The 72,089-nt window shown below is 34.5% G+C and overlaps 1 protein-coding gene across 1 annotated transcript; it reads left to right on the top strand.

Annotated features, from left to right (window-relative positions):
• The first annotated feature begins 37,555 nt into the window (after positions 1-37,555).
• Positions 37,556-38,577, top strand: LOC149248786 (uncharacterized). The gene has a single exon (XM_089456110.1). The coding sequence runs from the start codon at positions 37,572-37,574 to the stop codon at positions 38,319-38,321; it is 750 nt and encodes a 249-aa protein (XP_089312236.1). The 5' UTR covers positions 37,556-37,571; the 3' UTR covers positions 38,322-38,577.
• Positions 38,578-72,089: the final 33,512 nt, after the last annotated feature.

Raw genomic sequence — 72,089 nt, 5'->3', positions numbered from 1 at the left:
GCATGATCAGATCTGTAGATCTGACTGTTTGGGTTACTCTTAAAGTCTTGAAATCATTCATACCCGAGGGTACGCAGGTTCAGTGAAAGGCAAGTGCGCTGGGACGCAGTGCAGTAAGAAGAGACCTGCGTGGGGACGCAGGGCAGAGCAAGATTCAGGTGCGTTCGGGACGCAGTATAGTAACAGGCGGACTGCGTGGGGACGCGAAGCATAATAAGGATCAGGTGTGTCTCTGAGCAAAAAGACGCGGCGCGATAGTATTTCAGGTGCGTCTCTGAGCAAAAAGACGCGGCGCGATAGTATTTCAGGTGCGTCTCTAAGCAAAAAGACGCGGCGCGATAGTATTTCTGGGTGCGTCCCTGCAGCAACAGGACGCAGTGCAGTTGAAGGAACAGTGCGCGGGCACGCAGCGCAGCAGAAGGATCTCTACGTGTGGACGCAGGGGAGAAGAAGGTTAGCTGCGTCTGGTCGCAGGCCACAGAAGGGAAAACTGCGTCTCTGTCTTAAGATGTTCTGTTGATTGAATTTCTCTGTTGATAAGGTGTTCTGGGTTAGTTCTGTTATTACTGATCTGATAATTGTAGTGGACTGTAACTGTTATGTACTTGATGATCATTTGATGCTTTATGAAAAGAAGTAGGGGGTTGTAGCTCCCTTCCAGGAGAAGACTGGAAAACGAGAAAGAGAGTTGTAGCTCTCTGCAGGTTGCAGCCTGCGTACTGGTAAAGGACTGCACCAGTACAAAATCATTGTAAAAGGAGTTTCTAATTTGAAAGAAGATAGAGACATATTGTAGCAGGTGGTTTTCACCCACATTGGGTTTCCACCTTACATCTTGTGTTCTTTGGTGTGACTATCTATTTTCTTTGTTCATGCTCATTATTTTATGGTACTGACATGCAAAAATAATTCAAAGATCAAATAAGGAAGATTTATTAAATTGCTAGATAATACTAATTCACCCCCCCTCTCAGTATTATTTCCAACAAACATTACTTTGAACCTAGTTACTAATGGCTACTTCCCATTTGTAGATATTTTATTTTGAAAAGTCTAGTTCGGATTGGATGGTAAACCTTTGGAGTTGAAGCCCGGAGAGAAGGCCATAAGCTATTAAGGATTTATTTTCATAAGTATGAATAAAGTAGGACGAAGGGTGACAAAGCACAAGGTAACTAAAATCAAATTTCAAAGGTTACTAATCTTAGAGTTCTTGACATTTCAGAAGGAAATGCCATCCCCAAGTGGAGCCATTGTTAGGTTCCTATACCAATAGGAGTCATAATTTTGAATGGCTAACTTTAAGCGTTGTAATATGTACATACCTCTACTTTCTGCAAATGTTTTCCATATCAAAAAATCAAAAAATGAAAAGAGGGTATGTCCTAAAATAAAAATCAAAGGACAAAAAGAATAAGAAAAGGTCCAAAAAAAATGAAAAATATGAACCCCAAAAAAAAAGAACATGAAAGTGTGCAAGTCAAAATGCCACTACTATTTACTTTTATGCATAATAATGATTGTGTGCAGCTTGTTATTCATGCCACAATCCATGGTAATCAAACTATTTAATCTTGATTATGTCATGCTTTAAATTTAATGTTGATAGTTAGACAATAAAATCTGACCAAACTGTTTAATCTTGGCATATCATTAGATAGGTAGAGTAAATAAAAGGAGCTCATTAGTTTGATTTGAGCCCATAGATGATATAAGGTTAGAATTAGCTATTTTCTTGCTTTAAAAGAAAATGGATAAAGGTTTGCTCCTTAAATGCACCGAAATAAAATGAAGAAAAAATGGTAGGATGCGTAGATGGGCAAGTAGAAAAAAGGTTGCAGAAGTATGATGATTGACTAGACAAAAGCACATTTATCATATTTCAACATGTATTTCAAATGTGAATGGGTAATTAACCATGCATAAGGTTTACATAGCCAATTAATTAACTTCCCCCATTCATTTCACCCCTTTACTTTACTAGTTTCCCATAAATGAATTCTAAGTACTTAAGTCCTTTAAGTCAAATAGGCTCAAAGCATTTCACTGACTTCTGGAGGGACCGAACCCTCAGCTTAATGAATTAAGAACAAAAAGTACTAAATTGCCCCTCATCAAAAATTCATCTCCCTTTATTCCCCCTCATTTCCCTAATAAAACCCCTATTCCTAAGGCTAAAACACTATTCGCCTAGGGAAAGTAATCACTCCCATTTAAAACCCCTTTTTCCCAAAAAGTCTACTAAACCACTTTAGCCTAAGTTATAATGCATATATGTGAAAATCAAACAAATCACAGAAAATACTTTTGCTTAGCGCAATTCATTTCCGCCATTTTCATATTAACTTCTAACTTTTAGATATTAATTCCCATTAATACCCTTTCCCGTATGTATATATTAAATCCCTTACATTAATATCCCTAGACCTAGTTTTAACTATAAAACTACAAATTTCACCCAAAACCCGACAAAGCTCATTAACTGATTGATTCGTGATTACATTAAGTAAACCTCTGGAAATCACCCCCGCCGCCTAAGTTCATCATTAACCCATGTTTAATCACCATACCGCTACAATTAATTCATCGCCCCCCTTTTACACTTCGCGCTCGTTCGCAGCGCGATCACCATCCGATCTGAAGGCCCACATCCAACGCTCATAAGCCATTTTAGGTGGGATCATCCACCAAACGATACACACCTGGAAAAGTGGTTTTCCACTCGACCCCGATGCTACGTGTCATTCAATGAATGGAATCGGTTGACCCCTCCCGAATACCACCAAGCCCACAAAAGTGGTGTGAAATAAATCTCTTACCACCCTCTCACTAAATGACAAAACCGTCTACTGTTCACTTTGCGCCAAAATTCAAAAAAATCAAACCTTTACCCATTTAAACAGGAAAACCCCAATTTTGCTTGTTTTCCCCTGTTTGTGCAGTAAAACCCTGTGTAACCCTTCTACACCACCAAAAGCCTCTTCTAACCAATTCAAGCATGGTTTACCTCCTGAAAGCACTTTGGACTCACTCTATAGACCTATAAAGCTCGATAAAGCCATTAATGACCCTCCCTGTCAACCCAATGTTTTCCTAACAGTTTGTTTTATTTTACAGGAAATCAAAAGACCGCAGCCTTAGATAAATAGTCTTAATACTAGTCATAAGACATGTTTACTTCGAGATTGTTATCAAATCTATTCAAACAAAGATGCAAAATAAAACATATGGTTAAAAGACGAGCAGAGGAAACATGAAGTTAAATGATTTACTATTGAAATAGATAGTAAAAACTGAAAATATACAATGAAGGTAAAAGAACACAGTAAAGAATAGTCGAAGTGGATCAGGGTTAAAGAGTATCAGATTGAAGACCAAGTCAAATAAAGCAGCTAGCATGAAGACAAATAGCAGGGAAGACAGTTACAAAGCATACATATTCATGTCAAAGTGAATATAGATGAAAAAACAAAGCAGTAAAAGTAAACAGTAAAAGTAAACATGGAGGAAGTAAGGCTTAAACAGAGATGAAAAAACTTTCACTAGCCACAATGAAGTTTATCTAGAGTAAAAGTGAAAAAAAGTTAAAATAAATTTAAGGTTAAAAGATGAAATCAGAGCAAAAATGGTACATTCCTCAGAAATTTCTTGTTTAAGTCATAGTTTTTCATAAACATGTTTGGCCAATCCAAGATGAATTTTGAGAAACTGGAGGAGTTTTGCGTTCCCAAAATGCTAATTTACAAAAAACTATCTCACATTTTACATAGGTATTACCAAAAGTGAGATAAGTGCATGTATTCACAACCTATTTTTTGAACTGTGCAAAGTCCTATTTTTGACATCTTTTTGCAAAGAATATTGTGAAAATTTGGAGCTAAATTTTGGGAAACTAAGAGCGGTGTATCTCAAAAACATACTTATGTACAACAACCTATTTCACTTTTTATATATCTATCTCGGATTGAGATATACAAAGGTATCAATGGACCCTAATTTTGCAGAATTGCTGGCAGAATGCACAAGGAAAGGATGCAATTAGTGACTTGGATGCCTCATCATCAATTAAGAGTTGCTATCAAATTCAAATTTCTCTTCTTTTATCACCATAAATCCATAAATATAGTTCAAAATAGATTTATTAGTTTTGAGTGTCCTTTATTTGAGTTTTATTAATGTAAAACAGTTTGAGATATTTGTAAAACCAATCTTGATATTTTTTCAAAATATTTTAGTTTAGAATTTTTATAAATACTTCTTCATTTGAAGTATTTTGGGTGGATTCAAAGACATTTCTGTAGACATTTTCCTATCAATTTAAAGTGCTATTGTATCAAGACTGGATTGGCTTGCTGGATCAAGGAATAAAGTAAAGACATTTCATAGGATTCTTGTGTAAAGTGGAAATCAAATAATTATTTTCTCTCATGTGTATTATTGTTTTTCTTTATGTTTATTAATAATCATATTTGTTTCTATGAAATCTGAATGGTAAACTAGGAATGATATTTCAGAACTTGCTTTAATGCACTCTGTCTTGACTGTTTACATTCTTAATGTTTTCTACTAAACTATCTTAGTTAGGGAATTCTTAAATGCTCCCTTACTTACATAGTCTTCCCCTCGGTCTATAATAAAGGATTCTTAGTTTCCCTTTTCTCATGATCAGTTCTTGCTCTTCATCTTGATCCCAGTCTAAGGACTCTTCTTTGCCCTTTCACCTTGGTTAGGATTATCTCATCCATTAAACCTGAAGATTTGCCTTTTTCTTTGCTAGCCTATCCTGTGAACACTCCCTTTAGTGATCTGGGCCAGTTAAGCCATCCTTTGATTGACTCCATAGCCCAATGTCTTGAAGGCCTTGTTCCATCCATTTGTTCCTAGAATTCCACCACTCAAACAAATTCAAAACCTTATGAACACTAAGAACTAGCCTAAAATGCCACCGAAAACAAATTTAAATTGTAAAGAGAGAGCCCTCTTTGGGCATAGGTTGGCTAAACGTGAGTGTAAAAGATTAGGTTTATGGTTACCTCAGATTATTCCTTCTTTTGATAACTTCTAGGGAAGACTTCTAAGTGATAATAGTGGCAACGGTGGAACTAGGCTTCACATTAATAATATTCTTCCCCTTGTCGGTTTCTGACTCAGAGTTTGAAGATGCATCTGATTCAAAAGCCTTCATCTTGACCACTAGTGACTGTTTGGCTCGTGACCCACTTGCATTGTGAGTGAGGTTGTTATGGAACTCACATCTCTTCCCTATGTCCTTATTTATCTTCACAGTGCTTTTATTTTCTTGTAGCTTCGATAGGTTGTCCCAAGTCACCCCACCTTAGCTTTGTCCTTTATTATGTAGTTTGGGGGCACCTTTCCCTTGCTTCGGATTCAGACACACAAAGTCTCACTACTTTTGTTTAAATTTATGCTCGATATTGAAAACATATCAAAATGCGGTGCCAAGTGAGGATATGTCCAAGAACTCCATCTTGTCCTGGATATACTTATGTAGATAGTCACGATACTTGAGTACAAAATGCCACTCAAAATCTTTGATATCTAGCTTTGTGTGAAGGGTATGGAAAAAATTTGTGAACTCCGACACATCTTGGTCCCTTCCCTGATGTAGCGTGCTCCACTTTATGTATTTATATTCATAGCTCCCGACAAGGTAATATTGTTCCTCGATGACATCTCACAAAGAATTCCAAGTGGGTGTTGCTGAAAACAGTGAGGATTCCCTCTCATCCTTTTGTTCACAGTAGGTTTCCCACTAGTTCTTGACATGTGGGACGACTTTGAGGAGTGAAAAAGTAATCCTTTCCTGATTGGAAAATTCATGAACTAAAACATATCCTTCCAACAGATTTAACCATCTATCTATGGCATCTACATCTGTATTCCCTTCAAATATGGGAATGTCAAAGTTAACTTGTACGTTAAAAGGAGTGGCACATCCAGAGTGGCTACTAGGTGAAGATGCATCACCTATGGGTAGCCCCCTAAGGATCTAGGAAACATTATCCATTATCAAATTCCTTTGTCTTTCAAGGGCTTCCTTGAGCAATATTTTGAAAGGATCTCCTTCCCCCTCATATTTCTTCTCTTCTGCCATGGGAGGCCTTCGGGGTTTGTGAGGTTGGTCTTGCAGAGGTTCAACCAATTTGATCCCTAACTCCTTATACCATGACCTCATTGGGGAGATGCAAATAGAAACAGAGAAGAGTAGACTACTATGATACCACTTATCAAGACTTATGTAGGAATGCAACAAAATGTAGATATACACATAAACATAGAGGTGCATCAAAAATAGAACTTCATTTCATTAATATCAAAGAACTAAAATATGCTTACATACAGAAAAGGGAAATAAACTAGCTCGGGTGATGGGAGCTTATCTAAGAGAAGTGATGAGGTGGCTAGATGCCTTTGAACTGTGTTACAATGAGGCTCAAAGGCATTTTTATTATTAAACAACAAGGGAAAAACCTAAACAATGAAAACCCTAACACGAGGATATGGAATGAAAAGAGTTTGTGGGCCTCGTTGCAGTTAGTTGGTAGCCAAATTTGCAGGGTCGTAACTTGGTCATATTATCTCAGTTTGGTACATACAATATCTCATTGGAAATATCTCTTCACGTACTATAGGATTTACTACAGGCCAGGGGCATGTTGCAGACCTCAAAAAAACGTCGTTTAGGGGGTAAAACTACTCTAGAAGTTTAGGACCTGAAAAACATCTAAAAAATATTAGATGCTTCTATAAACAAGGAAACTAATGAAACTAACTGGAGGTCTAGGTGGAATAAGTGGGTGGCCACCAATATCCACCTGGAGCAAAAGCATGTCAAACTGTTGCAGGAAAGGAAAAAATACCAGCTCTTCCACTTCACCCTATTGAATTTGAAGGACCTTTTGAATAATGGGGATTAGACATTATTGATGCGATTAGTCCAAACTCTTCAAAATTACATAAGTACATTCTCACCTTCACTGACTATTTTACCAGATGGACTAAAGTAATCACATTAGATAAAGTTAATGATGCGCATGTGTTATTTTTTTTTAGATTCATATAATTACCAGGTTTTGTATCCCAACATCTTTTATCTTTGACAATGCATCTTATTTTATTTCTCTTAAGATAACGGAATTAACTATGGATAAAGGTATTAAAATAATTTTTTTTGCTAACTACTACCCATAAGGTAATGGTTTATCAGAATCCACAAACAAAAATATAATCCAAATTCTTAAGAAAATTGTCCAAAAAAACCAAGAAATTCACATAACAACTTATCAATTGCTCTTTGGCTAAGAGAGTTACTCCAAAAAGAGCATTAGGTAATTCCCACTATTTCCTTGTATATGGAAATGAAGTTATCTTAACTCAATTATATTTCTTCCATCAATACAATTAGCTCAATCAGTAAATCAAAATTCAATTAGAGATATGGATGTGAGACTATACAAATTATTAAAATTGGAGGAAAAAAGACATCAAGTTAAAGCCAAGTTTCATGAACATTAGGAAATTATTAAATGCTGGTTTGACAATTGTTTAGCATCCGATTTTTTTTTTTTCTATAAGTGACCTTGCTTAAGTGGGATATAAACCATGAAGAAAAGGGTAGACACTCTAAGTTTCGACATCTTTGGATTGGTCCTTTTCAAATCTCTTCAAAGCTTATTCCTTGAACATATATTCTCCAAACATTAGAAGGCCAAGCTCAAAATATGCTTGTAAATGGGAAGATTTTGAAAATATACCTTTCATAAAGAAATAACTTTGACCATATGTAAATAATTAATTTTACAAAAGGACGTGGGTGTCCTTAATATTTTCATTTTTTCTTTGATTTTAATTTTGTACAAAAAATTATTTTATTTTATTCTTATTAATATAATTCTAGCGGTTGTTACATTTCTAAAGAAATACAACTTTTTCGGTAAAATATTTATTATTCAAATGAATTCTTAGTCTAGGGAAAAAGTATTCTTAAGATATGAGAGGTCTATTTATGCTTGTTATTACTTTATTCTTCATAAAACTTTCACTAGTAGGAAAGTTCTTGGTGGATTATCATACATTATAAGAGTTCCATCATTTCCACATTTAAGATAAACAAGAGTTTATCAATAATGAATAATTAAAAGAAAAGTTTGGATCATTAATACGTTAAAGTTTTTCCTAAATCAAAACAACTATCATATCACGCCACTCTTTTGATACCAATATTTGCTTAAAAAAGAAAAATATAAGGTTATTAAATGATTTAGGAGAATGGAAAAACATTTTTTAAAATGAAATGTGGGGAATAGTATAAAACTCATCAAAGTACTAAACACGCTTGCTCGAAGCGGGTACATTCTCCTATGATCTCATGGTAATATTCACTAGGGTATTGAACAAGTCTATTGGTGGTGCAACAATGTTGGGATAAAGAGAGCAACCAAATACAGAAACAAAATTACTTTGATAGTATTAAAATCTTAAACTTAATACAAAAAAGTTCAGAACTCGTTGAAATTTAAGTTTTAAAACTTAAAAGAACCTCATTCGTTGAGTCTTATTACATAAAATTTTCATTCTTTTCATAAATAATTTTATTTGATTGTTTACTTTATATTCAATATATCAAGTATTTTTAGACTAATCATAGTTTAGAGTAAATTTCTAAAAACATTATTTTTATTTTTTTTAACTAATATTAAAAAAATAATTATTTCTTCTAATATGTCACCATTTGTTGTTAGGACTACAAAAACCTCCTCATTTTTCTTATTTTGTTTAAAAGAATGAAAAGAAGACCCTATTTTTTATATAATGGAAGTTCTGACTACCCAACCTCCTGACTTTGTATCCATACAGACCTATCGTAGGCAGAAGTTTGAACCATGTTAATTGTGATAGTACATTTTTCTTCCCGAATATCCGCACCCCTGATTGCTTGAGTTCTCAACTTCGTTAAAATCCTGACCTTGTCTTAAGTCAAGGTTTGAACCCATAGACAAGAGGAATTTTGATATAGTCTCTGACCACTCAAATCCAGAGTGTCCCATATATGAATAAAGTTTTTATTTTCTTAATTATTTCTTCAATAGAGCACTTTTTGTGTTTATTTTCTTTTTATATATTTTTATGAAATAAAACATAGGTCGTAAGTCATGATTTCATTGAAGTTTTTTTAATTTTGAATGAATTTTATCTCCGACTCCTACCTCCCCATCTTGCCTCGATTCTCAATCAATGGTTACCGGTCATATCACATTTATGTAAAGTTTATTCTCCTATCATATAATTTAGGCCGTGCGCTTAGCAAGGATTTACTAAAGATTTTTTTCGCTACCTTTAAAATTTTATAAGGTTCATTTACCAAGTGTCTAAATCTTTGGCTAAAAACTGCAATCAAAGACTATAACCTTTGGCTAGAGATAGTGAAATTGTGATTCATAGCTTTTCAATCCTAATATGTCTTTACAGTCTAACTTATGATAGTTGAATTAATTAATTTTATGACAAAATTATTAATTTTTTTGTTAAATTCTACTTGCAGGTCACAAAATGGGTAAAAAGATTAAATCTACCACGTCTAGGCAAGTCGTTCAAGAAATTAAGGAAAATTTCAAAGGAGTGGAGGTCTAGGACCTGATGGCTATAATTTAACCCAACACTCATATGTGATACAACTTCCAAAACATAGGATGTAGGTAAGAACTAAATGAGATGAAATTATCAATCACGTTAAAGAAAAGGAGTGGTTACAGTTAGATGGTTCAAATGGAGAAAGAAATACTCAATTTGAAAATATTAGAAGAAATGAATTGCATAATGTTGTTGGTAGGGCCAACGTTTTCGTATATTATGATATAATTTCCTATACTTTAGCACATGTGCACATTACCACTTGTTTAGTTTTAGACCACAATAAAAATGTAGTGGCTTTCTAGAAACCTAAGCTTCTCTCTACAATTTATAAACTAAGTCCTCAGGGAATATTCCTTACAACTAAATTCTTGGATAATTTCAATAATACAGTTCTTAAGGAGAAAAATACATATTATAACAAATTCATTAAGAATTGACTAAGAGAGTCAGATGGGAAAAAGCTCAAAATGCCTAAAGATTATCCTATTGTAGTCTTGAAGAGAGCATTTAGGCTTATTATCAATATCTTATCCAAGTTCTATGGGGATGAAACCCCCGAGAACTGCAAAATTCAGTGGATTTCTTTGATTTATAATATTCATTATGAATCAAAAAGATTTTACTAGGCTAATATATTATCCAAAAACTTGTCCGATGCTATCAAATTGTCAATCTTATCCCCTCCAAGTTACAAGATAATGTTTATGATGTTAGCTTATCTCATGGATATAATCATTTCCTCAGTTTCTTTCCCACTCATGAAATGGAAATATTCTTCTGGCCATAAACAAGCCATTAAAAATTACTCAGTTCCTTGGAAAAGTAATTTCAAATTTTATCTGTATAATATATATAATTATGTCATGATCCCTTTCCATGAGGTTCTATTTGGAACAACTCCTCCAAGAGTTAGCAAAGATTTTAAGGAAGATTAGATCAAATTGGAAACTTTTTTTATTGAAGAACTCTTCACCTACATCAAGGTATCTGATAGTGAAGTAGACCCTCATATTTTTCCAAGGTACATTCTTAACGGAATTGTTGTAAGGGAAATAGAAAATCAAACTACACTACACGGTCATGCCCAAAAGTTAAGTAGACTCCAAAAGAAAAATTCTCCTAATTTTCCAATCAAAGTTGGGAAGATGATTTTGAAAGACAGAGGACATGCTTGTAAGGAAGCAGAAGAGCTTCAAGATGTTTGGTTACATCAATTTCCTAAATATAGTTATGATCCTAGGGGTTTAATTAATGAACATTGCAAAGTTGTTGGTTATATTAAAACTTTTAAAAATTAGTAGCCTTCCTTTGACTATGTCTTTGTAAATATTGATGATTTTGATCACACAATTAATAGAGGAAAATTAATGGATAATGAGGAGAAGGATAGAATTCATGTATTTAGAGAGAATAATTAGGGAATGACAATTTTCTCAAAAAACCTTCAGAACCGGCTTCTACATCTAAACAAACTCAAGAAACTCAAGTGGAAAGTTTGACTAATGTTTTTGTTAGAATTCATGAACCGACTAGTTTGGATGTTGGTAAATATGACAGTGCAAAACATAATAAGAAACACAACTCGAAGGAGAAAGACAACTAGAAAGTTGCAAATGTAATGATCAGAAACATGACACAATAAGACAAGCATAACAAACAACAAAACAAAGCACTCCTACCAGGAATATTTTTATTCTTTATTCTCTTGAAGAAATCAATCAATAGGATTCTAAGACTCATAAAGATGCATGACAAATTGTGAAAATGGATATTGATGAAGATAAGGATGAACGAATAACTTCACATTCAGTATTGCGAGACAACCCTAAGAAAGGAAACGAGTCAACAGAGAAACTAATAAAAGCTTATGAGCTTTCAATTCTTGAAATATCTTCCAAATATTCCATGACTCATATTTTTACAAACACTCCATTAGGTTCTTCTCCTTTCAAGCATGTTTTTGAAGTTAAACCAATATCTGGAACTCTTCCCTCTCTAAATAAATAGTATTTTGACTCACAAAAAAAATCAGTCGTAAGAAAAAAGAAGAGGAAGTTATATGGTTTTGAAACAATCTCTGAATTTAGCTAGTAGGAATCAGGTTATTTAAAACACAAAGCTGAAGAGTCATCACAGTCTCTTGGAGATTTTGGGAATTACCAACAACATTTGGTTAGTCAAATCTTAGTAGAATATTAGAAGAAACTTGAAAGAGTTAAATAATTAGAAGAAAAAGTGGAGAAAAGAAAAATCTTAAGTGAAGAATAGTGGTAAGCTCATTTTGTAGTGCTTGTAGGAGGTTTTGATATTGAAAGGGATAACTTGCAAAATGAACTACAAATAAAATTAAGAGACATGGAATTCAAGCATGTCTAATATGTAGAATATATAATGAAAGCTCAAGAAGACAAACTATAAATTCTAAAATATGAAGCTAACAGTAATATTGAGGTGATGAACACAATATTAAATCAACAAATTGAATTTCTTCAACTTCGATTAAGACAAATTCATGATGTTGATAAGAGCATGAATATGTTAAAAGAACAATATTTCCAGATTAATCAAATGTTACATAGAAATCAAACAAAATTCTATAAACAACTAGATAAAATCTATAGATTTTAAAAAGAAATTATCAATATGAATGATAGAGTTAAATCTCTTATTGAAGAAGACACAACTATTAACGATAGATTCATATTGATTCTAGATTGGGAGAAACAAATGTAGCCTAATCATATTCCTAAATTTTCCAAGAAAGATAGAAGAGAAATTTTTTCCACTTTAACTCAAAGAGAGTCTAATTCAAAAGATATTAATGAATGGACTAAAAGAGAAATTGAACATTGTGACTCAGTATGGGATGCTAGATCTGATTTCATAGAGGAATTTGATTTTACAATGCTCAAAAACTCTATGAGAAGCTATACCAGGAATTTTTAATCAGCACAAAATTGAAGAAAAAAGAGTAGAAGATTACAAAATAATAAAAGGAATAAAAATCTAGAATCTACAAGAATTTCATAGATTTGCTACTAAATATAAGAAAAAGAAAAGATACATTTAGAATTTAGTAGCGAGGTGTCATGTGAATGTTGATCATTTTCGGCCAGCTCATTTTTATGCAATCATGCAACTATTCAGAAATTGGGTAACCTTCATAGAAGCAAATGCTCTGAATCTACTGCCCATTGAATATAAAGATTTTCCCGATGAGGAGGAGGATTAAAATGGCATACCACTATCAAGGAGAAAGAATTTGTTTGGTAAGGATCAAATCTTGTTTTTGCATTATTATTTCTTGGAGAAAATCTTAGATATTTTTTATTTTTAATAGTTAAAAATAGACCTTATCTTATTTTATTTTAGTATTTATATGACCCATTACGTTGGTGTAAGCGTTAAAACTTGTTCAAACTCAAGACTTGGAATTTAGAATCATATTTTCGCTTCAAACATTTTGAAGACCAAATTTCATAATTTAATGTGTTCCTAAGTTATGTACTTGATATAGTAATCATTTTGATTATTTAATTGATGTATCTGGTAATCTTCCCCTCACTTCTTTACATAGTTACTGATTTTGAATGTTGGGATATTCTCATTAACATTTCTTATGATATGTTAAAGTTTATTTTTTCTATCGAAGAAAATTATGATCTATTATCTATTTATATTTTATATTTGATGGTAAAGTCTGATATTTGAGCAATAGAATTTTCTCTCACTTTCGAGATACATTTCCTTTCGGTTTATTTATTCTAGTTATTACATGCAAATATAAAAGAAAAATATTGAAAATATATACCGGACTTTTGAAAAAGAGCCCTCCCAAAACTATTATGTCTAGCTAGTTAGACCCAAATTCCAGCCAGATTCAAACGCATAATATTTTATTTTAAATATTATGTTTGAATGAATTCCATAAACCCCCACCCTCAGTGTTGTTTGATCCTTCAGGCTAAAACTAACTTGCACAAAATAGTTTGTATGTTTTTTGTAGTTAATTGTAAATATTATTTTACGTCATATATTTTCCCTAATTTAGTTTAATTTTATCATTTTTTGAGTTTAGTTTTATGTTAGAATTGGCAATTGGGCCTTGGTTTGGGAAAGTATACAACCACTTCAATGAAAAAGGGTCCAATTGGGACCCTAATTGGGCCAATACTCAACTCATTACCACTGGGAACTATTCCCCCTGTCTACACAAGGACAAGAAGAAAAATCTAAACATGAAGAGGGAGAGTGTTAGGAAAATATTAATTGGAATTTTGTTTTAAATTATTCCAAATTATTTTTATTATTAGAAAAGTATTATTATGTTTGCTGCTAGCAGGTATTACACATTGGGTTCCAGGGATGACCACACCTAATAATTTGATCAAATAGTTAAATATTTTCAATTCCACAAACTCGAACTATAAAAATTAATTTTGAATTTTTTTAATTTTTATTAATTACTATTTATCTCTAATACTATTGTCCCCCTGAATTTGAACATGTTATTGGGCCTTGCCTCATAACTCGATACTCGATATGATTTTTACGTTGCAATAATACATAGATTTTCATGTAATGCTTCGTAACACGTGATTTGTATACGAATAAGGCTCAGACACGCAATTCTGTCATTCGTGTTCAAGGATTTTATTGGAATATTATTTCTTACAACTGCAACTAATATACAACGTACATATACGATATAAAACAATTTATTTTATTCATGAACAGTCTGCGAATAATGCTACCTGTCAGGTCAACCTAACATCTTTGTTAGGTGGGATAATTTTCCCACAAAATTATTGGGTTTTGCATCATGTATATCAATGGACCATTGTTGAGCCATTATTGTCGAATCATAAAACACAAGTGGTCAAGCCTAATACCTAGATGTGTGGCCAGGGAATTACTACTATGCAAATATACCTAGTTTTGGTTTTATTTATTTTTAAGACCACTCAACCTATAAGGCATTCACACGACAACAGAAAAAGTTGGACAACACTTAATTATAATGAAAAAAATTAGCATACTAATTAAATAAATTTAATTAATTAATTATTAATTAATTAAACTAAGCAACATGCAATAACTTCTATGTAGCCTTGTTATTCTTATGAATTAAAGAAGGAAATAACAATAATATTGTTATTATTATAATCCATGAGGGAGGCTGAATTGGCAATTTCAATCTTAGGAAATATTATATAAAGTATGAGATTCAATGTTATTTATAATATTAATGTTAATACTAATGTTAATAATAATAATAATTTTTTTTTAATGAGATCTAGAAAGCATTATATTATTGGAAATTTACAAAGTGTACAAGCACGCATATGCATCTACGAAACTTGTCTAGCTTAATTAGGTTCAAAAAATAAAACTTGAAAAAGTTAAAACCCGCATAATGTCATACCAAGGGAAAAATGTCTGCCCATGAATGGGAAAGAAAATGGTCCCCCTTAGCGTCAAATAACAAAATTTTAACATCTAAGATAGATAAAATACACAAAAAATATAAGAGAAGTTGGTGGTTACTTTCCTGGTTCCTGGGCGTTCTCTTGTGCATGGTGGAGGCTAGTGAAATGGGTCATCTTCACCTTTTAGTAGCCAAGGAGGTATTTCCCATTCCACATTCATGCCTCTAAATCTAGTTGAAGTGTTGATAGGTTGTTGTGGAGTCACCTCCCTTGGCTTGTGAGTAGTAGCAGCGTGGCTAGTCATGGCATGTTCCTTTCCTGCATTGTTCACCAGTATCAAATTCCTTGAGGTTCTTTCCACTCGACTTAATAGATTTGGCATCCCATGACCAAGAGGTTTGGAAGCATGAAGAATGGATTTTTGGGACTGAGTAAGGGAGAGCCATAATAATCCAAACACTTGGAAGTCACATGAGGGTAGGGAGAAGGGGAAAACTAGATTCCCATTGCTCCAACCAGGACACGCAGTGCACACATGTCTAGGACAAAGTGGGAGTCCAAATCAGTAATGCATTTCTCTATGACCTTCATAGTGTCTTCGTGGTGATGGTGAAACTAACCAAGAAGATTACATATGACCTATTGGCCATCATCTCTGTTGTCAATTTCATCAACCTCCATGTCAACGACCACCTACCTAATGTTAGCCAAGAGGTCCTCATCAAATCTATTAGCACCTAGACCATGCCATGAGGTCTATGACAGAAAACCCGTTGCTCTCCCTCCATGCCCAGCCTTACCGGGCTCACGAACCATGGTAATCAGACAATAATTCCCTCTATGTCACAGCTCAACATCTCAACTCTTCCTCTACAATTGAGAAGGTTGAGCTCTCCCCATGGTTTTAACCATTGAATCATATTCCAATGCTTCATTTAGGTGCACTGGCCTTTAGACATGCCACCATTCCGAGGGAAGGTGATAGGTGGGGATGACAAGTTGGCAAAGCCAGAATCCACTCATCATTAATTCCCTGGAATGATTTGGAGTGGGTCAAATAATTGTATACGCTCTCGATCACTGCATCTGGATCCAAGGATTATTATTAAGTATTATTATTATTTTAATATATCCTAATAACTTTATCAATAATAAATCTGGAAAATATTATTATTATTATTATTATTATTATAATATGATAATAATCATTATTAGAATAATATGATAATAATAATAAATGATGTTATAATATTAATGTTATAATTATAATAATAGTAATAATAATAATGTTAATGTTATAATAATAATAATAATAATAATAATAATATTATTATTATTATTAATTTTATTAGAATAATACTATGAATACTAATATTAATAATAATTTATATCAATACTAATATTAATAATAATTAATATTGTTATTCTAAACAATATTATTATTTTCAAATAATAATATTGCTACTCTATTTTTTAGTTATTTATTATTATCATTAAATATAGGGTTTATAGAGTAAGAACAAGTAGAATTAAAAATATTATTATCTAATTATATTATTATTCTAAATAATAAAACTAATATTAAAAATGGGGAGGCGAAGGATGGAGGAAAAGAAATAGAGAGTGAAGGAAAATAAGAAGTGAGAAGGAAACGAGAGGGAAACCCTCAAAAGAAAAAAGAGGGAGGAAAAGGAAAAGAACCATCTAAAGTGAAAATAACCCTAATAATTTTAGTCGAGGAGATGAATTTTAACTTAGTTAGTAATGACAACCCACTATCTAATTTATCTCTCATAAACATTCATCCCACTCTAGTCACATTTGACCTATTCCTTTTCTCCTACCCTTTTCACCTTTGAGGGTTTCCTTCCCATTTCCTTCCCCCTTCTTATTTTCTTCCCATCGAGGTTTCTTTTCCTAGTTTTCGTGCCTCTCACTTTGGCCTTAATAATAATTTTATTATTTCTTATTAATTAATAATATATATATATATATATATATATATATATATATATAGAGAGAGAGAGAGAGAGAGAGAGAGAGAGAGAGAGAGAGAGAGATTTTCACAAAATTATACAAAGTTCATGCATGGATTAACATGTGCATAAATTGTTTGGGATGAGTACATTTAGGGTGAAAACCAATACTAGATTGGGGCATACTAGGGAGATTCCATCTACCCTTGATACGCACACCAGACATACATCCTGAGTTTTTTATTCCAAAATACAGTAACAAAATTATGCACGACATAGACATGAAACGATCATCGGAAGACATTGAAATGAAGAAAGCCTTTCCTAGAACTTGTTAATGGGTTTGGTCATTCTTGGTAGGACATTGGAAAGGGTTTTCGTATTGTTCTAGAATCAATGGAGGTCATTCCCACTCAATGAATGCACCATATGAGCTAGTGGTTTCCTTTGCTATGGGGTTTCACCTTCGTGAGTAACTACAGGAGCAGTCTTATTGGCTATAATTTGAACTTTATCCACCTAAGATAAAGTTTGAGATTTCTCCCCAAGGCCACCTGGTTCCTTTTCCTTCGATTTCTAAGGCCCTAGGATCTCAAGGCTGGGAGGATTGGAACCACAAAAAAGAAATTCTAAATTTTCTGATTGTGCTAGCAAATTAGGAGAAACTAAAGGTGGTGAATGAGGAGGGAATTTAATTCCCAAAGCCCCTCTTAGGGCTCTCAAATCCAAATGATCATGAACGATATGAAAGTCCAAGTCCACCATTCTTCCTTCCATAATTTTCAGGACCTCTTCCTTGTCCCTCAGATGATGACCCAACAAGTTCATAATAGCCCAATGATCATCACCAGTATTCTTGAGCTCACGAGCTTCCATGGCAACGACTAGGAACTTGATATGTTGAGTCGTATATTCGTCATATTGCTCCACTCCTATACCATGCCAAGTTGGATGAGGCTAACCACGCCCTATTCCACACCCAACACACCTAGAAAAACCTTCTTATCATACCATGGATGCCTAGGAAGAAGAATTTCTATGCAAAATTACGATTTCCTTTTTCTTCAATGCCCAACAAAGGCAATGAAGGATTGATAAAATATTCCAATAAGCGTAACTAGTGACAAAGATGGTCAAGTGCATTCCAAGAGAGAGTGAAACAGAGGCTAAAAATAAAGAAACAAAGCAATAGATCAATGAAGAAATAGCCTAGTATGTGTAACGATGACCAGTGACAAAGAATGACAAGTGCATTCCAAGAGAAAGTGTAACATAGTCTAACAATAAAGAAGTGAAGAAATTGATCAAGGAAACAACTTCTTGTGGTAAAGGCCAACGAGCATAACATAGGCCAGCTGCCAAGGCAAGCAAGAGCTACAGCTATCTGCAATAGAGACCAATAAATGTAGAAACGGTGAGCTACTTGTAGAGCATTGAAAATGCATGGGGAATGTGTCTTCCCCTACAAATTAACTCCATAATCCATGTCCCAAGTGCGGTGTAAATGATTAGATATTTCCACTCACAACCATTGCTCTCACATTGAATGAATAGTACATGATAATCTAAGTAATATTGTCATCCAACCTTGGCAATAAATGTGTTATGGTGTGCTTGCATGGTTGGAACTAATATATGCATTGAGAGAGGAGGAACCTTTATCCGAGATGATGAAATATTTCTTAGCTATGTATAGGTATTGGAAAGCCCAGGTTACTTCATAGGGTGAAGTCAAATTTAGGTCTTTGCATGGATATTTCTCTACAAATCCTTTTTTGGCCAAAAAGTCCGCTAAGGAATTAGCTTTACATGTGACATGGGAGTAAAATTATTGCTTCATTCTAAGAGATAGCTTTTTCCATATGGTGCATGCTCTAATCTTTCTCATTAGGTCACCCTTGGAAGTCCTTGGATCCATAGAGAGATAAATATATTTTCCTTAATGCTCTTGTGAAATAGCATCCAAATACCCTCCTGAGTTTTACGTTCATCATTAAAAATTCTTTGATTTTTTTCTTTCAATATTTACTACAAAAGAAGAGTTGGTGCTAGGGTTCAAAGCCTATTCATGAATAGAATTTGGAATAGGCATTGTATCTAAGTATTGATAGTCTATATGATGTTTCTTATGATTCAGTTAGTTCTTTGGAAGCCCTATGAAATTTTTTCCCAAAGGTTGTTCGCAATCTCGTTGGAGTCAATAAGGTGGTCCATAGATTCATATTAGGTTTTACACATGTAGCACCAGGAGGGTCATGTGAACCTTATTTTGGTAAATTTCTCCCATGTGAGAATGTGGTGCCTTGCTAGAAGCGAGGTGAACATAAATATATTCATACACAAGCACAAGGACCGAAAATCTTTCTAGGGTGGATCTGGGTGATTTGGATGTGCCTAGCAAGTTAAACAATATGTTCTTTGACTGTGAAATTTATTTCATTTTTTTAACCCCATCAGAGGATATATGAACTTACCTTTTTCCTTGTCATGTTGTTAATGATATTTTGCCCCAAGTGTTCGGTGTTTTCTATGCATCCCTCTCCTTACTAGGACACTGGTTGTTTTCATTTCTATGTTGGGGAGGTGTCATCATCCAACCAATATTGATGAACACGAATTCACCCTAAGAAATGAATATTGTCTTCGTTTAGGGGTAGGTGGAAGTTGATGACCACCTTTGGAAATTTCTACCATGAATCTTCCCACAGCCTTGTTGATTTTCAATCCAAAATTTCCCATAAGCTGTGTCTAGCCTATGTATTTATTGATGATAGTAACGTTCCAGATGAGGGAACCATGTGTTATTGGGGATAGTCAAATAAGGTCCTGTATTCCATCTCCTTGGCATATTTCATGTGCCAAAGGCGTTCCCAAGTCTCTCAAGAGTTTTTGACCCATGCCCATCATATTTTGACTCCCATCACTTTTTTGACCATTTCAGGATCTCACAAGCCTAAACCTCCCTTAGATTTTCAAATACACAGTGTGTCCCATTTGACTAGTGACCATTTCTTCTTGAGATGAGAACCTCCCCATAGGATGGTCCTTTGCAAGTTCCTTATGATTTTTAGAACCCATTTGCGCACTGCTAGGATAGAGGAGAGATAAGTTGACATAGATTGGATCGCAAATTTAAGGAGAATAACATGGCCAACTAATTTGAAGGAGTGGAAAGTATAGCCATTTAGTTTGTTATTGAGCTTATCTAGGCAATCCTGCTAAGAGGAGTGCATGATGGTTGAGTTGGTGAAATGAGAACCAAGGTATTTGGAGGGAAGCTAAGTAGGGGAAAAAGCAAGGACGATGATGATATTTCTTTGAGTTATGAGAGGGGAATTTAACAAAAATACTTTTCTTTTCCAAGATGGTGGAGGTTCTTGAAGCTTATGAGAAGAGTTCCAATATCTCTTTGTCCTTGTTGACTTCCTTGACCGATGGATAGTTCAGGAGAAGAGTGTCATCAACAAATTATTGATGGGTTATGGGAGTATCACTATGAAGAGTTAGGTTGGTAAGGGAACCATTTTGCAGGGATTCTTTAATACATATTCCCAATCCCTCTACCATAAGTATGAAGAGAAAGTGAGAGAGGGGATCCCCTCTCCAAATGCCACGAGAGGGTTTGAAGGTGTCAAGAGGGGTTCCATTGAAGAGAATGGAGAAGAAGGAAGTGGTGACCAAGGATATGAGCCATTGGGTCCAGTGAGTGCTACAGGCAAGGAGAGTGCCTTCCATAAAGACCCAACTTATTAATAATATTATTAGGATATATTATAATAATAATAATAATAATAATTATTATTATTATTATTATTATTAAAATATATTATAATAATAATAAATTTTTTTGGAATAATAGTTTTTTTTTCAAAATAATACTTTCCCCTTATTCATTCCATAAGTCCTCTCTTGGTTTAACTAAATAATTTCCTAATGTCTCTTTCCCTGCACCCGGTTAGGTTTCTCTCCTTTTTCACTTATGATTTTTTCTTCTCTTCCATGATGATGGTTGAAGTGTTCACATGAAATTTTAGAGATTTCAACTCCTTATAACACAACTTTCTCTAAAAAGCTACTTCTTCACAATGGTTCACAACTATGGAGATCAACAATTGAAAATAATAATACAATACTTATTGTAAACTAGGTGTTTTTAAGCATTTTTTTAATTTTTTTATTTATATTTTGACAAAAAAACATTGGTTACTAGATGTCTTAACAAATACTCTATAATATAGTATCGAGGAGATGTTGTCCCATAATATTACACTTAAAAATTATAGTAACAATTTTTAAATATGTTTAACCAAAAAATCACTATAAAACATGGGAAAAATTATCAAACCATAAACCATGATGGTCAACTTGTTGGCATTATGATGCATGTGTTGTACTTGATGGCAACCCACTCGTACAAGAACAACTCACTTATATATAACTAGATGAATCTACAAAAGAGATATCAGATGTGTCAGAATACATGGGATGCAGGACAACTCAAAGGAATTAGTTCAAATGTAATGAACAATGACAACCCATTAAGGTGATAGTTATCAGTATGACAAGCTAGCTTTGCCACAAGTCCAAAGGGGGATATTGGTGGCATTATGATATAAGTGTTGTCCTTGATGGAAACTCACGCAGATGATAGATCATAGTGCAACAGGTCAGTAGCAAAGAATTGATGATCAGACTACAAGGAATGAAGAAAGAAAAGTATATACACAAGTTCACTATATACCAAGTCGCGTATATATGTAGGTTCGCTATATACCAAGTAGTGTACACACAGGATCACTATATACAAAGGTGCGTATATTGTACACATGCACTTTCATGCAAGGAAAGGCGTGTACATGTTGGAAAACCAAGTTTTGGGCCCGTGGTATTTGGTCCATGGTATTTTGGTATTTGGTCCTTGGTATTACGTCCGAAGTGTTGAACCCAAGTATTGGGTCCCTAGTATTGGTTCTAAATGGTTTTGGACCATGGTATTAAGTAGGGCCTAAGATTATAAAAGGAGAAGAATATCATTAGGCAAAGGCATTCAGAAAGTCTTGAATATCTAATGAAGTATGAGATCTAGTATGCAGGTTATGGGTTCATAATGCTTTGCTTGATTTGCGCAAAGGAGGAATCTCACTGGTTGATGGAGAACAAGATCTAAGGATAGATCGGGATCAAATGGTTTGGAATGAATCATCTCTATATGATTTGATTATGCTTATTCTAGATCTATATACAAATGCATGTAATGTTCTGATCTGGGTATAACTTAAGTTAGAAATAGTTGCAACTCATGAATGAATATTTACAGATGTATACATTGGTTGACTTTGATAAAAGTACGTACATACACAGGTTATATACATCTAAGTAGCGTATACCATATACACTATCATATTTGAAGTTACAGGTGGATCAGGATCATAATGACTTATCTTTATGTGATCTGATGGACTAGATCTGGTTGCTAACATGCATATTATACATGTATATGTAATGATCTGGTTATGTCTGAAGTCAGGAAGTGCAGCAAATACATAAGTAAGTAATTAATGACATATACGCTGGTTCTCTTTGGTGAAGTTGCGTATACATGCTGGTTCGGCTCTTCCAAGTAGCGTATGCACTCTGATGCATGATTTTTTATGATACTGTTAGATCTGAACATTGTTGTAGAGTTCTGTGTTCTGCTCTGTGTTCTGGTGATTGCAGTTTGTTGACAGGGTTTCAATGATTCAGTATTGGGTGATTCAGAGATTGATGATGCTAGTGTTGATTGATTGTGTGCTTCAATGATATTGATGGGTCCAGTATGAAAATTGGATGAAACGTGGCCTTCAAATTATGATGTTGTGTTCCATGAGTATCCAGTCTAAAAATTTATGAAACGTGGTACCTGGAGGAAGAAAGAGAAGGTTGTAGCCTTTTGTAGGTCAACACCTACGTACTAGTACATTAGCTAGTACAAGAGCTAAGGGGGTGGTAGCTCCCTTCCAGTAGCAGCTGGAAAACGAGTGAAGGTTGGAGCATTCAGTAGGCCGGCACCTACGTACTAGTAAAAGGATCGGCTAGTACAAGAGCTAAGGGGGTTGCAGCTCCCTTCCAGGAGAAGCTGGAGAACAAGAGAAGGTTGTAGCCTTCTGCAGGTAGAAGCCTGTGTACTGGTATAAGGCTACACCAGTACAAAAATATTGTAAAAAGAAGTTTCTTATTAAAAGAAAATAGAGATGACTTGCAGCAGGTGGTTTTCACCCACATTGGGTTTCCACCTTACATCATGGTGTTCATGTGTGCTTCTTGTGTGTGATGATCTATTATGTTTTACTGCACCTGTTTACTATTCATATCGTTAATAGAAGTTCTAATGCACTAACTAAAGATCAACATTTAATGGATTAACTGAATCATAAGTTTACTGGATATACACTAGTTACATTAGACACAGTTGCATGTACATGCAGGTTCCCTTCACTAAAGTAACGTATATGAATCTGAGTATGAAAATGAAAAAGTGTTTGATTTGATAATACTGATTCACCTCCCCCCCCCTCTTATTATTATTTCCAACACAACCGTGGTCAACATGTTAACCACGAGAAACCATGGTCAACGTGCCCAATTATAGTTAACCATGTTCAACCATAATCTATCTATCAATATGGTGAACCATGATCAACCAAAATCAACCATAGGAAACATGGTCACTAACAACTTTAATTTATTGTAGAAAACCATGGCTAATCCTTTTTTCACAATAATCCACTTTTTCAACCATAACTTCACCATATTTAACCATATTGAATCAAGGTCAACCATAGTCAAACATGATCAACAGATCCTCTAATACTCCCCAATGATGTTGACCCTCAACTATAAAAACCACATTAATAAAGTGGTTGAAATTGGTATCATTTTCCACCTTCTAACGAATCCTCTAATACTCCCCAATGATGTTGACCCTCAACTATAACAACAAAATTAATAAAGTGGTTGAAATTGGCATCATTTTCCTCCTTCCAATGAATCCTCTAATACTCCCCATTGATGTTGCCCCTCAACTATAACAACCACATTAATAAAATGCTTGAAATTAGCATCATTTTCCACCTTCCATATGCTAATCAACATTAAAAGGTCAAAAATGGTTCCTATCAACTTATTTCAACTATATTAATTTTCTTCCCCAGGTGGGTGAAGAACATGGTAGGGGGATTAGGGGACACCGTCACCCCACCTTGAAAATGAACCAAGGGATATGGAACCCATCCCTAGTGGAGTTTAATGTATACAACACTTGAGATCGATGAGCATTATACGAGAGTTATTACCATCAGAAGGTAGTGACAGGTTGAGGATGGGGAGAAACAAAAATGCATCTGTGTGAAGGCAGGCAAGGAAATTATGGTGCATGGGTGGTTAAATTTACACTAGAGGAGTGATGGGAGCGTTGTTTTAGATGGGGGAACTCTGGTAGTGGAGGTTGCGTTCAAGTTGGTGATGATTATGAGGAGTATTGTAGGGGATGGTTAGGTAAATTCCTACAAAGAAGTGTTTCCTTTCCATCAATTGGTATGTTCTCTACATGCTATTAGTGTCTTCTTTTAGGAAATTTGATCATGCTAGCCTTCTAGCCAACCGGTACTGCAACATAGAGGGGCATCTTTTTTTGAAAGAGTCTGCAAAAAATCCATCATTTGGGTAACTTTATTCTATTTTTTGGCTTTGGTTTTAGTATTGTACTTTATCCTAACTATATGCTCAGCTGCACATACAACATACATGGAAATATTGTAGTCATTATTCTATTTCGAGCTGCAAGGAATGTCTAAGCTTGGGTCTTTTACCTTGGTCTTTTTGGTGTAATTTTTAGACCCCATGATTTTCCTTACACCTATGATTGCAATTTTCATTTTCTTCCTGTCCGTTTTAAATTTTCTTTGTTGGCCTAGACTTCGGTAGTGTTTTGGGTACTTTATGTGAAGTTTTATTATAAGTCCCTAGTGTGGTGCCTTAGGTATATTAGGAGGGAGTGTTATTCAGAATGTTCATTCCCCTTCCCCATTGTGCCTGTATTTCTTTTTTTATGTGTGTGTCATCCCCCACCTAGGATCAACCACCTTGGAAAGTATTGGGTGTATTTATGGGCCCTTGGGGAATTACAAATTCTTAGCATCAATTATGGCTTGCATGGTGGTCTTTCTATTCTATATATGGATACATATTTTTATTCCTTACCTTTTTTTTTAATTGATTATTTAAAATTCTAGACCACCCGTTCTTTAGAGCATTTGTAGCTTTCCATGGACAACATTGGTAGTATTGCTAGTTTCTAGTGGAGGAAAATAAGTTGGAGGGAGTGGTATGGAGACACGTTACCATCAAAAGGATCGGCATAGCTTGCATTCTATATGTGCCTGCCTTTGTTTGGTATAGTTCTTTAGTTTGAGAGACACTTGGTGCCACAAATTCTTTGAAGTTTATAATTTTCCAAACGTGTCCAATTCCTTTTCTGGGTTTTCATACAATTAAATCTAGGCCCAAATCCACGTCAAATGGCGCATGTCAGGAGGGGGCCAACATATTATCAAGAGCGTCCCCAAATGGGAACATTTGTATGCATCATCGATTGGAGGATTTCTCTCGGAAATACTGCGAACTGACCACAAGCCTAAAGAAGGAAGAAATTACTCAAGCTGAGGGAGAGGCATCCATGCACAAAGTCCCTCTCTTGGATAATAAAGTCCTAGTAGAATGGGGTTGATTGGATCCTTGATACTAAGTGTACAAAGGGTCATTTCAACTAGCACATGAAAACCATTGACCTATATTGGAAAATGAAATTTTGATTGTGACACACATTGGTGGGAAGACGAGAGAAACGGGAGGATATCCTTCATTCGCTAGTGATCCTTCACCGCTACATGAGCAATGTGGATCATAGGCTAGATATAATAGAGCAACAACTTGGTATAACCCTATGATGGGAAGAACTCATGAAGGCTTGAAGGAGCGTGTTCATATTGCACTCTTGGATTTGGATCACTCAGAGTAGCCATCCTATGTTTATGTTTTTTCTGTCTTATAATGGTTTGAGGCAAAATATCTTAGGTCAAGCCTCCAATTATCTTTTGATTTTTGTAGTCTCTTTATGTTTTCAGTAATATTTTTCCTCTATACTAAAAGTTTTCTTTTGGTTATGGTCAAATATCCCCCAATAAAAAGTTGACAAAATAGATCTTCATCTTGATATATCTACTATTTTCCATGTAATAAAAATTCACCTTACCAAAAAAATCTATATAAATGTGGCTTATGCTAATTTTATATTTTATGGACTAAAACTGTCATATTATTTTTCTTTTGGTTATGGTCAAATATCAGGGATAAAAAATTGACAAAATAGATCTTCATCTTGATATATCTACCATTTTCCATGTAATAAAAGTTGACCTTACCAAAAAAATCTATATTAATGTGGCTTGTGCTAATTTTATATTTTATGGACTAAAACTGTCATATTATTTGAGCTTCCAGTTCTTTTAAGGTATACCTCATAACCATCATGAAGGGAAAAACAAGGGGATATAGGCAATTGATTGCCCTGTAATCGATGTACAAGAAGCAATTTGTTATTCACAAGATCGTAATGCCCAACAACATCTCTAAGCTATTCCCAATAGATGTAATTTTGAGCTTTTGATTGACATTATCTCGTTGCTAATGATGGTGGGATTTAAATGGCCATCTCCAACTATTGCATAATGTGAGTGTGGAACATTTTTTTTTGTTAACATTGGAATACTCCTAATTCTGACCCACAAATCTTGGAGGCTAGGGCGTTAAGTTCATCTGCACAAAATTGAAGAAGCTCGATCATTTAGGTTTCTGGAACATTTTTATGTTAACCATATCTAGGCGGCCCATTTTCGCTGGCTAGGGCGTAATGTTTATGAGACCAAAAATGGAGAAGCCGAAAGCTTGACAAACTAGGGTTGGTAGGGTTTAGTTTATGTATACTTATTCCTATTTACGAAGGAGAACCCAAAAGAATGGTGACAGTAATTCACTGGAAGAAGTGTAATTGCAATAGCTTGACGATGGCTTTATATAGTCATCCTCCAGGCAATCGGGGGCTAGGTTGGTATTGTGCGAGATGGACTTATTCAAATAGTCAAATCCCCGGATATCAATATCGATCTCAATACAGTATCGTCCAGACTACGGTTGTTTCCACCCTTCCAATGGGCAGAACTGCATTGAGTGCCGTTAAGAGTCCATTTCAGGGCCATCAGACACAGTTCTAACCCTAGGGCGGGGATAAGAACTTGAAACCCAGGAGATGTCAACAGGAACTGGCGTTCCCAGTGGCCGGCTGCTGCAATCATATACTGTTTGAACAAGTCAATTAAACATGAAGACAACTACAATATTTGACACCGACTCTTATATTAAGAGTTTTTGTCCAACCAGTTGTTTTTTAATTCCTTTCAATCAATATTATCCACGAGGTCTTTTAAGTTCATTTAAATAAATATCAATCTTAATGTAGAATCAGTGAAACTGTGTATCAGAATTTACCACTTACACTTTTGTGAGGGGCAGTGAAGGTGGTCTGGTTGTCATTTGCGGCGCGTGCTCGGGGAATGTGTATAACGATTTCCCAATTTTATGACGGGCCGTAAAGGTGGTTTGGGTATCATCGGTAACCCTTGTTTTCCTTTGATGGAATGATTCATTGTATATACATCTCTTCATGTGAATTGACATTGCAGGGCGGCTGTCATCGCATTTTGATTCTTGAAATGTCATCGCATTTTGATTCTTGAAATGATATTGTGTTTGATACCACGTTTGCAAATTCCTCTGCGGTTGCCCGAAAAAATGAATAACGAGCTATTTAAGTCATCCACAATAAAGTTGACATAATTGAGATTATGAGAATTAGTGAAATAATTAATTCTTCCAAAGTTACGAAAAGAGCAGGTCGCTGATTTCTCTGACGGCTTTTGCTCAAATACAATCGTATAAAACTTTTATTATATGAAGAAATTATTTTCAAACCCATTATTTTTAGGTTTCGAGTCCTACTTTATTCTCTTATCTTTAGCCAAAATGCATGTAATTAATGAAAATGTTTTAAATTATAAAATGCAAATAAAATATTAAATCATTATAAATATGTACTTTTATCCCCCTTTGTCCCATGAATTTATTGGTTTATTTATTTATTTTGATAATCAAATTAAAAAAGTGATTTCTGATACATAGTATCCACTTATTTGGAACTTCTCCACATAATTGTAGGAATGTTTATTATTATTTTTTTTTGACAAATCATAAAAATGAAATATATTTATCTAAAATTTAAATTTATATAGTTATCATAATAATATTCTATTATCAAATCAAAAGGCATTCTTATTATATTTATCTAAAATTTAATATTATATAGTTAACATAATAATATTATATTAGTTATCATAATAATATTTTATTATCCAATCAAAAGGCATTCTTATTTAAAATATAATAGGTGGTTTATTATTCATTTAGATTAATGTTAAATTTCAAATTTATTAATTAGTCAAATGTTTTTTATTTCAACTTAAGGAGGATAAAGATCTCTTGATTTTTAGTTTCTAGTTTTTTAATTGATAGCCTAGATTGATTGTCAAAGAAATATGTTCATCATAAGCTTCATCTAGACTATAATGTGTTAGAGAGTTTGTTAGGTTGCATTGACTTTTAATAAATTTAAAAATACTCTAAGTTGTAAAGGATAGAAACTCTTCAACACTTATGTTTTTTTATGAAGACGTGAGATTCTTAACAGTTAAGTAAAATCAAAGTTAATAATAATATTTTTGTTGCAATTATTTTGTTTGTTACATATTTATCAATGGTAGATATAAATGAACCAAACTATCTCAACCACATTAATATCTTTAATGTGGTTGTGCTAGTTATTTTTTATTTTTATCATTGCTTTGAAAGGTGCATTATACAATCTAGTATGAGGGAAATGTGTAATTCTTTCCATACTCATCTTGTAATTGGCATGTGTTTTTTAAAATAAAAATAGAATATTATTTAAATAAGAAAAAAATGTTACTTTTAATAAAAATAAATATACATGTTTAGATAGTTTTAATTAAAGTCTTATAGCTTAGTAGGAAAGAGATATGCTAAAAATATTTCACTTTTACTCTCCACCATAAAGAAAACATTTCAATATCTATATGAAGTAACTTAATTGTATATTAACTTTAGAGAGATAATTTCACCTTTTAGTGTGAAAAAGATACCTAATTCTTATATTTTTTTAATATTTCAATACATATATAATAAAAAGTTTTAATGTTAAAGAGGAAGTTAAAAAGATTTAATTACATTGTAATAAGAAGAAAGTGTGTAATTGATTTAACTATTAACCTAAAATTAATATGTCACATTTAAAGTTATGAATATTGATAATAATCCTAAGATTTAAAGTTGGCTATAAATCAAATATTTTAGTATGTAGAATTAAGTAAAAGTGAGGTGTACTCCAAATATCTTAATAACAAAAATATAATCAATGTGAACAATATGTATAAATAAAATATGTCAATGCCTATATTAAGTAAAATGTTTAATATATAGATATATTAAATTGAAAAGAAAATCTTTTATGGTTTAAACACTAGGAACCTTACCATTGATATATTTTTTAGTTAATTTTATCTAAAATCTATCAAAGATTTGCTAAAGTTGTAAGTTTAAGTTGTGTAGTCTACATAGTGGGATTTTCAATCTTGAACATAAAAACATTTTCATATAGACAATATTGTCCATAAATAAAACATTTCAATACTAGTAATAAGTAAAATAAAATATTTCAATGTCAGCTATGCATATAGTTATTTATTATATAAAATAATTAAAGAACAAAACGAAAAATAAATTCTTATGGTTAATATAATTTTGACGCAAGGTTTCCCCTCCGCATACCCACAGTATGCATAAATATGCATAATCCATTGTCCCGGGAATTTCTTCTCTCCACCAGGTCAAAACTTCAATTCAAAAGATGGTTAAGGACCCCATTTTATAGTTCCAATGTTTCAGAACTCAGTCACTCCACCAAAACTCCCATCGGGACCTTAATCACCCCTTATGCCATCTCTTATGAATTTATTCAAGTCCTTCCTTATATTTCCACCCTATTGGGGCATTATAACCCTTCTAAACCATTCCATTAACCCTTTATTGCATGTCTATAATTATCCCATCTTTAACATTAGTTATCCTATGTATTTAACACATAAAAACCCATATCGGTGCTATTTCTTGCCAATAGACATTACAAAGGAATTACCTGCAAAATCATACATTTTCCGCCTTTTGGTACAACCCTTGCACATTTTCTGATATACATTTATTGCAATCGCTCCTCGCTCCTCCGTGGTTATCGTTAACAAAGGTCTCCTTTAGATCCGATATGCAATAACGCAATATCGGATTCCAAATATTATATAATCATTCCTATACCCTTATTGGGTCCACCTTCATCGCATATCGCATAACTCTACGCTCCGATAAGTCCAAATGATGATCACCGATAATCCCGATCACTGATCGCTAATTTATCGTTGTTGACGTTATCGCAACATCACTGAACACCGTCGCTTAAACCCTTGGATCCTCCAACTTCCGATAAATGATTAAATCATGACCATTGATCTGGGCACGATCCAATGGTCCATGATTAATCAGCCCTTACTCATCGCAATCCTCAAAGGCTCATTTCTGATAATTCTGCTAGTTCTCCACCAATGCGACTTAATCTCAACCATTGATTTTCTGGAACCAACATTTGCTGAGTGTTATCACTTAATTCCTTTGCTCACTTATTTACTTGGTTCTACACCATTTTTCCAAGTTTCTGTGGTTTTCGGGTTTTCTTAAAGGTTCCTGTTCTTGATTGTTTTCGCTACGCGACTCCTTGTGGGTTCAAACTCCATTCAAACTCCTCAAACTACATTGATTTATGTCATCACGAATCATTTCTTGGTCCTTTAATGGATTCAAAGATCCATTACTAACCTCTGGTTCATTCTTCTCCTCTGCGTATTCACCTCAATCATACCTGTATATATTTATATTATGCAATTCTCTGATAACACATAATTCATCACTTAACACATGAATTACACAGTTATACAGATTCAAATCAACCTCTGTATACAAAAATTCAAATAAATAATTACGGAATAAAAAATCTATCTCTCGGCTTGATGTTTTTATATCAGTGGCCTTTTATTTACAAATCTGCCCATAGGCTTAAAACCACACTCTAATTAACTATCTAATTATCTCGCTTTCTAACCCCTGTCTATGCCTTTTAGGCTTACATTTATACTCAAGGATTCTAAAACCAATTCTGGTTTAGATCCATGAATTCCTCAAAAAATTCCTAAAACTCCTCTCTAATCCCTAGATTCATGAACTGACTCCTAATCTAAGATTTACAATCAATTCTCAAATCCCTCAATCTCTCAACTATCATAAATCCCTCATGTTCTCCTATATTCGAGAACATTTACAAATATGCCTCACATTATTTAATTAATTCCCTATTCTAGCTTCTCTCATTAAAATCACTCAAAACATTAATAATTACATTTAATTCATACTTAGGAAACCAAGTTCCTTGAAAAAACAATACCCCTATGTCTACTAAATTACAATGAGTTTTCTTGGCCTGAATGCTCCTGCATCAGACTCCCAAAGTAGAAAGTTTCCATGATCTCCTGATCATGTATCTTCATAAGTTGTTAGAAAACCTCCAGGATCCCAAACTTTAGTTTGTAGCTGCCCAAATGCTTTTCCCCTTTGCTACTACGGTATGTCTATTGTGTTCTACTCTATCTTCCTCTCTTTATCAATCAGGTTCATACTCTGATTGATCAAGCATCCTGTTGCTATTATTCTCCTCCATATGGACTGTTTCATCATTAGATGCCACATTTCTTCAATTTCTGTGGCCATCACGTCTTTGGATTGGTTCATACTTTACCATTTACTGCTATTTATTTCCTTCTGCTTCAGGTTGTTGCTGTTGTCCACCAATTCTTCAACCTGCTATTGGTTACTTCCACCGTGTAGTTGCTAGTTCCTTACTTCCTCTGCACTTATTTTGATTGCCTCCCTTTCATCCTTACCCTCTTTCATTATTAATTGGTTGTACTTTTGTACCAAAATTCCTCCAGCATTCACAACTAAACCCGCATTCATAAAAGACTTGTTAAAATGAAAATCATAAGGCTCTTGTGCCTTATCTCCCTTTGGAAACAATTTAGTTTGTTTCTCTATTTTCTCCTCCTCTATTAGCACATCAGTATGCTGATTCAAATTCTCAGCAGAATTCATGAGACTATCAACTAGTCTCTCCTCCACACCATCTGCTTCTATGATGTCTTTCTACCTTTGTCCACTATAGTGAACTTCTTCCTTCTCGTACAATTCTGACTTTACAACCTGAACACTTGCCTTTTGGTCTTCTAGCCTTTTCTCCAAAAGTCTTAACTACTGCCACAAATTTGCCATCTCCCTTGGAATTTCTCCCATAAGTTCTGTACAATCCTCACTATCTTCTCCTTTGTCACAAGCATAACTTATTGACATTAATTCTTCATTCTTGTTTAGAATACAATTCTGATCCTCCATCTCTTTGATAGTTCTAGATGTTTTTTCATCACTCTCCCTTTGATCATTTAAGAAAATCAATCCCTCATTATTTTCTTCAATAGCAAATTTCTTATCATAAGACACAACTGTCTCATCCCTACTGAAGATATTTCCTCCATTAAGCACGGAATTTATGAACTCCTTTTGTTGTAATAACTCAACTTGATCTTCATTTGAAGGATAGTCATCATCATACTTTACCTCACAATTTTCATCTTCATTTACATCATTTCCATAAAATGGTTTACCTTCTCCAATACCTGAATTCATACACAACCTGTCAGTTGTAAACCACAAGACGTCATGACCTCATTTGATGATTCAATCACCAATTCCTCCTGCTATTCCAAGCCCTTTATATGACTTAGAAATATTTTGATGGTCTCCTCAATCTCATCAAGTCCTTTGCTTGATTGCTTGATATCCTTTCCTACTCCCTCTTTTAAAACAGAAATTAGATTCCGCCTGTCCTCTTCCCTTCCTATGACAATATCAACAAATTGTCTTTCCTTACACGTTTCACCTATAAACACACACACACATTATCAGATTTAAAATCTTTAGACCTTTTTCCCTCACTTGAAGTTTCAATCTTCGTCTTCACCCAAAATTTTGCCTTGCTCTGGTTCACAAATGGATACTTCCATTTCCAATTTAGCTTCTCTGAGTTATTCAGACCTCAATTGACCACCCAGTACCTATTCAAGCCTTATCAGCTCTTCTACTAATTGCATATTCACCTGCTGACTTCTCTTCTTTTTCAATATTCTCTGTAATTTATGCCACCCAACTGGCTTTTTCCTCAAGACCCAACCTCGTCTCTGGTTTCCCTCAAGTATCCTTATCAATACATCGAGTTTTTCTTTCATTTCTACAATCTCTTTGTCAAGCTCCTCTTGACTTATCCTTATTCCATTTTCCTTGGCATCCTCTTCCTTCACCTCCATTCTGCTGTGATCTTCCTCAGAGCCTCTACTATGACTAGCAGTAGTCTTCTTCTTCTTTCTATGAGTTTCTCATTCATTCACTATGAGCTGCACTAAGCCTCTGCAAAAACAAGTCCTCCTTGTTGCAACTTACCTGACCAACCTCTTCTCACTCAGTCTTTTGGCAACCAATTGGTTCTCCATCTCTAGAACCTCCTTTGAGCACTCTTCTCTACTCCTTTAGGCTTCAACTCACCTGTAGCTCCTCAGGAACACAAATATCCTCTTGTATTTCAATCACAATGAAATACTTGGTTTTGAACTTTTCTTCCTTCAATTAGGAAGTCTTACCAGCTTCCTTCATTACCTTGGCAATTATACCCACATCCTTTGTGGAATTACCTTTGTGATCTGCAACAATATCTCTATAGTATCAAGTCTCCTCCTTGCTACATATGTTTCAGTAAGGTTCTCTCCTCTGAGCTCAATATTTTAGCATCTCTCTGGTTCTTTCCTTTGGAATTATTTGAGCACTCCTTGCTCTTAGGAAATTGTTACAGTCCTCTCACCTCCTTATGTTGTCACCTATGCATCAATACAAACCACAACTCTTTCCATCTTCAAATCAAATTAAAACAAAACATTTCATCTCACCTCCAAGATCTCTACATGATCTTGTTCCACCATTTACCTGTACTTTGAATGGATTGTCCTCCTTTTCTTGCATTTACAGGTTCTTAAAACACAACTTTGTTTTAAGTTCTTTTTCTCTAGAATTCCCTTATTCTGTTCTCCTATCAATTGTTCCAATAACAATTATGCTCTGATAACAAAATGACACAGGGTTTCCCCGCGCATACCCACAGTATGCATAAATATGCATAATCCATCGTCCCAGGAATTTCTTCTCTCCACCAAGTCAAAACTTCAATTCAAAAGATGGTTAAGGACCCCATTTTACAGTTCCATTGTTTCGGAACTTAGTCATTTTTCCAAAACTCCCATCGGGACCTTAATAACCCCTTATGCCATCTCTTATGAATTTATTCAATTCCTTCCTTATATTTCCACCCTATCAGGACATTATAACCCTTCTAAACCATTCCATTAACCTTTTAGCGCATGTCTATAGTTATCCCATCTTTAACATTAGTTATCCTTTGTATTTAACACATAAAAACCTGTCACAGCGCTACTTCTCGTCAATAGACATTACAAAGGAATTACCCGCAAAATCATACCTTTTTCACCTTTTGGTACAACCCTTGCGCATTTTCCGATACACATTTATCGCAATTGCTCCTCGCTCCTCCGCGGTTAGCGTTAACAAAGGTCTCCTCTGGATCCGATATGCAATAACGCAATATCGGATTCCAAATATTATATAATCATGCCTATACCCTTATCGGGTCCACCTTCATCGCATATCGCATACCTCTACACTCCGATATGTCTGAACGCTGATCGTCGATCGTCGATTTATCGCTGTCGGTGATATCTCAACATTGCTTAACACCGCCACTTAAACCCTTGGAAGCTCTGACTTCCGATAAATAATTAAATTGTGACTGTTGATCTAGCCACGATCCAACGGTCCACGATTAATCAGCACTTACTCATTGCAATCCTCAAAGGCTTGTTTCCGATAATTCCGCCAGTTCTCTGCCAATGCGACTTATTCTCAACCGTTGATTTTCTGGAACCAACTGTTGCTGAGAGTTATCACTTAATTCCTCCGCTCGCTTATTTACTTGGTTTTACGCCATTTTTCCAAGTTTCTGTGGTTTCCAGGTTTTCTTAAAGGTTCCTGTTCTTGACTATTTTCACTGCGCGACTCCTTGTGGGTTCAAAATCCATTCGAACTCCTCAAACTCCATTGATTGATGTCATCATGGATCATTTCTTGATCCTTTGATGGATTCAAACATCGATTACAAACCTCTAGTTTGTTCTTCTCCTCTGTGTATTCGCCTCAATCCTGCCTATATATTTATATTATGCAGTTCTCTGATAACACATAATTCATCACTTAACACACGAATTACACAATTATACAGATTCAAATCAACCTTTGTATACAAAAATTCAAATAAATAATTACAGAATAAGAACTCTGTCTCTCGGCCTGATGTTCTAATATCAGTGGCCTTTTATTTACAAATTTGCCCGTAGGCTTCAACCCACACTCTAATTAACTATCTAATTATCTCACTTTCTAACCCATGTCTATGCCTTTTAAGCTTACATTTATACTCAGGGATTCTAAAACCAATTCTGGTTTAGATCCATGAATTCCTCAACAAAATTCCTAAAACTCCTCTCTAATCCCTACATTCATGAATTGACTCCTAATCTAAGATTTACAATCAATTCTCAAATCCCTCAATATCTCAACTATCATAAATCCCTCATGTTCTCCTATATTCGAGAACATTTACAAATATGCCTCACATTATTTAATTAATTCCCTACTCTAGCTTCTCTCATTAAAATCAATCAAAAAATTAATAGTTACATTTAATTCATACTTAGGAAACCAAGTTCCTTAAAAACACAATACCCCTATGTCTAATAAATTACAATGAGTTTTCTTGCCCTGAATGCTCCTGCATCAATTTTAAAACATTTTAAGGAGTTTCACTAGTTGACATTTTGGTCAATTATATTTTCGGGTCAATTTTGTTTAAAATCTAATAAAAAGTTGTTAGAATTGCAAAGTCCAAAGAGGCTTTCAAGGTATTGTATCCATTTATGCATTAAAAAATGCAATTTAAACAATGAAAGTTACACAGAAAATAGAATGGCAAAATTGAAGAAGGGTTGCCACCAAAATATTATATATATATATATATGATTCATTTGGCATTGCATCTATTTATGCATTCAAAAATGCAATTTCAACAGTGAAAAGTTACACAAAAAATAGAATGACAGAATTGAAACAAAGTTGCCACCAAAATATTATATATGTAAAAATCGACTTTGATTGAACAAATTGATATAAAAACTACCAACAAACAAGATCTAATCAAAGAAAATAATTCTAACAACACATAATTGGATCTAGAGATTTCTTCCTTTTCCAACTCTTTTTTTAATAAAAAAATGTGCTTTCTCCCACACCCAAATAATTCCTCCCGATTTGAATTTTGCCTTTATAAAAATATTTGATACATTTTCATTGGTATTATAATTTCCTTAAACTGCATCTTCTCCCTAAAAAACTGATAATATACCCGAATATATTTCGATTTTTCGTAGTACACAAGATATATATTTCGATTTTGTGTAGTACACAAGATTGTTAGCTAATGGTGGTGCTTTGATTTGGGGCAATAATAATACGTAATACGGTCAAAATTAGGATTCTCCAAAAATCGTCATCTCAATTAAAATAATCATATTCATATTCATATGAATTATTATAAAATAAAATTATATAAAGTTTTTGTTATTGCAAAATATTGTTTTTACTTGAGCCATCAAATACAGGTGTGAACAATCGTAAAGTGAAAGCGGCCATCAATGCCTACCCAACTGACAAAAGTCACAATATCAATGCCTACTTAATTGACAAAAGTCACACTAGCACTCTTAAAGTTCGTTCATAAAATTATGAAGTCATAAAAAAAGGATATAACCTTGAATACGATACTACATTTTTTTAAATAATATTTATACTGTAAAATTTTGACTACCCTCACAAGTTGAGTGATGCGTTCCCACTTGTATTTACCTACTAAATGGTACAGGCGATGTTTATGTTAGTGAGAAACAAAATCTTCTTATATCTCAATTGCTCTCCTTTTGTTCATGTATTTCTGTATACTCAGAAAGAACGCAGAGCGGTGATGGGGGAGGTCAGGAGATCGAACATGGAGCTGTCAATATCATCCAGCAGCAGAAGCATATTGAGGGAACAAGCCTTGGCTGCCTGGCGGTACAAACCCTCTGATACGGCCAAAGACCAGGACGCTGACGCTGCGTGGATCTTTCAGGCCTCCCAGCGGGACACGGAGCTCGTGGTCAGAGCACTCGAGAGGGAATTGAACTCCAGACCAGACGAAGGTATCTTAATCGGGACATTAAACAACAACATTGCGGGAAGTTCCAGAAGCGAGGTAGCGTCGTCGTCCACGTCCAGCTGTGATCCAGGGAGCCCTTCCCGGGCTGCCGTCGAAGCAAAAGCAAGCGAAAGCGTGGAAGTTTTGGATTCGATGGCGGGCCAATATGAGACTCCGGGGAGACGAATCCGCCTAGCAGAGGCACTGTCAACACCATGTAATAACCAGAGATCCGTCCCGGTGAGGAATAATTTCATCCGCAAGAGGCGATCGCGAAGTGGAAAAGGCGCTCCAATCACGATAATGAGGGAAAATCCTACTGCTTCCCGAGCAATATTTGAGCAGATGACGGGTTTCCATCTGGAAAACACCAGCGCGGCGACCCCCTCGATGTTGAAGGCGGAGCCAACCAGGCCCGAGGCGGTCCCTTGTCGGTTGAAGCCACTGCCAAAGTGGTCAGGTTATCGTAAGCACAATGGTCCTGCGAAGAATAGCCAAAACCCTAGTTGTGGGAAGGGTTTCTTCCGCCCACTTTAAAGGAGTATGAAGTCGTTGCAGAAGCCTTCAGGGGATTGGAAAGAAGAAAAATGACGTAAGTGAAAATTTCAATAAAACTGACAAAGGATAGTTTCAAGAATTTCGTGTTTCTCCTTTCCTAACGAGAATCTTAGAAGAGCAGCATGTTGATATACAAAGGCTACATCGTATATCTCTTTCACTCGGCTTTCTGCTGCAATTTCAAAAGCATTCCCTCTTGCATCTGTATCAAATTGTTTCTAAAAATCATGTTCATTTGATTGAAATAGATAGGTTACGCGACAAATTTTATCGTGTTTTCAATACACGAGGCTAATTATAGGTATACAATATTTCAATGGTAATTTTTGTTCTTCTAATTTTAGTTACTTTATTAGGACATTTTTGTTCTTCTAATTTTAGTTACTTTATTAGGACAAAAACAAAAGAAAATAGGGAGTAAAGGAATTTTAGCAGTGATCATCAATTTTTTCATTTAGTAAATTAGTAACTTAGTCAAAAAGAGTAAGAGTGTAAAGAGGTGTGGATGGGATTTTTAAATTGAATATTTTGATTTCCATAATCAAGCAATTGATATATTAAATTTAAATTTTTTTAATGTTTTTGATATTGGATTTTTTTAATATTTTTGTTTATATCCAATATCATGGAGCCTAGAATAAGAGTTGTGTTTAATTCTTAATTGCTTTGAACTTTAAAGTCTGGATTTTAATTTTGTCTCTGAGAAAATATCAAGTAAATGTTAATCTTGCTTCCAATTTTAATTTATTTATATTTCATTTCTAGAAAATATAATTTTGTAATGAGTTTCTAACACAAAGACAACCCTTGGAATAAATATACTACTAAACTTATTCCATGTAAATTCATTTTCTAATACAAAACACTATAACAAACATTATACTCTATTAAATGTGGATATCCCTATAAGCTTTGCCACATTTTACAGTGCTGATTTCAGCATTGTCTTCTTTAATAAATGTATTTGACGTTTCTAAAATAGGTATTTACTTTTCTCATGAACATTAGTTGGGCAACATAAAAGAGGAAAGAAATGATGTTTCCAAAACAAAACTATTTGTAATTAAGTTAATAAGAAGGGATTTTGATTATAAAAGGTGACCACTCTCTCATAATAGAATGTTGATTTGTTTTCAAGAACATTTGTGTTATTATGTTTTTTTAATCTTCTTTAATAAATGTATTTGATGTTTCTAATATATGTATTTACTTTTCTATGAACATTAGTTGGGCAACATAAAAGAGGAAAGAAATGATGTTTTCAAAACAAAACTATTTGTAATTAAGTTAATAAGAAGGGACATTGATTATAAAAGGTGACCTCTCTCACATAATAGAATGTTGAATTGTTTTCAAGAACATTTTTGTTATTATGTTTTTTTAGTATGCACTATTATATCTCTGATTTTCAAGACAATTTTTAGATCTACATGTAGATTAATATAGCTTCTAAATTTAGGAAGCTAGGAGTTCATGATGTCATCCAGCCTAGATAGAAAATATTTCAATAACCTTTTTGAATGATTAAGGAGGTGTCTAAACAACTTATTAATGAATCACATGGTTGAAAAAATGTTTTTACTCAAGGTTGCTCAATTATGATAGTGGAAGGAGATTCAAAGTATTGATATAAGCAATAGGAAATAGGAGGATTTGTTGTTATTGTAATGGAGCACTTTTTTTTCATTGTGTAAGAATATTTAAACATTATAACATCTCTCATTTCTATTGAGTATCATCATATCATATGAAACATTTTCACATTATTAACAACATATTAATAATAATTTTGTAAATAGAGGGAGGTGTTACATATCAAGAAGAATCATATATTGAGCAGTTATGAGAAGCAAAATTTGTAGCCATTTAGAGGTGGTCAAAATTTTGGAGAGCATGAGTTAAGGGGAAAGGTGAAGTGAAAATTAATCAAAACTTATTTGTTGAGTAGAATTTTGTAGGGAAATTAGGATTGGATTGGGTAAACAAAGAGAACCTAAGGAAATTGTAGGTAGTGAAATCTCTAAAAGGACACAAAAATAGGTTAAATTAGCAATTGACTTGTAACTTATCTAGCAAACGATTACAACTAAAGTCTATGGAATTGTCCAAATAAGATTTGACTCAAACAAATTGTCACATAACTAAATTCTATAGAATTTTTCAAATAAGATTGGATTGAAATAATTTTTTTTTAGTAAACATGTTAACCAATTAATAACTAACACTCAAAATAAAACCTAAAAAAATATCATATTATAACCAAAAAGATATTTTTAAAAAATTAATATAGCAATGACCTAGCTGAATATCTAAAAAAGTACCAGTGGCATGGCAAGAAGGCTCAAAACTCAAAGTGGTAGAATTTGGGTAAAGTTAGCATCAGATAAAAGTGCTCGTCATCCTAATTCCAATGGTGTGAACGATGCTCAAATCCGAGTTCATATGAAGAAGTTAGAGCAAGTCAAAGATCAAGTTTGACTTGGATAGGTGGCAGGAGGAAGTGATGTGGCAAAAATCTCACCAAATGGGGAATTGCCAAGTAGCAGGTTGCCATTGATGCCTCACATTGCATAAGGAAGATGTTGCGGCTTAAGAAAAACGGCCCAAGAACTACGGAGTTATGATTTGTGATATCACAATTGCAGATCAGAGGCAGTCAAAGTTAAAGAATCAGCCCTGGAGCAAGCTAAGTTTCGATGCGATACATTGCAATCGCAAATTGCAAGGAGGGAAGAGTTGAGGAATAGGCCCCAACAAAGTCAGGTTGCGATGTGATATATCGTAATCACAGTTCAGAAAGGGGAGTAGTTGTATGGAGTACCAACCTCGATTCCCGCTGATTGCGATTTGCGATGCGACTTTCGAACCCTATATATTATGTACTATGTTAATAGCTTGTCAGGTCCGCTGTTAATGCAGGGCGCTTGTTGTAAAGGCTTGGGTCTGTACACCAATGGGAAACACTGATACTAAAAGTCGTTGAGTCAAATGTGCGGTTAAAGAAGTTTTTTACATGTTGGAAGGTTTGTTTTCATGTACTATGTAGGACCCGAGATTATCTGCCCGAAACAAACCCGCGTGCTAATACTTGTCATGTGTTTGGAACTACCCAGGAATTGAGGAGTTAGCCATTAAGTATATATATTGGACTATTAGCACAGGAAAAGGAGGAGACTAGCATGATAGTTCAGAACACATTGCATGTAGTAGTAACCTGACCTGGCAGCAAGTCGGAACCTCGCCTTGAGCAACAAGGAGGTTCTAAGAGGGCGGAGAATCTTTATTTCTACAAATTTGGTGTTCGGATAAGCGATTCTGCACAATTTGTTGCCCGAATTTCAATGGTATTGTTTGTTTCTAAAGCTAGGCTCTCCATTCGACGTCCATCTTCTAGCTTGGAGTTATAAGGATTGTAAATGAATGTTTCTTGTACTTTATCTCTTTTTATGCCACTTAATGAATGAAGGCCTCCCCACTATTGAGCAGGGCTCGGAGATGTAGTCCAAACTGGATGAATTCCATAATCAAATATTTGTGTCATGGTTTCATGCTTATCTTGTTGTTTCTGCATTATTTTATGTGCTTTTAAGTTCCATAGTTAATAAGATATGTTTCATGTAATTCTGATGCATCTATAAGTAAAAGATATTGGATCAAAAATCAATTTTCCAAGAAAAATATTAATATAACAAAGAATTTGTAGAGTCTACAAAATGTATGATGTAAAGAGCCTCTTTCAATAAAAACCTTTTGTCCCTTCACCTAAAATTCATAAGCTTTATAAACATACAAATAAATTGTCTTATAAAAATGTATGCATATTAACATATGCAATCACCAATTAAATATATTAACTTATAGCCAACTAAATATATTATCCTATCCAACTAAAGTTTAATAATTTATGAGCCAATTCATTCAACACTAAAATCTCTTTAACTCATTAGTGCACCTTTACATGTTACATATTAAAATATCCAAATAACCAATCAAATATATTCATTCAACCCATTCATTCACAATGAACGAAAAGTGGTAAACAAAATGTTAATTTTGCATAAGAAAGAAAACGAGCATAACACAATAGGTAAAACAAAGACAGTCCATCCAATGCAATGGGACAACAAATCTAACAAAACAGGAAGCAAAGATGAAGCATTAGAAATTTCATGAAAGGAAAACAATTATGTATTTTAAATTGTTATCATGTTACAAATATACATGCAAATAAATAATAATAATATATAAAAGAATGTAAGCAATCCTTTCACACATTCCTTTCTTGCAGTATACATCTAAATGCTTGAATCCCATGGTTGATAATAGTAGAATTAAAAGACGTATGTTTGGAGTTATTGTTGGACCATAAGTTGAATATACTTACAAAAATAAAGAAGGAGCACGGCATAAAGGATTTTATAATGTTAAGAGAACTGACAAAGAAGAAATCTTTAGAGGAAACATATCTAGTAGGATGGGGTAGCAAAATACCACCCTCTAATCAGCGATGAAACTCCAACAGTGAGTGAAGTTCAGCAGGCTCTATCATCCCTAATCAAGGAATCACCCTACACTGTCATAGATCCAATGTGCTCGATTTCACCCCCAAAATTAGGAAAACTTACAACTATAAGTTATACAAGGGAAGCTTTAATTATAATTGCAAATCAAAATTTCTTAAGTTTCAAATTAGAATTCCTTCAACAAGGACATCAAGGGTATGCTTCCACGATGACTTTTCTTTTACTATCAGAGGCTCGCCTATATCAGAAACTACTATGTTTATTGGTCTCATAATCAATGCTAGAGTCTCTAGATGTGAAAACAACTTTGTTTACTATGAAAAATTGAAACTAGTCACCATGACATTATTGACAACAATCTTAAATAACATCTCAGACTTCCCTAGTTGATAGGGATTATCCAGAAATTAACGTAGTACCATCACATTCACCAATTAGAAGGCACAGAGGAACGAGTTGAAGTTGGCATACCAATCTTCTCTCCAAGACACAAGGATTTCCAAGATTTATCAATCTAAATTAACAGACAACAAATCATAAGTGGCAGACATGGAGTTTCCTTGCAAACAATTGATGATGCTAACTGCTTCACCTACAGTTTTGGTTTCACTCTCTATCTACTATTACATGCCAATATGAAAATTTGATTGTAGTAAAATAATGGAAAAGTATAAGAGATTCCTAAGCTCTTTATGTAACCTTGAGTCTTCTTGTAACTACCTCATGAAACCCTAACCAATGAAATTGATAACCATGCCCATTAAATCAATTATTATCGCTCTATAAACAAATGGTCAAATGCATTATGAATCCTATAATAGCTAAACTTATTCAACATCTTTGGTGAAATTTTTTCTAACAATTTCCCTTTACCCTCGTGATATCAATCCTTTATATTTTCCTATTCCAAAATAACTTTTATTTTTACTTATTTACTCAAATCCTTTGATTTTCCTTTCCATTAAATTTATCCTTTCCTAAATCTCTTCATTCCTTTTATCAGTATATGCAGCAGCAATATCCATTTCTCCTTCTATTTTACAAGGCAACACTAAAATCTTCCTATATTTCAATGGCCTTATTTCCTTTACAATTGCTCTAATGTAGAGAAATCCCGAGATGAACCAGTTTAATGGTCCATAGTTAAGTTATCCTAGTAATTCTTTAACCCTTATATCATACTTATGTTCTCATATATCATTAACAGTGGATATTTTGCAGCATTATTTATGAATTTTAATCGTCTTGCTAGTAGATAAACAATTTATACAAAATAGACCAGCTATTTACTTGGATGAGAAAAAAGAGGAACTTTATCTACAAGGCAAGTGGTTGTCTCAATCTCTTTTTTAACACCTATTTTACATTTACAGAGAAAGGAAAAAAATTAAAATTTGAAAACAACTAAAAATCGGTTTTAGTTTTTCTTCGTTTAGCTTTATTCTCATCATAAAGGCGACTAGTAAAAACAGAGCTCATCACATCTTTAATTTCGCTCCTTTATATCCTTGACTTTATATAGATATCCATAATCTTGGGTCATCAAGGAGAAAGCGGAAGGCCTTTCCAGTGAATATTTTCATACACGTTTTACATAACCAGAAATTGTATTAAATGTAAGGATCTAAATGTAGTTAACTGATAAACTGTTTCTTGACCTAAATGAATACACTTTTTCATGGAAAAAAACTAATTATCATACCGATGAAATTGGTTAGAAATAACGGGAATTCTAGTTTATTTCTTTCCACAGAAATCCTGTCATTTTCATTATGAAATTACAGATATATTAGTCTTTAAACTTTGAATAAAGTAATCTTTCCCATTTTACATCTCTAGTTTCCTTCTTAAAACTTCAAACATCGAATAAAATAATTTTTCTTAAAAGTTTTAATATCAAATAACGTGATATTTTCTCGATAGTAAATTCTTAAAAATGTAAAAAATTCTCCATCAACTGAGAAGCCGTGAAAAATTCAAAGATATTTATCCATACACGGAAAAAAATATAAAATAAATGAGTAAGAACACTAATTCATAAATGAATTGATTAAATCATGGATCGCCAAGTGGGCCAACTTAACACAGCCACGAAAAGTGTATATGCAAATACAATATATGAAGGTTATTCAAAGGCGAATCTTTTGTTTTAAGATAGACAGTTTCCCACTGTTTATTTAATTTAAGTCCCATTTTAAGGTAGACAGTTTCCCACTGTTTATTTAATTTAAGTCTTACTTGAGCTAATTCGCATTTTAGCTATTGATATAAACCAAGTCGAACTTGTGTTTGGTAGCTCTAATTCTAGTTTTAATCCTAGTTTAGGAATAAAATAATGTTGTTCAGTGATGCTGTGATTTCAGAATGATCTGGTCTATAGTGCTAGGATTTCCATGTGGGCTCTATCTGTTTTATTATAGGGTGGACAGTTTCCCGCTGTTTATTCAATTAAGTATTATTTGAGCTAATCCCAGTTTTAACTTTTGAAGTTAAACCAAGACAAACTTGTGTTTGGCAGCTCCAATTTTGAAAGGTTATCCTCTGTTTTATTCCAGGGTGGACAGTTTCCCACTTGTTATTCAATTAAGCCTTATCTGAACTAATCCCGGTTTAAACTTTTGAAATTAAGCCAAGTCAAACTTGTGTTTGGTAGCTGCAATTTTAAACGTTTTTCCCATAAAGCCATGATACCTTTTAGTTTTCGGCTTCATGATACATTTTAGTTTTCTTTACAACTCTAATAGTAATAAGATAAGGCTTGTCAACAATGATGTCATCTTCAAGTGGGCCAATTTGACAGAACCATAAAACTAAATGCAAAGACAAGATATCAAGGTTATCCAAATGTTTTTCTTTCATTCGAGGGTGGACAGTTTCCCACTGTTTATTCAATTGCCTTATTTCAGCTATATCGGCTTTAACTAATGAGATTAAGCCAAGTCGTATGAGATTAATCCAAGTCAAACATGGGTTCGGTAGCTCTAAGTCTAGTTGAAGATTTTTCCATAAAGCCTTGAAAAATTAGGCTGAGTCTACCAATGTAAAAGGAATAAGATAAGGCTTGTCAGTAGTGTTGTGGTCTAGCTGTAAGTCAGTGGAAGTTTATCACAATTGGTTCAAGTTGAATTTGATATAGTTGTAAGTTAGTGGGAGTTATCACAATTATTCCATCTTGAACTCACAATTTAGCTCTTACCACTCCTCGTGGATGTAGGAGGTCTCTCCATAAGAATTGTAGCAAGGGATTTCCTATACAATGGAGTTTATTAGTGTAGAGAATTCCTATACAACAAAGCGACTTCCTATACAACAAAGTCATAACATAATATCGTTTCATAATAATAACAATAATCTCAATCAACCTTTATCTAGAACTCATTTTAAAGACTACATAAGTGCAATTTAAACACACAGTGGAAGATGAATCCAGTGGAAAATGTCTTATAGATGATTTGTTCCTTGTTTCCCTATCCCTTCAAGAGAGCACAGTTTACTATAACCTATTAATAAAAATCTCCATGATACCAATCATTGAAATGTTTTATGTTTCCATATACATTTACATACTGTATCAGCCTATGAATTACATATTTTCCATAGCAACTAAATTCAAATTATGATGTAAATATTCTTATTAAAGAATATAATAAGATTGTAAAAAAACACTTTAAATGAGTATAAAATTAAGTTCGTGGATGCTAAGTAGGCAACAAAGAGAGGACAATAGGATGTGATGTTTTTTCTCAATCCATTATTTATTCTGACCATCAAGATATTGGCCCATGCTATTTTGGGGTATTGTTAGGTTTGTGAGACACTCCACAAATTTAGATGATGTTGTTGGTGCTACATCAAATGGATATATTCTACAACATTATTTTTGGAATGACATATGTGATTAGAAAGGAAATAATTTAATATTGTTTTTCCTTAGCAAAATTGGTTCCAAATTCAGTGATTGTTTGGAATGTCAAATCTACGTTCAAGGTTCTATTGAGAGGGTTGCTTGTGAAGAAACAGAGACAAAGGTTCCATTGAGAAGGTTGGCTATGAAGAAACAGGGACTAAGGTATCAATAAGGCAATTTCAGAAATTGGTTGTTGACAATAGCCTTGTTCCTGGTATACAATGGTATGCAACATACATGTAGTGAATTTCTAGTATTCATTGTGAGGTCATTTCCAACAGAGTTGAAGTGTTGTAGGGCATATGTTTGTTTCAAAAAAAGTTTGTGAAATTGAAATCAGAAAAAGAGAATTAGTGGAAGTTGCTTCAAAGGCTATGAAGCTTGTTCTAAAGGGAAACAATCCTTTGGTAATATTGACTGCACATTATTTGAGGAAGGATTTGTTCACACATGATTTGAGGAAGGATATGTTCACACATGTTGGTTTTTCTAGCTCATACTATAAATAGAGGGTTATTGTTCCTATGTGCAGCATGTTATTCTTCATCATTGGTGCAATTGATGATAGCCATGTCAAGTTTCAAATACAAAAGGGACTTGAATTCAAATACCTGGTTTCAATGTCATAGACCCATGTATGCAATTTCAATGTTATAGTTTCAAGGTACAACATGCTATGACTAAATTTTGTTAGAAACATGAATAGATTATGGTACACAATTTGATTTCAACTCCTTCGATTCAGTTAGTCCAATTTTGGGTAGCAATCTACCCAAGATAGATGGTGCTCCTTTTCTTGTAGTTCCTTTTCCATTTTTTCCTTCTCACAAATCATGTTATATAGATCAACATTCCCCTAATTGAGTTCCTAATTATATTTTGCGATACATTTCAAAAATGTTGAAGTTAGGAGCAGCTCGAACTGACTATGAAAATCAGTTTCTAATTCTTGTGATATAAAATTGTTGGCCAGTATTACTAATCCCAAGGCACTAAATATTAAGTAGATGCAACTGAGAATTAGAAGTTTCAGTTATAATGCTAGGAAACATATTCCAATTCTTTACAACTTCATGATGGCATTGTGGATACGGGATTGAAAAAAAAGGAATAAACCTACCTTCTTCAAATTGACATAGTTCCCAAGTGTATTCATTGTCAAGTTCTGTGGGAATTTCGGAAGCAGGTAGAGGAGGATTGAAGGTTGTTTTTTGATGGGAGTCCACCAAAGCGTACAATCTACGTTGTGAATTATCTCAAATTTATGTTGGCTGAATATGAGGAAGTAATGGAAAATTTCTGTGGAATGAAGAGAAACACAAGCCTTGCAGAGGTTGTTAGTCATGTGATGTATTCTTTGGAGGTGAGCTTGGAGATGAGAGTTAAAGGATACAATGAATCTATATTGGCACACATATTCCCCATGAATAATTATTGGTATATATTCAAGACAACTAGAAACAACAATCTAGGGACTTTGTTGGGTGGGGCATCACTAAAGCATAGGAAAAGATTTGTTAACCAACATGTTTGGGTTATGAAAAGGATGTATAGGTGCCCTTGGTGAAGCTTTTGAATAGAGATGGGATAGTTGTGTCAAGCAGTGGATTGTCAACTCATAATTTAAGAACAAAATCCTCTGATTCTGATTTCATGATGACAATATTCCTCTTCGAGGTCAGTTTCTTAGTCATTTTTGAGATCTTGTGTTGGCTCAACGCTTGCAGTATTGTGATATTTTTGATCCAACCCCAAATTTTTTCCTTCTTGTTGAGGAGAATGTGGGACTGAAGCCATGTTATGAACTACAGAGTTTTGTTAGGTTTGTAATAGTTTTTTAATACATTTTAACTGTAGTTTGAAAATTCTCAAATATGGACATGCAAGAGTTTGGCAAGATTCCACGAAAAAATAAACCGCTCTTGTATAAAACCATGTAAATAGGACACTAGTGAATGTAATGCAATTTGGTTCTATGCCTATTTGTTGTACTTGGGAAAACAATGCATAGAATTCTTCGCATGGCCATGTAGATGATAGCTTGTGATTTGACTGCCCAATTTGACATCCAATTGTTGTGTGAAACAACCCTATTTGTAGGACAAGAAATCCCCCTTTCTTCCCTAATTTAAATGCTCAATTTACACAAATTCTTCCATAGAAAAGTAAAAGGTATTGTAGATAGGTAGAAAAGGTAGGGATCTCCTAAATATGAAGGATTAGAAGGGCACGCCACTACCTTCCTCATTGAACCATGACCTTATTAGCTTTGACTAGGTATATGTAGAAAACAAAGGGCAACATCATTCCTTGATCATTATAACATTTCCCATTTTTTTTGCACTTATCCATATTATATGTTGCAACCTCATCTTGTCTACTAGGATTTATCTCCATTTATCTAAAGAAAAACAAATTAACATTATCTCTTGTTCGTAACTCATATCTACTGCAAGAACATTTTAGTGACCTTTTTTCAAGATATGCATGTTGCTACTATTTAAAAAACAAAATAGTTCATCATTTCCTTGTAATTATTAAAAAAAAAAGATAAGTGATTATATTTAAAATTCAACATTGTGAACCTTATCTCTAATCTAAAAATTTCTAATCAAAATCATGGATAAGTTTTGCCCCTAAATTCAAGTGAAATTCTTATTATTGAATATACGGGACATAATAACTCCTAAAAATATATTGCATCACTCTAGGACATAATGCCTCTAAATGGGGTTGATTCCAAATATACTCATATTTTACTTTCCTTCATCACTAGTGCAACTGATGATAGCCATGCTGAGTTTCAAATACAAAACGGGCTTGAATTCAAATACTTGGTTTCAATGTCATTGTCTCAAGTATCCAATTTTGATGTTATAATTTCAAGGCATAGTGTGCTATGACTACATTTTGTTAGAAACATGATTATATTATTATACAAAGATTGATTACAACTCCTTGGATTAGGTTAGTCCAATTATGCGTAGCAATCTACGCAAGATAGAGACTAACAGACTTAGGAAAAATCCTAAAATGCAAAAAACTTTCAAACGCAACAAGGGTTTCTCATTGGAGACCATTTCGAAGATAAATTTATAAGAAAGAAGTCACGAAATCATGAAGCTCACCTTGAGGACGTCATGGTTTCCTGCTGGTAGCTTAGTGGCTTCCCGAAGCTTCTCACGAAACCGATTACACAAATATTTTAGTGCAAAGAATATATCAAGAGATAATTAGATAGACGAAGGAGGTGTATCTGGCAATGTGGGGAGATGTGAGAAATGCGGTGATTTTTTGTTGCGGAAATTGAAACATTATGCAGAAATGAAAGCTAACACTCTAGGTCCTTGTACTCTATAAGAGTCCTCACAGAACCATGTAAATCTCTAAACAGGAGTGGCACCGTGCCCTACTTCTTTGAATCCTAGTTTAAAAATATCAACCCAAGTACCCAAACTATATATAAAATAATGCATGTGTCACACCATATGTATGGGGTTTTGGCAACTCGAACTATAAGATTTGAATGTCATTTAAACGCAACATTTCTAGTATCGCTCAGGAACTTTAGCAAGATTTGTAAGAAGATGGAAGAGATTTTGAAGAGAATTTCTCGTATCACTCTGGAATTAGCAAGATTCAGAAAAATTATCAAAATAAACCCTGCCACGCACTTTCATTGAGATGCAACTGGAATATGACCGGGCAAATTTACAATAAACTAAAAACCCATGTAAATGTGCTAAAACATATACCATTTATGGAGTTCATTAGGACCAAGGATTCCACTTTATTGAATTGAAATTGTTAACTAAATTACAATATCAAATCACACCAAAAGGGATGGGAAAACCTTAATCTCATTCTCGTGTAGAGATTGGGGATTAATAGGAAGTCAATGATGTTAGAAATTGTAATTACTCCCGCATGTGTAGTTGGATAAAATTAGAGAGACAGTTAACTGAGTGATTGAGTGATTAAGTGTTTGAGTGTTGAGTCAAGTCGAGTTAAGTGATAAACGACTTTTAGTGTTTGGTTGCATGTGGGTGCATGTCAAGATATATTAGGCAAGTTGCTAGTTGCAAAAGGATAAATACCCTTCGTCGGGTTCATTGTAAGAATCATGTTTTGTGTGATCAATAGAAGAGCAAAAGCTCGTGTTTTATGTGTGAATTCATGCTTTGTCTCCTTTGCCTTTCCAACAAATTGGTATGAGAGGTAGGTTGGAAGAAGAGATAATCCACAGTCGCAACGCCGCAATGTGTGAGCTATAAGAGAATCAAAATTTTCTCAAGCGTCGAGTTCGTTTGGTCTATGGACAATGTAGAAAACCCATATGTTTTGAAGAAGTAGGCACAACTGCCGTGAACACCCATCACCCTGTGCTCTCAAAGGAGTGAACAACAACCTGCAGAGTTGCCCGCTATATTTAGAAGCTAAAGTAGCCACTGATTGCCTGCGATATTGAGGTGTCGTAGCCTTGATCCAACGGTCTCCTGTGCACGCAGGTGTTTGGCTCTGCCAAGAGTGTTGGAACATTATTGTGTGAGTTCGTCACCATGAACATCATTTGCATGAAGCCCTCTCATCACAAGACGTGCATTAATAGAGCGAAGAATATTTTTCAAAGCCAAGTTGTCTAATGGTCAGCCACAATCATAACCAACAGAATAAACCCACAGCCTCCATTTATAAATTTCATCATAGTTTTTGGTGAAGATTGTGTCTTACGGGGGCGCATATTTAAAAAGATATTTTTTTCAGGGGCGACATGGAAGATAGCCTCATGCAATCAGAAAATAAACTATAAAATAGAGGAATGACTGCAGTCATGGGTCGAAAAGCGCAACTGAAGCATATTAAGAAAAGAAATCGAAAAGAAGAGGCAAAGATCATTGCCATGGTTAGAGAGGTTCAGGCCACAACCAAGGAACTAAGAAGTCTAGCAGAAGACAAAGAAGAAATCAAGGGTGATTGGTGTAGCTTTGATCTGCTACCACCTCCTATGTTTACAGGGGAATATTTTGATCATTGGGTTACGAAGATGTTAACTTTTCTTCGAGCTAGAGAGTTAATTAAGTATAGATCTAATAACCCATATGATGTAGTATGTGATGTTTTAGCATTGAATTTTATAAAACAAGCATTGGATGAGAAGTGTTTGTGCAGGGTAGCAAAAGCTACAACTTCCAAGGAACCATGGAAACTCCTGGAAGGAGAGTTTAGTGCAAGGGAGAGTGACATGCAATAGCAGGTTATGGCACAAGCAAAGAAGTCAGTCGCAGATCTGAGAATAGATGAGAAAGACTCTAAGAGGAAAACAAAGCTTGGAGAATCCCACTCAAAAGTGGATCATGGTTTTCAAGGCCACAAAATTGAAACCCATTATGAAAGCATGCATATGGATGAAGAATATGGAGCAAAGATTACAGAGAGAGAAGTTGAAGCCTCTGTGTGTGAAACAGAGCAACAACACATTAATGCTCAAGGACTCCACTGTCATGTGGATGATATAGATGGTGAATCCCACTGTGGTGAAACACATGTGGATGATGACTGCAAATTTATATGTGAATTGGTGAATCCAGCTGCAATTGATGGATTTGGTGAAGTTGAAATTATCAATGAAATTGACAATGAACACATGCATGATCAGATATCCCACCATAGTGTAGATGAAAATTATGTTGATGATATGTGTGGTTTCTTTTTTGAAGCATAGATTGATTATGGCAATTTGGTAAGCGCAATGTTTGATGAAACATTGAAGCTTGAAGCTGCCACTATAGCAGCAAGTTATGAAGCAATTGGAACTGCTCATGACGCAGTATGTCATCTAGCAGTAGTTGATGATCAAGAACACGATAAAGTGATTGAAGAGTTTTTTATGAGAATATCCACTAATAGCATAACAGTGGAAGAAGACCTCCATGCAGTTGGAAAGAAGGCAGATGTAGCGAAGGAAGCTCTCATTGAAGAGAGTCATATTCAATATGTTTTTAACATTTTTTTTAATATGCAAGTGTTTAGAATAACACAAGCAAAGAAGTTGAAAGCAAGGTTGTTAATAAGTTTCATGCAGATTTGAAGCTTACTGAACAATGGATTCAGAAACCAATAGGACAAATTGAAGCGAGTAAAACTCATGAATATAAAGCACAAGAAGCAAAGCAAAGAAGACATTTTGAAGATGCAATTTTTTGGAAACATTCCGTGGTTGAATGAATATTTGAAGAGGAAGTTGTAGAATACATGATCCAATTGTTTTTTCAGAACAAGTTCAAGACAAGTCAAAGAAAAATTGCAATAGTAACAAGTGAATAATTCCTATAACAAGAAAGTTCAACAGAGAATGAAGCAATTTCGAGGATATAGAATTTGGAAGTAGAGAAAAGAAAATGCAAAATTGTAAAATTATTGAGTCATTATAAGCCTAGCTGAGAGATAGACCATCAGGCATGTTTGTGTGATAGTTAAGTCCTATTGAGTTATGTTGAGTCATACGGTTGTAATTAAGGGGGAGTGTTACAAATTGTAATTACTCCCGCATGTGTAGTTGGCTAAGCTGAGAGAGTCAGCTAACTGAGTGATTGAGTCATTAAGTTTTTGAGTGTTGATTCAAGTCGAGTTAAATGATAGACGAATTTTAGTATGTGGTTGCATGTGGGTGCATGTCAAGGTATTTTAGGCAAGTAGCTAGCTGGAAAACGATAAATACCCTTCATCAGGTTCATTGTAAGCATCACGTTTTGTGTGATCAATAGAAGAGCAACAGCTCGTGTTTTATGTGTGGATTCATGCTTTGTCTCCTCCACCTTTCCAAGAGATGAGGATCAATTCGGTACCATTTTTGAGTAAACATCAAGGTTTCAAGTATTGCAAATGTAGGAGAGACCCAAGAAAATTCATGGACCCTAATGGTCACTCTTGATCGAACATTAAACAGTTGATCGTGCATTAAGGAAGTGAATGCGCAGAGTAAAATTTGGCCAATACATACCCCATGGAGAAAGGAAATGAAACACGAGGGAATAAATGCTATGAGTTACTCTATTTACACAGATTGTGTGGTGATGGGGATCTCAATAAATAACAAATGTCATTCTCAAACAACGAGATAAATATTAGCTTAATAGCAAAACGGTAAACAAAGGTTTTCCTGACCATTTCCAAGAAGAAATGGCTAATTACTCTCTCTTATATTATTAAATATTACATTAATTTTCATTTTCATTTTATTTGATACATATATATTCATGTCTTTAAAAAAGAGTAATAATAAGTAATATTTGATATATCTATTGAAATCTTTTACCAATATTTTTATAATTTATTTATCTCAATTTAGTTTATGTACGAATAATATTTATTTTGTATAAATATACTTTTTTTATGCCCATCTCATCCTAGTGTTAAAATCATTCACTAAAATTATCTCTTCAATAATCCCATGCAATACTCTCCATATTTTTTATATTTAATAATGGAAAGGGGCAAAACATAACATAACCATAAATATTTTTTCTCTTAACTTTTCTCTTCTTCTATATATATAAATTGTTTATTAAATTACTATTAATTAATCTATGAGGTGTAGCTTGCGTGGAGTTATGTCTCTATCAGATTATATGTTCAAATCCCATGAAGAGGGGTTGAGAATAAGAGCTCTCTTTAGAAAAATTAAACTATCTCAAAAGACATTTAAGCCTAGACAAATCTTTTTTCCATAAAACATTATATCTAGCTTCAACATAGATTTAACCTAATTTAAAGAAAAAAATCGTATAAACATACCCAGAATTACATGATATAAAATGTATAAATATGTGATATTGGAAAGCATGGTGAATAAGTTATAATGAATATGCTATTACAAATCAAATTGTAAACCAATTTATAAAAATGCCCTGAAAATGATAAAAGACAATATGTAATAGTGAATATGTAATAGTGAAAGAAGGAAGAAATATATTCTTATTTAAATATAAATAATTTATAATATATATATTATTAAACAATAAAATTTATTTTTATTTTATATGCTTAAAATTATTAAAATAAAACGAATAAAAATAAATGCAAAGAAGTTAAAAAAAAATATAAAAAAATTTACATTTATTATTAGTTCTTATAAAGAAAAGTTATGATAATCCATTTATCTTTTACATTCAAGTTTTTAAGGAACATAATATATATAATATTATACTTTAAAATAAAAATATTCATTTTTAATACCTAAAAAAATACTTTTAAAACAAAAACTGTTAATGGCAAGTTTATAATATTATTGCCTCTTTTGAAAAATTACATACCATCCCTTTAACTACCTCACGGATATATGCTAATCCTTCTATCTTTTACTTTATAATTTTACTTTCAAATGAAAATATTCAATTTTAATACATAAAAAAAATACTTTTAAAACAAAATTTATTAACGTCAAGTTTATAATATTAGTGCTTCTTTTGAAAAATTACATACCGTCCATTTAACTACCTCACGGATATATGATAATCCATCTATCTTTTACGTTTAAACTTTTAAGTGAGAGAATATATATAATATTTAACTTCTAAAATAAAAATATTCATTTTTAATATATAAAATAAATTACTTTTAAAAGAAAAATTACTATTATATCATATAACTATCTCAAGGATACTGCTATCTAGAGTTTTCAATCATTTATATCAGTGTCACGAATGGATTCTGCATTGATCCTTTGGAAAATGTTTTTCAGTACCTTGATATAAAATATTTGATGCTAAAATTCAAGTCTGGAGAATGTTATAAAGTTTTTGATTTTAAATTTTAAAGTTTGTTTGCAAAATGCTATAAAGTTTTTGATTTTAAATTTTAAAGTTTGTTTGCAAAATGTTGTGATAGATATATGATAGGGAAATTTTGCCAAAAATAATTTTCTAATGAAAAATAATAAGATAATAGTTAAAATAATAAAATTAATGTTATAATTTTTGGAGAGTAAAAAAAAAGATATATTTTTTTTTATTTGTATTTTTGGCTTATTTCTTTATAGGTTTTCTTAAATTTCAACTGTAGACACTTGTTCGAGTGGGAATTAATTTCTACATCTAACGAGTACCCATTATGCATACTTTGAAGAAGACTCATATTGATAATGGGTATTCTCAAAAGTATGCATAATGGGTAAACGCTCGATGTGGAATTTGTGTTTACTTTTGAAATTTGAGTAAACCTATAAGGATAGAAGTTCAAAATACAATTCAAAAAATAATTTTTCTTCTTTTCCCTCCAAAATATTTACATGTCCCTCTTTTTAAATTTCAAATATTTTGATTGGTTACATACTATGACATAAAAATTATGTGAAAATTTCATGAGAATTTTTAGACACAAATTTCCTCTAATGCATACACAGATTTTTTTGATATCTACAGGAATTCCTAATAGGGACTTATGATGCTTGATTTTATTTCACGAATGTCATCAATATGAGGAGAGATGGATTTTGCCTCAAGAATGGGAGAGAGAATTGAGAAAAGATAAATGTTGTCTGTAGTTGATGAGTAAGTTTTTCAATCCTGCAGTTTGCACTCTCTCTTTATTTACCTCTACCCATGAATTTGTTTTGTATGGGGCCAAGATTTTGGAAATTTTGAGAACTGAAAAAAAAAACAGTAAAAATGAGTATGGAGGTTTTCCAATGCACTGGATATGGTGCATTATGTGTGAGAGTATAAGTGGCCATCTCTCTTGGAGAAAAAAAAAACATTTTTCGATTCTTACTAGCTATTTACAATGATTTTTTTAACGTCGTAAATAGTTTCTTAGTAAAGTTCTTTTTTATGAAGAACAAGCTATTTAATCTTTGAAATCCATTAATATTTTTGTAATGTTTTTACATAATTTTAGGTATCTATTGATGCTTTTTCCGTGACAAGCAATGAATGAATACCGATCCTATTTTAGCAGTCACAATGTGCAATTGATTTGGTTTTTGGCGGAATGCTACAATTGCTTTGTTTTAAAAGAACTAGGAGCGTTTGCTTTTAGGATGCTTGAGTTTTGATGAAGCCATTACCCTGCACTGGGGATTGAAGTTTTTGAAACTTTCTACTAGAATCCATTGATGTTTTTGTAATCTAGGTTTTTTTTCTATGAGGAGAGATGAAAGAATAGAAATTGAAGTTTAGTCGCCACAATGTATAAGTGGCTAATCCATTGATGCTTTTGTAAGATGAATTTTTATCTCTGCGAGGAGCATTGCAAGAATAAATATTGAAGTTTAATGGCCAAAATGTATAAGCGACTTGGTTAGAAGGGCCATAGGAGCATTGTCTTGTATATGAAAATTACGACCCTAGAGGCCAAATATGTGATGTTATAGGCTGTCATCTTGTTATAGTGGCATATCACTATGTTGAGGTGACCATGTTACTGGGTGGTTTGTTGAGGTGACCATGTTACTAGGTGGTTTGGTATAGGTTTAATTGTTACTTTTACATGTGACCATGTTATTAGGTGATTTGGTTCAGGTTTAATTGTTACTTTTACAGTTTGAAAAGGCTTAATGGTTAAGAGTATGTGTTTAGGTTAAAGGTTCAAATCTAGAGCGACATAGAGTATGTACACCTTTCTCTGCTTTACCACTCAAATCATTGAAAGTGACCCCTTGCTACATAAACATGAGGTTTCATATACATTTAGTGTCTAGATAACCTTAAAAATAAATTATTATATTTTATAGAAAAAAGTGAAAACTATAGAAGAGGTTAAGTTGTAACATTTATTTTATTACATAAAAATACTAAATACCATGATCTTTATGCTTGACTCCCTGCACTCTATTTTTAGTCCCAACAAAGTCCAACTACATGCTCCAAAATACTAGTTATCTCATATGGTGGAACTATTAATGTGAAGGAGCATTTAATTACTTTTTCCCAAAGATGTCTAGATCTATTATAAAGGTTTGGGATTTTTTTTAAGTCTAGTTACAATTATTAATTATTATGAGAATAGTATAACTGCTTTATTTTTTTGGTTTTTTCCTAGTTATATTTTTAGATTAATTTTGTTTAAATTTTGGTTAAAAATCATTACAATTATAAACCTAATTTTTTGAATATGTATGATCCAAGTGTTTTAGGGGTTTTTTAAGGAACTAAATTTATCTGTGAGTATATTTTTTTTAGGGCAATTAAGTCCATTTATACAACCAAAAATGAAATTTAAGAAACTAAAAATTATAGCTCACCAAGAATTATATTTCCAAATTCTAATAAAAGGGGCCAAATGGTAGACCATTTAGACTTCAAAATTCTATGTACTAACTATTGGTCTTGGGAAATTTTTTCATAACCTATTGTCACTTCCAGAGACAACCTTCCAGTTCTTACAAGACCAGTGCCTGGAACATCTAGATGTTGTGTGTCTCATATGATTCTCAGGAAACTGGAGACATCACATATATTTTTGTACATATATATTCATATATATAATGAAAAACATGGGTTGGTTCATTCATCTAAAGGCATAAGCCATATATTTATGGTACTTCTTCACATATACAACTCACAAAAATATATGTATAAACTAGTGGAGGTTGTATATTTCAAGGACCTATAATTTAATAAGCTTTGGTAGAGAATTGAGAGAAGATAAGGAGATAGAGTAACTAATCATATAGAGGATGAAGCATCAAGAATTCTACCCTCATCACATAGAACTTGAAGCCTCTAGAATTAGACACTTATCTGAGTTAAAGGTAGACATAATGGATGAAAGAGGATTGGGTGCGATGATTCATGGAGCACAATTTTAAAGATATAATATCACAGATCCATACAGGAACATGATTTAACAATTCAATACAAATGAATATATAAGAACATATCAAACATATCTAGCAACTATGATTACTTGAAATAAGAGAGGAGATGTCAACATAATCGAATTTAAACAAAGGGATAACATACTGTAGTACTCGAAGGAGGAATCACCACCATTTCCCTAATATTATGAAAGATTTATACTATAAAGTCATATAGTCTCGAAAATAACATGTAGTTCTTTCTTTAGGATTATGAAACTTTGTGAAGTGTTGCTTCCCACTATTTATCTAGACAGGGGAGCATTGAACAGTAATTACAAAAATATATCTCAGTCGGGCCTCGACTGTAAGATCGATTAGCTGTCTAGCCCTGGGATGGCTCTATGGCCAAAAAATGGCTACAAAATATTGATTTCTTCATTAAGTGGAAACCCATTACAGGATAACAAAACAAGTCAACAATTAGATGAAAACAGTAATAAAATATGTCCATGCCCATCCATGGGATCGACTTTTCTTCATGTTTTTGCTTGCCCACAATCTGGCCTCCTGTGTCACTCAGTTGATTCCCGTCGCTTCTGCCTTTACTATTAGAATCATTCATTCTCAAAAGTTGGGAGTTGTTAACTATCGGTTTCATGCCATAGTACAAAAACAAATGTCACCTGAGGTGGTACTTCATCTTCCCTTTACATCAAGCACCATGCTAGATCATCAAGTCCTCACGAGCTTCATGTTTTCATTTACTCTATCAGTGTCGACCCTAGTTTCCTATCACAAGGGGCCTTACATGGTTAGCCCGTGCTGATTTTTGAATGCTCCATCTCCTCTCTTAAATGCGTCAATTTTCGACCCACCACGCCATTAAAGTTTTGCGTTACCTTGTCGCGGAGTTATCGCATCGGGATTTCCCATTAAAAGTCCTTATGGGATTGGGCATCATGATCCACTTTAACCCCTTTTGGTTCATGTGACCAAGGGAAATGACCAAGCACTTAGTCCTCGAGAGTTAGGTCCTTTGGATTCCCCTATGGGGGTATTTTTCCTTTGTTACATGGAATCTCGCATATCGGTGATTTATAATGCTCACCTTCGGTGCCTCCTCCCCAACATTGCGATCTCCGATGTGTGATGTGGTTTGGCCCACTTGAAAAAAGGATAAGGAAGAGTTTTACCCTCTATAGCTTGCAACCAACGAACACTGATTGGGCCCACCTAGGATATCATAATTGACAATTTCATAATATTGCCTTTGTTTGTTCCCTTCGATACTTGTGATCGCTGATATGCGGGATCGCTTGTCTTGCTTAACTCTTGGTTCTTCGCTCCTCCTGTGATCATTTTCTAGCTCCCTTATCGGATTTCCCCCCAATCGGAGGTTCGCAATCAACAAATTCCTTATGATGTATAATGAGCTACTACCCCCGATCGTCGATTGTTGATTGATGATGTCATCACTGCCACGTATCGCTCCCTGATGGGGGACATGTGTCACTCGGATATGCCCCCATAGGAACCCTAAAAATGTCATATCATCATACCACGTGTCCTCCATACTACCATGTCATGATGACATCATCCACCACATGCACCCATTGGGACCAATAGTATTTCGCTTGCCCCTCAATTTTTGATGGTTTCCTTTGCAAATAATTTTTGGCCCTTCCCGACGATTTACACTTATCGGCACATGACTCCCGCAATTTCTTAAGAGTGACCAGTTGAAATTGTCATTTTTTAATTTTTGATCTATTTGGGTAGTTTCGATCACTAATATTTGGGCCCACCGATATGTTGGATTGTCAATTTCTGATTGTCGATGTGGCCCGGACCTCTGATCACGGATAAATTATGTGGCATGGACCACTGATTGCCAATTTTTGATATCGGCGATTGTTGGTCGCAAGTTTGCTTCGACCTCCACTACTTCATCTTTAGAAAACTCTGATTTGTAGGATCCAGGATTAAACTTAAACATTTTCCTTTTCTTTCTGGTTTTCAAGGGTAACTTTCAACATACTTTAACTTTTTATTCTGGAGTCCATTTGGGGAGTTCCATATACTATTGCAAAGCTAATTCTGAGCCCTATCCATTGGATGGTGTATGATTTATATTTGAGTGCTTCTATGGCTTGGAGGCCAGCTCCAAACATATATGTTATTTTCCCCTTTTTGTACAACTGGAACTCTTTTTTCAGAAGGTGACAATATTGGCTCCACCTGGGGTCAGGGCATTGGATTGCAATGCATTGAGAACTTGTAGACTATGAACTTCTCTTTTGGGCATGGAGTCTTTTCTAAACAAATGATAATTTTGTGAAAGTGGAATTTTCAACAAAAACTAGAAATTTCATATAATAATTACAATACACACACCGATATTTACAATGGGTGCAAGACAGGTACCTTTAATTCTGAAAATAGAGTTTGAGGAACTAGCCATTTACTGGGAGTTCCAACGATTCACTGTCCAAATTTTCGAGCAAGTATGTATTATTTCCTTTCTCTTCTAAAATTTTAAAAGGGTTGAACCAAAGTGGATCGAACTTTCCATGTTTTCCTTTTTCTTCCCGTCAGATGTCCCATCGGAGAACTAAATCTCCTGGTTGAAATGTTCGATCCTTGACCTTCTTATCAAACAAGGATTTCATTTTTTGTTGGTAATTTCCCAATTTAGCCCCCACCTGTCTCTGTTTTCATGAAGTTGGACTAGTTGTCTTATCCTTCATGTCAAAGCATTGGGCTCTTCCTCAACTTCCTTCAGTAACTTTGCCACTGGCATTACCAATTGGATTGGGAATATTGCACCTTTCCATACACTAGCTCGAAAGGCAATTTTCAATTGGATTTTCTAGGAGTCAATCGATTAGCCCAGAAAGAAAAATTCAATTGGATATCCCAGTTCCTTTGATTCTCGGTGATGGTCTTCTTTAGCACTCTCACCACAGTTTTATTTTAGGATTCATCTAAGTTGTTACCTTGAGGATAGTAAGTAGTGGAGTGTCCGATGATGATATTGATTTTCTGGAAGAAGACGGTGAATTTTGAAGATTTGAATACTTGAGCATTGTGAGTGATAATTTTGATATGACAACCAAAGCGATATAATATTTTATTCTCCATAAACTTGCTTACCACTGAGTCTATAACATTTCTGACCAGGATGGCCTCTACGCACTTGGTGAAATAATTTGTGGCCGTTAATATCCACTTGTGTTGGGCATGGGAAGGTGGGTTTATCTCTCCTATGAAGTCTAGTCCCCATTTTCTTAAGGGTTCTTAAACATGCATTGGGATTAGGGGAAGAGGTGAAATTTTTTGTCTCTCAAAAAAGACATGGCACTTTAGACATGACCTGACTTGTAAATTAGCATTTACAAATTGTGTAGTCTAGTATAATCCTTCTTTGAGGATTTTGTGAGTTGTGGTCTTCTAGTTGTAATGAACTCCACAAAATCCTCCATGAAATTCCTCAATCAATTTATGAGTTTTGCCTTCTACCAAAAATAACAACAAATCTCCCACTAGATCCTTCCAGTAGAGTTGATCATTGGATATGATATACTTTTGAGCTTACAGTCTCAGGGTTCTGTACTTAGATTTATCTAACCCTGGTGGGCACCTTAGGAATAATAGAGAATGGATGATATTGTTATACTAGGGTGATCCCTCATATTTAGCATAGATCTTTTTCTCTGATGTTTCAATCCCATTATGCTGAACTTCTGTTCTACCTTCCTCTGTTATCAGTTTTATCCCCAAAGCTTGGCAATTAGATTCTAATAAACTATTGGCCAACCCTTGACATTTTATGAACTTAGTAGGTTTTATGTCTAACTCATATTCATGTATATTTGCTATCCACCGACCCATTTTTGCTTCACTGTCTCCTTGCACAAGGATGTCCTTGACCGCTATTGTTGGGACAAATGTTATGATTTCTAATTGTAGCACATACATTCGAAATGCCTTCAAATACTTGACTAGTGCATAGGTTTGTTTCTCCAAGATGTTATATTTCAGCTCAGCATCCCTTAAGACTTGGCTGAATAAGGTGGTGGGCCATTCATAACCCTCTTTATTCTTCTGTAGCAGAACTGCGGAAATAATATGTGGAGAAGCAAAAGAAAAGATATAGAAAGTCGTTGAGTAGACAGGGTTGCCTAGTACCGGTTCTTTATCCAAAGCTTATTTAATTCTAGTAAAAGAATCTTGGGGGGTAGGGATCCACTCTACTTCATTTTCCCTTTTTAGCATATCTGTAATACCCTTCACTATTTCTGCATAGTTGGCTATGAACCTCCCCAAGAAATTGATTCTCCCCAAAAAGGCTTGGACCTCTTTCTTATTTCTATGTAGAGGAATGTGACTAATAGCTTTGACTCGCTTAGGATCGATTTTCACTCCTTGCACTAGTATGTGTCCTAGTAGCTTCCGCTCACTCAGGGTGAACTGAGATTTATTGGGATTCATAGAAAGACCATACCTCCTGCATTTCTCAAAGGTGAGCTTCAAGTGGAGGATGTGTTCTTCATTGGTCTTAGTAAAGAATGTGATATCATCTAAATATACCACTATGAACTTGTCTTGCTCCTGTACAAAAGCTATATCCATATTTCTCTGAAATGTGGCGCCTACATTAATAAGACTGAAAGGCATGCGAGCATAAAACAAAGTTCCCCACGGGGTGGTGAAAGCGATCTTCTTCCTATCATTAGGGTGGACTACCAATTGGTTGTAACCAGAGAACACATCCATCATGGACATTCTGACTAACCGAACCACCTTTTGCAATATGTAATCCATCTTAGGTAGTGGGTAGTTGTCTTTCAATGATGCCCTATTAAGGTTCTGAAAATCTACACATAGCCTTATTTCTCCATTCTTTTTCCGGACTGGGACTAAGTTGGCCACCCACTCTGAGTACCTTAAAGGCACTATGATTTTAGCCTGTAGAAGTTTCCTCACTTCTTTTTCAATGGATGAGGAGTAAGAGTGGATTAATCTGCCTGAGCTTTTTCTTGTATGGTTTTATTCCACTCTTTAAAGGAATCTTATGCTATATGATGTTAGTATCAAATGCTTTTATGTCCTCATAAGTCCAAGAAAAAACATCTTTATAGATTTTGAATAGATTTAAATACCTTTGTTTATATTGGGAGGGGATTCCTTTTGATATTCTAAGCATATGGGGTTCATCCTCTGAGCCACTATTACAATATTCTACTTATTTGTCCATCTCTGGAACCATTGGTTTAGAGGTTACATCATGCTTGTTAAATAATCTTTCTAGTGGGACTAGCCCATGAAGAATGGTATTCCCTTTCAGTGTAGAATTTTATGTCAAGCCACTATCTTCGTGGGTCCTTGATATGCCCATTTTCCCTCTCCTTGATCAATGGTTGAGTTAGCAAACTCCCGAACTACTTCCATAAATCGTTTGATCTTCTCATCGTCCTCAAATAACTGCTAGTGCTTGACATGATAAAGTATATAGGGTATCTATCTAGCCTCCACCTTGTACTTGAGAAGTGGATTTTGAGGGGGTTTGAAATTTCTTGCTGCTATAGCAAGGGAATCAGCCATTATGTTTCCTTCTTTGTGCAGAAATTGGATATTAAAATCCAAGAAGAAGTTATCAATTAAATCCCATACTTCGTTCCGGTAAGACCTCAATCTAGGGTGTTTAGCCTGGCACTGATTTCTGATCTTCTTTACAATCAGCTCAGAGTCTCCATCCACAGTTAAGAATTCAATATTCATATTCCTTGTTGTTTATATTCCCAAGAGTAATGCTTGATACTCTGCCACGTTGTAGGTTTCCTCAAACTCCAACTTGAATGAGAGGGTTATCAAGTTGCCATCAGGAGATACCAACAATACTCTTACTCCATTTCCCTCTTTGGAATTTTCTCTGTCAAATTATAATTTCCACACTTTGTTTTCATCTATGTGCTGGTGTTCTAACTACATCGTTAGGTGTACTGATGTTTCTTCCAAGATGATCTCATCTTCTTCTAGGAATAGGAAAGAGAGGTCACTTTATTTTCCGTACAATGGAGAATTCTTAGAACCTTTAGTTGGAGTCAACATTTTTATGAATTTGGACTCTTTGTACAACCTCCTTTCTTCGCCTCCAAAATTAGGAATAGAGGCATAGGTTAGATCTAATTTGACAAATCCCACCACCTTGGAACCCAAGACCTTGATAGGAGCATGTCGAATCAAGGGGAATATCTTCCACTACTATGTCCATCATTATGATCTTCACAGGTATCTTAGCTAGGTTTACCACTCGATCTTTTATCATTCCCAAGCATTTGACACTCTTAGGGTCAAAGGAGTATAGGTCCTTGTAGGGCCTTATGATCTGCAAGCCAAGTTGTTCCATCATGACTAAGGACATGAGCTTATGCAAGGCTTTGGAGTCCAACATGTAGTTATGCAATAAGAGGTCATGAATTACCAGGGTCACATAGAAGGGTGTAGTGGAAGGATCAATTTCTTCAACATGAGGCCCAAAAACAACCATTGGTCTTTCTTCTTGAAGGTTTAAACAGTCATGGGTCAGTAATTAGGTGGATGGATGCATGACCTAAGAGACTTGGGCTTTATAAGTGGGATGATTTATAAGTTTTATTAGAGGAACATGAATCTTTACCTTTTCAAGTTCCTTCTAAAGATTGAATGCAAGTTGGCCCTTTTCTACACCTCCTAGCTCTGCTTCTCTTTCCTTATCATGGGTAGTTTTTATCAGAATAGGTGCCTTCTCTTCCATGTGTTCCTAAAAGTTATTACATTCCTCATTTGAGGAGACTTTTACCTTGGATGAGTCTGCCTTCAACTTACCTTTCCCTTTCTCTAGCACTAGGGGAATATCTTGGGGAGCAGTTCCCTTGTGTTGTTCTAGTTCCCTCGACTTCTTTCTTGATGATTTTCGATCATACCTTCAGTGTAGTTGTGCTTGCATGAAATACACAAAATTTTTACAATAATCACCTATATTCTCCTCATTTGTTGTTGCTTCTCTATCATGACTTGTCTCCTGGTGAGCAATGTTTTCATGTTCTTCTTCAGAGAAAGAGAAGTAGAACTTTCCCTCCATCTCATGTGTATCTAATGGTTGTTAATGAAGATCATCTTCTAAATATAGATGAGGAGGGATCTGATCGAGTTGATCTTTCCTTTCCCTATGAAGAATCTGAAATGGTGGCCTCTATATTGTGGGTTATAACCTCGGTTGTTACCTTAAGCATTCTATTTCAGGAGACTCTTGTTCTCCAACTCAAGTTTCACCACCTAATGTGATAAAATCTTGATGAGTTTATCCATTTATTTCCACTTCAGATCTGGTGGTTCTTTAGCTTGACTAGAGGAGGATGTTTCTTCTTTCCCCCTTTTCTTCTCACTAGGTTCATCCTTACCTCTTGACTTACCTAATGAGGTTAAATTTTCTTCTACCTAAAGAGCATCAACTTGGAGTTGATCCAAAGTGCGAGACTTCCTTTCTCTTAGGGTAAAACCAAAGTCGGATTGAAAGGTTCCCACAAATACTACACAAGCAATAGCTTGAGGAGGCTTTATCTCACCAGGCAGGTTATTCTACTGCTTATTGAAACTTTTTATGAATTCTGAAATATCATCTTCTGGCATCATCCTTGTAGCATTGAACTATGTGAGCACATACTCATGATTTCTCTTTTCACCCAACTTTTGTGTGAAAGAGTTTTCGAGTTAATCCCAGGTAGTAATGGAGGCATTAGGTAGGGCTCTAAACCATTTCTGGCTTCTCCATCAAGCAATTGTACAAAGAGTCTCAGGACCACTTCGAGTTGTTCTACATTTATATTCTGAGCAAAAGAATAGAAGGATTCAATGTGTCTCTCGGCAGTGTCTTCATCCTCCCCATTGAACCTAGGAAAAATCTTTAGGTAGGAACTTGTGACAAAACCACATTGGTTGGAGTGGCTAGACTGAGAGCAGGGTATGTAAGGATCTTAGGAGTAAATTTTGAGTAGTGAATGATAGCGGGTTGGGAACAGAATGAGGAATCTACAAATAATGATGAGACAGTAACATAGGTAGTAGGAGTTTTCTCCTTCTAGACTCTCTTGAATATTAATTTCTCTGGGTCAAATACAAATGGGGTTTTATGCTGAGAGGTATATGAGTGAATGTGAGGCATTCTAATGGCTAGGACGATAAATGATGATGAGATTTATGGAGTTGCCAAGGTGATGAGGATGCAATCATAACATATTTTCTCACCTCCACAGAGAGTGCTTAATTTGTTGTATCACAGGGGAAAAATCCTTCAATTCGGCAATGATGCCAAAACATGTTGTCGCTTCCACAAATGTCCTTGGATTGATTATAAGACCAATTCCTAGAACATCTGGATTTTTTGTGTCTCATATGATTCTCAGGCAACTGTGGACATCACATATATTTTTGTACATATACATTCATATATATAATAAATAACATGGGTTGGTTCATTCATATAAAGGTGTAAGCCATGTATTTCTAGTACTTCTTCACATATACAACGCACATAAATATATGTATAAACTAGTGGAGTCTGATTATTTCAAGCACCTACAGTTTAATAAGCTTTGGTAGAGAAATGAGAGAAGATACAGAGATAGAGTAACTCATCACATAGAGCTTGAAGCGTCAAGAATTCTACACTCATCGCATAGAGCTTGAGGCCTCTAGAATTCTACACTTATTGGAGTTAAAGGTATACATACTGGATGACAGAAGATTGGGTGCGATGATTCATGGAGCGCAATTTTAAAGATATAATATCAAAGATCCATACAGGCACATGCATTAACGAGTCAATACAAATGAATCTGTAAGAACATATGAAACATTTCTAGTAGCTACGATTACTTGAAATTAGAGAGGATACATCAACATAATAGAATTTAAATAGAGGGATAACATATTGTAGTACTCGAAGGAGGAATCACCACCATTTCCTTAATATTCTGAAAGATGCATATCATAAAGTCATACAGTCTCAAAAATAACATGTAGTTATTTCTTTAGGATTATGAACCTTTGTGAAGTGTTGCTTCCCACTATTTATTCCGAGAGGGGAGCATTGAACAGTAATTACATAAAAATATCGCAGTCGAGCCTCAATTGTCAGATCGACTAGCTGTCTTGGCCTGGGATGGCTCTGTGGCCCAAAAATGACTACAAAAGATTAATTGCTTCATTAAATGGCGACACATTACAGGATAACAAAACAAGTCAACGATCACATGAGAATGCCAACAAAATATCTCCATGCCCATCCATGGGATCTCCTTTGCTTCAGGTTGTTTCTTTCCCATGGAGTGGCCTCCTGTGTCACTCAGCTGATTTCCATCGCTTCTGCCTTTACTACTCAAATCTTTAATTATCCAAAGTTGCGAGTGGTCAACTATCGGTTCCATTCCATATTATAGAAGCAGAGGTCACTTTAGGTGGTACTTCGTCTACCCTCTCCATGGAGCACCATGTTGGATCATCAAGTCCTCCCGAGCTTCCATGTCTTCAATTACTCTGTCATTGTCGACCCTGATTTCATGTAACAAGGGGCCTTACAAGGTCACCCCATGTTGATTTTTGAATTGTCCATTTTCTCTCTTAAATGCCTCAATTGTCGAACCACCATGCCTTTAAAGTTATGGATTACCTCGTTGTAGAGTTATCACATCAATATTACCCATTAAAATTCCTTACGGGATGGGGCATTCTGATCCACTTTAGCCCCTTTTAGTTCATGTGATCGGGGCCTATGACTAGGCACTTAGTCCTTGCGTGCTAGGGCCTTTGGACTCCCCTCTCAGGGTCTTTTTCCTTTGTTACATAGAATCTCGTATATTGGTGGTTTCCAATGCTCACCTTCGGTGCCTCCTCCCAAACATTACGATCTCTGATGCACGATGCAGTCTGGACCATTTGAAAAAAGGATAAGGGAGAGTTTGTGCCCTCTATATGTTGTGACCATTGAATGTCGATTAGGCCCACTTGAGATATTGCAATTGACAATTTCATAACATCACCTTTGTTTTTTCCCTTTGATACTTGCGATCACTGATATGCAGGATCACTTGTCCTTCATAGCTCTCAGTTCTTTTCTCTTCTCTTGACCATTGGCTAGCCCCCTTATCGGAGTTCCCCCCAATCAAAGGTTCATAATCGACAAATTCCTTGCGATGCAAAATACACTGCTACCCCTGATCGTCGATTGTCTATTGATGATGACATCACTGCCACGTGTCGCTCCCTAGGGGGGGGACATGTGTCACTCAGATATGCCCCCATAGGACCCTTGAAAATGTGAGATCAACATGTCATGTATCCTTTGTACTGCTAAATCATGATTGCGTTAGCCGCAACATGGCCCCATTGGGACCAATAGTATTCCGCCTCCCACTGGTTTTTCGTTGATTTCCTTTGCAAATCATTTTAGGCCCTTCCTTGTGATTTACACTTATCAGCACATTCCTCCCACAATTTCTTAAGAGTGACCAGCTGAAATCATCGATTGTTGATTTAGGATTGTTTCGGCGGTTACCATCACCAATATGTCACATGGCTGTAAGGTGTGATCACTGATTTGTCAGCCCACCCATATGTGGGATCGTCGATTTCCAATTATCGGTGCCCCCTGGACCTCTGATCACCGATACTATGTGCCATGGACCTCCGATCTCCGATTGTTGATATCGGTGATCGTTGGTCATAAGTTTGCTCTGACCTCCCCTGCTTCAGCTTTAGAAAACTCCTATTTGTGGGATCCAGGATTAAACTTAGACATTTTCCTTTGCTTTCTGGTTTTCAAGGGTAACTTTCAACCTGCTATAATTGTTGATTTTGGAGTCTATTTTGGGAGTTCCATATACTGTTGAAAAGTTAATTCTGAGCCCTATCCATTGGATGGTGTCCGATTTATCTTTGAGTTATTCTATGGCTTGGACACTAGCTCCAAACATCTTTGTTCTTTTTCCCTCTTTGTACAACTGGAACTCTCTTTTCAGAAGGTGACAACATAACCCATGAAAAACATCAGGAGTTATATTTTTGAATATACTCTCTTTCTCATTAAGCATTAAAAAAACACAATTTTAGCAATTAGAAATTACAATATCATCAATAATTTTATTACTAGATTCTGATAAAAAAGATAGAAAGGTAGAATGCTTAGACTCCATCATTAATATGTACTAAATATGGGTGTAGTATACATTTTACATAGACTATAGGAAGCATGCATAAAATTGATCAATACTAATGGATTTTACATGTATAGTTTATGTCGACCTGTGGTCATGTTTATTACCCCTCAAGACCCTTTAGCCTTATTTCTTATTTTGATCAACATATGATTTTTCTTGTCAAATAATTTGATATCTTCTCCATATATATATTTACTTTATCACTGAAATACATGACATTGATTTTCTCACCTTGTTAAGAAAGAGGTTATCATATCTTTATCATAGAAACTAAAATTTATTGTGTTTATTCTCTCATCATTTGCTCCAGCACGAAAACAAAATTTATATTAAATCACTTAGATATTATATGTAACAATGTTGTCAAAGTATTTTTAAGTTCCTAAATCTAACCTAGTCTAGCCAATTTAGTGCTAGGATGAGTGACTCTAAGGTACCCTCCTTGTAGACTCCCCACTCACACGACTTAGAATTATTGGCCTAAGTTTTGAGAGTATGACCCAAACTCATGTTACAAAAAGACCTATGTATGAAATTTGGTTGATTTCGCACAAATTAGTTATGCTTTTTAGTTATACTAGTAGACTGTAGGACTATAAGACATGTAGGATGTCAACTTTAGCCTAGAGGCATGTCAATGAAAATGGCTTTTGGGATGCCATCTCAACCGATAAGCCTAAACCTTGAGACTTTCATCTTACAATTATGTAGGATAAGTTTTCCTATAAATTGTAATCTCAATGTATAAACCTCTAAATTATCATCTCAATATACACACCCTGTCTATTAAAAATATAAATTTAAGTATTTAATTTTGAAATGATGCCAAACATATAGACCACCATGTGCAAATTCAACCTAGACACATTACGTATTTATGTTATAACATTGTGATTTATGTAGTTGAATTGAGAGAAATTTGAGAATTTGCTCATGAAACCGTTTTTCAATTCAGTATTTTGCACGTAAATATCAACAGTCAAACGTTATATTATGAGATGATCTTAGGAACTTCCAGATGGAATTTGGTAAAACCGTTACATGATAATTATCGTTAGTATAACTGTTGTGCATTAAATTTACTATGCTTTTTAATTTTATTTCTCTTGCTAAAACTGAAAAGAGTTGACGAGTCTTGTCGAGTTACAAGCTAGTAAGCCTTAAAAGAATTTGAACCTGGAAACATTGTTATATACAATAAAGTATTACGGTATTATACATGGATGGTGTCATATAATACAAATTAACTAAACATGTCATAGTATTCTCCTTACTTTGAAAAAAAAGTTTGAACGTGAAGGGTGGGTTACCGACATTCTAGTATCTTGGTTCCTCATCCCGGCCAATGTATTTAGTCAAATGTTGTATTTTTTCTTTAATTGGCTCGTTCATTTGCTATCCCTATAGCAACTCTTTTTATGTTACATCTATAGGACTATGATAAAAAAGTTTCTCAAAAGGATTGGTTAAAACTTTTATAAATTGTATTTTATTTAAATTCAGCTTTTTGTTTTGAAATCACCAATTAAAAAATATTTGTTTTGTTCAAATTTTATAAATACAAAAAATATCACATGTATTAGGGTGGTGATGAAAGCTCAAAAAAATATAACTACATGGACATGGTTTACTTCTCATAAAGTTTTATGAATGGACTACTTCCATTCAATGTTTTCTCAATAATTTAACAAATTTTCATTTTCTGCAGGAAGGTCTACTATTTCAGTTCTCAAAACTAATTACATTCAACAATTCCACGATAGGCAATGGAGCTTGTTCTCCCAAGTGCACCCAGATTCGATCTTCGCTTACGTGTACCTTCATGAGGATCCACCATTAATTATTCCCTTCTTCACACTCTTTATTTATCTGTGTTGAATCAAGATATTAATTATTAAATTTATTCGTTAAATAATAATATCAAGAAAAAAAACATGATTTACGAGAGGTTCTTCTGGCTGCGTCAGGGAGAGGTTCTTCCGTCTGCCGCTGCGGGTAAACAAGTTTATGAAGGCATACCGTTAAGCCCCGGCTGCGGTTCTTATATTTTTATAACCTGCATTTTTCCTTCTGCGGCTGCGATTCTCAGATCTGCGTTATTTTTTTTAATTTTTTTTTAAAACTACGTTCAACATTCTCCATAATGATCACCGATCTCAGATCTGCGAAAATAGATCTGTGAGCAAGTCTTTTTTTTGACGTGGGCATCCCGGATCGAGTGGTTCATGAAACGAAAGTCGGTGATTTATTTTTCCTGCTGGGTTT

This window comes from Pinus tabuliformis, chromosome 7 (genome assembly GCF_031772625.1).
Source record: "Pinus tabuliformis cultivar Carrire ecotype Pingquan chromosome 7, CPIR1, whole genome shotgun sequence".
Classification (NCBI taxonomy): Eukaryota; Viridiplantae; Streptophyta; class Pinopsida; order Pinales; family Pinaceae; genus Pinus; species Pinus tabuliformis.
This window is presented reverse-complemented; position numbering and strand designations above follow the sequence as displayed.

Excerpts from the sequence above, each read along its gene's own strand:
- LOC149248786 (XM_089456110.1), top strand. The coding sequence starts at position 37,572 with ATGGGGGAGGTCAGGAGATCGAACATGGAGCTGTCAATATCATCCAGC.